Raw genomic sequence first — 64,945 nt, 5'->3', positions numbered from 1 at the left:
TGAGCTGCGCTTCGGTAGGTTGGTGGTAGATGGAAAGCCGTGTTATCCCACAGAGTCATTTGAAGAATGTCTCTGCTGGTAAATTATATATGTTGTAGTAACGTCGTTGTGTGGTAGACGGGATTCTGTCTGTTCTTTCCTAGCCCACATTTGCAGCTGCTGTTGCTAACTCAACGGCTAGGCAGTGTCACTTCTGTAGTGAATAAGAGTTCAAAGTTCATACCATTTGCAACCAAAGCTCACGCTGAGGTTGGCTTCGTTCTGTAGTTATTATCTGAACCATTGTGACATCGGATCGTCATCCTGATGTACCCGGGAACAGTTGACATGTTAGTCCTTTTAACGTATGGACCGTCGTCCGCACATCCTCGGAACATTTTCGTCAAGGCTTTATATAGTGGAGGGAGAAGGGTGTGTTTTCATAGTTTACAGCCCATGTCTCTTCACTGGGGCGGGTCACTGATTAAGCAGAGCCCTAACCTTATGAAAACCCAAACCTCTCATTTGTAAGCTAAAATTACAATTTAATCTTTTCACCAATAATTTTATATTCAAACATTTAAATTGAACAACAATTCCATGTGAATCCGATAACTACAAAGTGCAGACTTTCCACTGTAGACTTTATGTCATCCTATCATTGATGAGAATGTCTCAACCAAACTGACATCATATTAATTAAGTACCACCGCATATGTTCAACTGGTTGGAGTTTCAGAATTTGGTTAATTTTCCCCCACCTTCTGATGTTCCCAGAATCTCTGTTACCCAAGGGATTTTTAAAATGTCACATCAGTAGGGTAGAGAGAGGAAAAAGGGGGGAGAGGTATTTATGACTGTCATAAACCTACCCCCAGGGCAACGTCATGATAAGTGTTTACATATGAGATGAGTAATGCCAGATATGTAAACATGATTATAGTGACTAGTGTTGTCACACCCTGACCATAGTTTGCTTTGTATGTTTCTATGTTTTGTTTGGTCAGGGTGTGATCTGAGTTTGTCTGTTTCTGTGTTTGGCCTGATATGGTTCTCAATCAGAGGCAGGTGTTAGTCATTGTCTCTGATTGGGAACCATATTTAGGTAGCCTGTTTGGTGTTGGGTTTTGTGGGTGATTGTTCCTGTCTCTGTGTTTGTTGCACCAGATAGGGCTGTTTTCGGTTTTTCATGGTTCTTGTTTTTTTATAGTGTTCTATTTTCATCTTTATTAAAGATGTATCTAAAAAACCACGCTGCGTTTTGGTCTGCCTCTCCTTCAACTCAAGAAAACCGTTACAAGTGTTCCATTCCTTCGACAACATTCCGCTGAAAAAGTAGCACGCGAAATTCAAAAATGTTATTTCGAAATATGTAACATTAACCTGTTGCGACTCTAGGGGCAGTATTTTCATTTTTTGGATAAAAAACGTTCCCGTTTTAAACAAGATATTTTGTCACGAAAAGATGCTCGACTATGCATATAATTGACAGCTTTGGATAGAAAACACTGACGTTTCCAAAACTGCAAAGATATTGTCTGTGAGTGCAACAGAACTGATGTTACAGGCGAAACTCAGATAAAAATCCAATCAGGAAGTACCGTATTTTTTGAAACCGCTTCATGCCAATGACCTCTTATATGGCTGTGGATGGGCTACAAATGAGATTACGTTTTCTACGTATTCCCCAAGGTGTCTACGTCTTTTTACGCATTTATGAAGAATATTGAAGAATAGCCGTAAGGGACCACATTGAGCAAGTGGTCACATGATGGCTCCCGCAGAAAATCTTGCGTAAAGTACATGTAACGGCTTTCTTCGGTCTCCTCCTCGGACGAGGAGGTGTAGCAAGGATCGGACCAAAATGCGGCGTGTAGATTGCGATCCATGTTTATTTAAACTGAAGCAACACGAATCTAAATACAAACACTACAAAACAATAAACGTAACGAAAACCGAAACAGCCTAATACTAGTGCACATACACACAGAACAAGGACATCAAGACACTAAGGACAATCACCCACGAAACACCCAAAGAATATGGCTGCCTAAATATGGTTCCCAATCAGAGACAACGATAAACACCTGCCTCTGATTGAGAACCACTTCAGACAGCCATAGACTTCACTAGAACACCCCACTAAGCTACAAACCCAACACACCACATACAAAAACCCATGCCACACCCTGGCCTGACCAAATAAATGAAAATAAACACAAAATACTTCGACCAGGGCGTGACAGTACAAAAGTAGACATTTTTCCAATCGCTTCTTATGAGAAACCAATTGTCCCGGTGGATATTTTATCGAATAGATATGTGAAAAACACTTTGAGGATTGATTCTAAACAACGTTTGCCATGTTTCTGTCAATATTATGGAGCTAATTTTTAAAAAAGTTTGGCGTTGTAGTGACTGCATTTTCCGGTCGATTTCTCAGCCAAACGTGAAGAACAAACGGAGCTATTTCGCCTACAAAAATAATATTTTTGGAAAAAAGGAACATTTGCTATCTAACTGGGAGTCTCCTGAGTGAAAACATCCAAAGTTCTTCAAAGGTAAATTATTTTTTGATTGCTTTTCTTATTTTCATGAAAATGTTGCCTGCTGGTAGCAGAGCCTAATATAGCATTATGCCTTGATAAACTTACACAAATGCTTGTCTAGCGTTGGCTGTAAAGCATATTTTGAAAATCTGAGATGACAGTGTGATTAACAAAAGGCTAAGCTGTGTCTCAATATATTTAATTTGTGATTTTCATGAATAGGAAGATTTTCTAGGAAGATTTATGTCCGCTGCGTTATGCTAATTGGTTTGAGGCTATGGTTACGCTCCCGGATACGGGTTTGAGAGTCATGAGAAGTTTAACAAGTCCAATACCGCAAACGAACTATAAACATCTTGTTAATCTACCCATCATGTCCGATTTAAAAAATGCTTTACAGCGAAAGCACAACATATGATCATGTTAGATCACCGCCAAGTCGAAAAAACACACAGCCATGCATATTTATATCCAAAAATCTCAGTTTACCTTGGCGCCTTACGTGCAGTAATGTTTTGATTCCAAAACATCTGGTGATTTTGCAGAAATGCTAAAAAAATTATTGATAAAAGATACTAGTGTTATTCACAGAATTAATGAGACTTCTCCTTAATGCAACCGCTGTGTCAGATTTCAAAAAAACTTTACGGAAAAAGCATAATCTGAGAACGGTGCTCAGAACCCAAAACAGCCAGAGGAATAGCCAATCAACAAAGTTAGAAACAACACCATAAATATTCACTTACCTTTGATGATCTTCATCAGAATGCACTCCCAGTAATCCCAGTTCGACAATAAATGACTGATTTGGTACATAAAGTTCCATCATTTATGTCCAAATAGCCACTTGTTGTTAGCATGTTCAGCCCAGTAATCCATCTTCATGAGGCGCGAACATTTCATCCAGACAAAAACTCGAATGTTCCGTTACAGTCCTTTAGAAACATGTCAAACGATGTATGAAATCCATCGTTAGGATGTTTTGAACATAAAACATCAATAATGTTCCAACCGGATAATTCCTTTGTCTTCAGAAAGGCACTGGAACGAGAGGTAACTCTGTCGGGAGCGTGCGTCATGAGACCAAGGCACTATGCCAGACCACTGACTCAAACAGGTCTCATGCGCCCCTCCTTTATAGTAGAATCCTCATTAAATTTTCAAAAGACAGTTGACATCTAGTGGAAGACCTAGGAAGTGCAATCTCATATCTCATATCTCAGTAGGTACTCGGTAGGCCAAGCTTTGAAAAACTACAACCTTCAGATGTCCCACTTCCTGGTTGGATTTTTCTTAGGTTTTCGCCAGCCATATGAGTTCTGTTATACTCACAGACATCATTCAAACAGTTTTAGAAACTTCAGAGTGTTTTCTATCCAATACTAATAATAATATGCATATATTAGCTTCTGGGACAGAGGAGGCAGTTCACTCTGGGCATGCTATTCATCCAAAAGTGAAAATGCTAAAAAGTCTACACAATGCCAGATGGGGATGCCTGAGCTAAGGCCAAAACGAGACTACACTACAAGGTGGAATTCAACATTTTATATGTTGAAGCGTGGAACCCCTTTAAGCAGGTCACTGTGGAGATCAGTGGAGAGAGGTACAGTAAGCAATTACTACATCATTATTTAATCCAGTATTATATATGTATATGAGCAGTAGATGAGAATGTAGTATCAGTAGACAAAACATGAACCTGAACTAATAAGTTACTGTTCTCTCTTTTCAGCTATGTGACAGCCTCAAAAATGATACTCCTGTGTAAGGGTCTGCAGCGAATCACAGCCAGCCACCAGAGATAAGCAAATGTAACCACAGGACATGTGACAGAGTTGATGGACACCCTATGTTCATCATTGGACAGAAAGTTCCACAGAATGGAATATAACCACGTGCTATCAGAAACCGCTGCACTTCACCACAGGTTTAAGAAGTGAGCCTTCAGTGATGCCAGAGCAATGGATGAGGCTCTTCACGAAGGAATCGAAGGAATCCCTCAGCAGATGCCATAATGGAGGTCTGATCCAATTTGGAGGAGCCCCTCCAAAGATCTGCAGATCCTCTGAGCTAGTGGAAGAACAAGGCCTCTGTCTACCCACGGCTTAAAGTCATGACAAGGAGACTCTGCATAGTGACCACATCCGTTCCATCTGAGAGGGTCTTCTCGAAAACGAGACAAATAATTACTGAGAGAAGAAACCACATCAGCCTCTCGAAAGTGAGGCAGCTTGCATTTCTGAATGCAAATCTCTCATAAAGGCAAAAGATGGTCAGTATTGCTGTGTGCTGCTGGTTATTACATGGCAATAAAGGAGAGAGAAAAGAGTGACCAATTGTAATGTTTTAAGTGGGATGCTGCAGTTCTGCACATTGTTATTTATTTTTCTTTGATATTGTGCAATATTCTATTATGTTGTTCAGATTGTATTCATTTTGAATTGTTACATTTATATGCACTTTGTTTATATACAGTCTTGGCCAAAAGTTTTGAGAATGACACAAATATATATATATAAGTCTGCTGCCTCAGTTTGTATGATGGCAATTTGCATATACTCCAGAATGTTATGAAGAGTGATCAGATGAATTGCAATTAATTGCAAAGTCCCTCTTTGCCATGCAGATGAATGGAATCCCCCCAAAAACACTGCATTTCAGCCCTGCCACAAAAGGACCAGGCTGGAGGACAAGGCTGGAGATCACTCTGTCATGCTGATTGAGTTCGAATAACAGACTGGAAGTTTCAAAATGAGGGTGGTGCTTGGAATCATGGTTCTTCCTCTGTCAGCTATGGTTACCTGCAAGGAAACATGTGCCTTCATCATTGCTTTGCACAAAAAGGGTTTCACAGGCAAGGATATTGCTGCCAGTAAGATTGCATTTTAATCAACGATTTATCGGATCATCAAGAACTTCAAGGAGAGCGGTTCAATTGTTGTGAAGAAGGCTTCAGGGTGCCCAAGAAAGCCCAGCAAGCGTCAGGACCGTCTCCTAAAGTTGATTCAGCTGCGGGATCGGGGCACCACCACTACAGAGCTTGCTCAGGAATGGCAGCAGGCAAGTGTGAGTCCATCTGCACGCACAGTGAGGTGCAGCCTTTTGGAGGATGGCCTGGTGTCAAGAAGGGCAGCAAAGAAGCCACTTCTCTCCAGGAAAAACATCAGGGACAGACTGATATTCTGCAAAAGGTACTGGGGTAAAGTCATTTTCTCTGATGAATCTCCTTTCCGATTATTTGGGTGATCCGGAAAAAAGCTTGTCCAGAGAAGACAAGGTGAGCGCTACCATCAGTCCTGTGTCATGCCAACAGTAAAGCATCCTGAGACCATTCATGTGTGGGGTTGCTTCTCAGCCAAGGGAGTGGGCTCACCCACAATTTTGCCTAAGAACACAGCCATGAATAAAGAATGGTACCAACATATCCTCCGAGAGCAACTTCTCCCAACCATCCAGGAACAGTTTGGTGATGAACAATGCCTTTTCCAGCATGATGGAGCACCTTGCCATAAGGCAAAAGTGATAACTAAGTGGCTCGGGGATCAAAACATCGATATTTTGGGTCCATGGCCTGGAAACTCCCCAGACCTTAATCCCATTGAGAATTTGTGGTCAATCCTCAAGAGGCGGGTGGACAAACAAAAACCCATAAATTCTGACAGTCTTTGACACTTATGAAATGTTTGAAATACTTAAATATTTCATAGTAACATCTGACAAAAATATCTAAAGACACTTAAGCAGCAAACTTTGTGAAAATTAATATTTGTGTCATTCTCAAAACTTTTGGCCATGACTGTACATTAAAAAGTTATATTTTAAATGTACATGTGTAATAGCATCCTTTTTTGAAATGTATTTCAATTTGTGGGATGCTGCAGTTTTGCAATTACATTTATTTTATTTTATGGTGCAATATTCCAATATTCTATTATGCTGTTGAAATTGTATTTGTTTTGAATGGTTAGATTTATATGCACTTTGTTTATAAACATTCAAAAGTTATACTTTAAATGCAAATGTTTAATAGCATTCTTTTTCATAACAAACCAATGCATTTTTAAATACATTGTGGTTAAGGTAGCGTATTATTTCATGTAATAGTTTAATTGGAATTGTTTTAACACCAACCATAGTCAAATTATCGTGATGATTTGATTCACTTGATGAAGACAACAGGACTGATAGCCATTGAATACAACAACCATGTTTCTGTTGCTAACAAATACAATAATTGGTGGTACAACTACAATTCACTAGAAAGGCCCAGTGGGAAATATGCAAACAAGGAAGAATAAATTCTCAAATTGAATTATATGTTCCCTCAACCTAAAATTCAAAGTTGAGTGAACATACAATTCAACTAGGTAATGTACGTATGTTGGTTCAGTTATATGCCTCTTTTGGTTCCAAACCCCCTCCTTTGGACCAATACCCATTCTCCCCAACTCAAACTCCCTATCCAGTGACATGAGCCTACCAGATGAGCTAAATAACTTCTATGCTCGCTTCGAGGCAAATAACACTGAAACATGCATGAGAGCATCAACTATTCCGGATGACAGTGTGATCACGCTCTCCGCAGCCAATGTGAGTAAGACCTTTAAACAGGTCTACATTCACATGGTCTGTAATACCAACATGTTTCAAGCAGACCACCATAGTACCTGTGCCCAAGAACACTAAGGTAACCTGCCTAAATGACTTCTGACCCGTAGCACTCACGTCTGTAGCCATGAAATGCTTTGAAAAGCTGGTCATGGCTCACATCAACACCATTATCTCATAAACCCAAGACCCACTCCAATTTGCATACTGCACCATCAGATCCACAGATGATGCAATGTCTATTGCACGCCATACTTCCCTTTCACACCTGGACAAAAGGAACACCTAATGTTGAAGTCGGAAGTTTACATACACCTTAGCCAAATACATTTAAACTCAGTATAACACAATTTCTGACATTTAATCCTAGTAAAAATGACCTGTTTTAGGTCAGTTAGGATCACCACTTTATTTTAAGAATGTGATATGTCAGAATAATAGTAGAGAAAATGATTTATTTCAGCTTTTATTTCTGTCATCACATTTCCAGTGGGTCAGAAGTTTACATACACTAAATTAGTATTTGGTAGCATTGCCTTTAAATTGTTTAACCTGGGTCAAACGTTTCAGCCTTCCACAAGCATCCCACAATAAGTTGGGTGAATTTTGGCCCATTCCTCCTGACAGAGCTGGTGTAACTGAGTTAGGTTTGTAGGCCTCCTTGCTCGCACACACTTTTTCAGTTCTGCCCACATATTTTCTATAAGATTGAGGTCAGGGCTTTGTGATGGCCACTCCATGACCTTGACTTTGTTGTCCTTAAACCTTTTTGCCACAACTTTAGAAGTATGCTTGGGGTCATTGTCCATTTGGAAGAACCATTTGCGACCAAGCTTGTCTTGAGATGCTGCTTCAATATATCCATATAGTATTCTTTCCTCCCATCTATTTTGTGAAGTGCATCAGTCCCTCCTGCTGCAAAGCACCCCCCACAACATGATGCTGACACCCCCGTGCTTCACGGTTGGGATGGTGTTCATTGGATTGCAAGACTCCCCCTTTTTCCTCCAAACATAACAAATGGTCATTATAGCCAAACAGTTCTATTTTTGTTTCATCAGACCAGTGGACATTTCTCCAAAAAGTACAATCTTTGTCCCCATGTACAGTTGCAAACCGTAGTCTGGCTTTTTATGGCGGTTTTGGAGCAGTGGCTTCCTCCTAGCTGAGCGGCCTTTCAGGTTATGTCGATATAGGACTCGTTTTACTGTGGATATGGATACTTTAATACCTGTTTCCTCCAGCATCTCCACAAGGTCCTTTGCTGTTGTTCTGGGATTGATTTGCACTTTTCGCACCAAAGTACGTTCATCTCTAGGAGACAGCACACGTCTCCTTCCTGATGGCTGCGTGGTCCCATGATGTTTATACTTGCGTATTATTGTTTGTACAAATAAACGTGGTACCTTCAGGCATTTGGAAATTGCTCCCAAGGATGAACCAGACTTGTGGAGGCCTACAATATTTTTCTGAGGTCTTGGCTGATTTAAAAAAAAAATCCCATGATGTCAAGCAAAGAGGCATTGAATTTGAAGGTAGACCTTGAAATACATCCACAGGTACACCTCCAACTGATTGAAATTATGTCAATTAGCCTATCAGAAGCTTCAAAAACCATGACATCATTTTCAGAAATTTTCCAAATTGTCTAAAGACACAGTCAATTTAGTGTATGTTAACTTCTGACCCACTGGAATTGTGATACAGTGAAATAATCTGTCTGTAAACAATTGTGGGAAAAATTACTTGTGTCATGCACAAAGCAGATGTCCTAACTGACTTGCCAAAACTATAGTTTTTTAATAAGATAATTGTGGAGTGATTGAAAAACTAGTTTTAATGACTCCAACCTAAGTGTATGTAAACTTCCGACTTCAACTATGTGAGAACGCTGTTCATTCACTACAGCTCAAAACTCATCACTAAGCTACTGACCCTGGGACTAAACACCTCCCTCTGCAGCTGGATCCTGGACTTCCTGACGGGCCGCCCCCAGATGGTAAGGGTAGGTAACAACACATCCGCCATGCTTATCCTCAACACGGGGACCCCTCAAGAGTGCGAGCTTAGTCCCCTCCTGTACTCCCTGTTCACTCATGACTGTACGGCCAGGCAAGACTCCAATACCATCATTAAGTTTGCTGATGACACAACAGTGTCTGATCACCGACAACGATGAGAAAGCCTATAAGGAGGAGGTCAGTGACCTGTCCGTGTGGTTCAAGGACAACAACCTCTCCCTCAACGTGATCAAGACAAAGGAGATGATTGTGGACTACAGGAAAAAAAGACCGAGCACCCCCCCATTCTCATTGACAGGGCTGTAGTGGAGCAGGTTGAGAGCTTCAAGTTTCTTGGTGTCCACATCACCAACAAACTAAAATGGTCCAAGCACACCAAGATAGTTGCGAAGAGGCCATGACAAAGCCTATTCCCCCTCAGGATACTGAAAAGATTTGGCATGGGTCCTCATATCCTCAAAAGGTTTTACAGCTGCACCATCGAGAGCATCCTGCCTGGTATGGCAACTGCTTGGCCTCTGACCGCAAGGCACTACAAAGGGTAGTGCGTACAGCCCAATACGCCTAGTGGTTAGAGCGTTGGACTAGTAACTGGAAGGTTGCAAGTTCAAACCCCCGAGCTGACAAGGTACAAATCTGTCGTTCTGCCCCTGAACAGGCAGTTAACCCACTGTTCCTAGGCCGTCATTGAAAATAAGAATTTGTTCTTAACTGACTTGCCTAGTTAAATAAAGGTAAAATAAAAAATAAAAACATCACCGTGGCCAAGCTTCCTGCCATCAAGGACCTCTATACCAGGCTGTGTCAAAGGAAATCCGTAAAAATTGTCTAAGACTCCAGTTACCCTAGTCATAGCCTGTTCTCTCTGCTACTACACGGCAAGCGGTACCGGAGCACTAAGTCTAGTTCCAAGAGGCTTCTAAACAGTTTCTACCCCCAAGCAATAAGACTCCTGAACAGCTAATGAAATGACTACCCAGACTATTTGCATTGCCTTCCCCTTCTACACTGCCTCTACTCTCTGTTATTATCTATACATAGACACTTTAATAACTCTACCTACATGTACAGTGGGGCAAAAAAGTATTTAGTCAGCCACCAATTGTGCAAGTTCTCCCACTTAAAAAGATGAGAGGCCTGTAATTTTCATCATAGGTACACTTCAACTATGACAGACAAAATGAGAGAAAAAATCCAGAAAATCACATTGTAGGATTTTTAATGAATTTATTTGCAAATTATGGTGGAAAATAAGTATTTGGTCACCTACAAACAAGCAAGATTTCTGGCTCTCACAGACCTGTAACTTCTTCTTTAAGAGGCTCCTCTGTCTTCCACTCGTTACCTGTATTAATGGCACCTGTTTGAACTTGTTATCAGTATGAAAGACTCCACTCGGGCCAAGACCAAAGAGCTGTCAAAGGACACCAGAAACAAAATTGTAGACCAGCACCAGGCTGGGAAGACTGAATCTGCAATAGGTAAGCAGCTTGGTTTGAAGAAATCAACTGTGGGAGCAATTATTAGGAAATGGAAGACAACTGATAATCTCCCTCGATCATGTATCGTGAGATGTTGAGTGAAAACCTCCTTGGCAGGCAAAAACCTGAGAAAAATCCATCCAGGAAGTGGAATTATTTTCATGTGGCTCTTTTTCAACTCAATACCTATAGAGAATCCAATCGGTTAGGAATCAGATTACAGTTCTTATGGCTTCCGTAGATGACAACAGTCTATAGACATGGTTTCAGGCTTTTATTTTGAAAAAATACAATTAAAAAGCCTTTTTGGTCAGAGGACAGAGGAAGTATGCAGACCTGAGAGCACGCCGTTTGTTATTTTTACTTTCTTTTGAAAACGGTATTGTCTGGTTGAAATATGTTTGATTATAAAGACAACAAACAACCTGAGGATTAATGAAAACATTGTTTGACATGTTTCGACAAACTTTACCGGTACTTTTAGTATGTATTCGTATGCCTGTTGTGACTGCCTTGGAGCCATTGGATTACTGAATGCTTATTATGTGTATTATGTGTTTCATCGGATGTTGGCCAGGTGGGACGCTAGCATCCCACATACCCTAGAGAGGATAAAGCTTTCTCAACAGCAGAGCTTTCTTTTCAGCACCATGGAGTGAATCCTTACTACCGCTACACCTGGCTATCAGCGGAACCGCGTCTGTCAGCGAAACAGTTCATTCAGCCTCATTTACTGCCTTATTTAAAAACACAGCTCATATGGCTGAATTGTTTAACCTGTTGCGTGCCCAAACTGAACTGGCTCCTACTCTGTCCCAGATGCTAATATATGCATATTATTAGTAGTATTGGATAGGAAACACTCTGAAGTTTCTAAAACTGTTTGAATGATGTCTGTGGGTATGAAAGAACTCATATGGCAAGCAGAAACCTGAGAAGAAATCCAAACAGAAATCCAAACAGTGCTTATTTAAATCCCTGATTGTTATGGATGTGCATGCACTTCCCAGGGCTTCCACTAGATGTCACCGTCTTTGGATCCTAGTTTTAAGATTATACTATAAAGGAGGGGATCTTCTTTTAGTGAGTGGTCTGGCAGTGAGTGGTCTGGCAGAGCGCCTCAGTCTCATGAAGCGCACTCCGGAGAGAGTTAGCTCCCGTTCCAATGCTTTTATTCAGACAATGAAATTCTCCGGTTGGAACCTTATTGATGATATATGTTAAAAACATCCTCAAGATTAATTGCAGACATGTTTTGACTTGTTTCTACGACCTGTAATGGAACTTGTTTAGTTTTTGTCATGGAGGAAATGGTCGCGCCTCCATGAAGATGGATTACTGGGCTGAACATGCCAACAGCAAGTGGCTAAATGATGGGCTTTATGGAACAAATCAGTCATTTGTCGAACGGGGATTCCTGGGAGTGCCTTCTGATGCAGATCATATAAGGTAAGTGAATATTTAGTGTTTTTCCTAACTAATGTTGACTCCAAGATGGCGGGATTGTCTAATTGTTTATAAGCAGGTACTGAGCGCCGTTCTCAGATTATGCTTTTTCTGTCATTTGTTTTTGAAATCTGGCACAGCGGTTGCATAGAGGATCAGTCTATCTTTAAAACCAGTTGGATATAGGGGGAACTCTTTTAATTTTTGGATGAAAAACGTTCCCGTTTTAAACAAGATATTTTGTCACGAAAAGATGCTCGACTATGCATATAATTGACAGCTTTGGAAAGAAAACACTCTGACGTTTCCAAAACTGCAAAGATATTGTCTGTGAGTGCCACAGAACTGATGTTACAGGCGAAACCCAGATAAAAATCCAATCAGGAAGTGCCTCATTTTTTGAAACCGCCTCATGCCAATGCCTCCTTATATGGCTGTGAAGGAGCTAGGAGTCAGCTTACATTTTCCACGTTTTCCCCAAGGTGTCTACAGCATTGTGACGTCTTTTTAGGCATTTCCATTGGAGAATGGCTGTAAGAGACCATATAGGGCGAGTGTTCGCATGGTGTCCCCCGGAGGAAACCTTGCGTAAAATACTGAGGTAGCCATTTTTCCAATCGTTTCTTATGAGACGGATATATTATCGAATACATATGTTAAAAACACCTTGAGGATGGATCCTAAACAACGTTTGCCGTGTTTCTGTCGATATTATGGAGTAAATTTTTTTTAAAGTTCGGCGTTGTAATGGTAGCATTTTCCGGTCGATTTTCTCAGCCAAGCACGATGAACAAACGGGAGCTATTTCGCCTACAAAAATAATATTTTTGGAAAAAAGGAACATTTGCTATCTAACTGGGAGTCTCCTGAGTGAAAGCATCTGACGTTCTTCAAAGGTAAATGATTTAATTTGGTTGCTTTTCTTATTTTCGTGAAAATGTTGCCTGCTGCCAGCAGAGCTAGCATAGCATTATGCCATGATAAACTTACACAAATTCTTGTCTAGCGTTGGCTGTAACGCATATTTTGAAAATCTGAGATGACAGTGTTAACAAAAGGCTAAGCTTGTGTTTGAATATATTTATTTCATTTCATTTGCGATTTTCATGAATAGGAAAAGTTGCGTTATGGTAATGCGCTTGAGGCTATGATTACGCTCCCGGATACGGGATTGCTCGTCGCTAGAGGTTAATTCTGTGAATAACACTTGCATCTTTTATCAATGTTTATTATGAGTATTTCTGGGAAAATCACTGGATGTTTTGGAATCAAAATATTACTGAACGTAACGCTGTCACACCCTGAACTTAGTATTCTTTGTTTTCCTTGTTATTTTGGTTAGGTCAGGGTGTGACATGGGTGATGTTTTTGTATGTTTATGGGGCTGTCTCCTTTCTAGGTATATTGTATGTCTATTGTTGCCTAGATTGGTTCTCAATTAGAGGCAGCTGTCTATCGTTGTCTCTGATTGGGAACCATATTTAGGCAGCCATATTCTGTGGGTAGTTTGTGGGTGATTGTTTCGTGGTCTGTGTTTGTTTCACCACACGGTACTGTGGTACTCTTCAGACGAAGAGGAGGAAATCAGCCGTGACAGAATCACCCACCAGTACAGGACCAAGCAGCGTGGTGTCAGGCAGCTGCAGGAGGAGCAGCGCAATCAGGACTATTGGACTTGGGAGGAGATACTGGATGGAGATGGACCCTGGACGCAGCCTGGGGAATATCGCTGCCCCAAGGCAGAGCTGGAGGCAGCCAAAGCGGAGAGGCGGCAGTTTGAGGAGGCAGCATGGAAGCAGGGCTGGAAGCCCGAGAGTCAGCCCCAAAAAGTTATTGCGGGGGGCACAGGAAGTATGGCAAAGCCAGGTAGGAGACCTGCGCCAACTTCCTGTGCTTACCGGAGAGCGAGAGGGACCGGGCAGGCACCGTGTTATGCTGTGGAGCGCACGGTGTCCCCAGTGCGGGTGCATAGCCCGGTGCGATACATACGAGCTCCTCGTATCGGCCGGGCTAGAGTGGGCATCGAGCCAGGTGCCATGAAGCTGGCTCTACGCATCTGGTCTCCAGTGCGTCTCTTTGGGCCGGCATACATGGCACCAGCCTTACACATGGTGTCCCCGGTTAGCCAGCACAGCCCAGTGCGGGCTATTCCACCTCGCCGCACTGGCAGGGCGACCGGGAGCATTCAACCAGGTAAGGTTGGGCAGGCTCGGTGCTCAAGAGCTCCAGTGCGCCTGCACGGTCCGGTCTATCCAGTGCCACCTACACGCACCAGCCCTCCGGTGGCAGCCCCCCGTACCAGGTTTCCTGTGCGTGTCCAGAGCCCAGTACTCCTTATTCCTCCTCCCCGCATTCGCCCTGGGGTGCGTCCTCAGCCCAGTACCACCGGCGCCGGCACCACGTACCAGGCCTACAGTGCGCCTCACCTGTCCAGCGCAGCTAGAGCCTTCTTCCTCTCCAGCGCCGCTAGAGTCTCCCGCCTATCCAGAGCTGCTAGAGTCTCCCGCCTGTCCAGAGCTGCTAGTGTCTCCCGCCTATCCAGAGCTGCTAGAGTCTCCCGCCTGTCCAGAGCTTCTAGAGTCTCCCGCCTGTCCAGAGCTTCTAGAGTCTCCTGCCTGTCCAGAGCTGCTAGAGTCTCCTGCCTGTCCAGAGCTGCTAGAGTCTCCCGCCTGTCCAGAGCTGCTAGAGTCTCCCGCCTGTCCAGAGCTGCTAGAGTCTCCCGCCTGTCCAGAGCTGCTAGAGTCTCCCGCCTGTCCAGAGCTGCTAGAGTCTCCCGCCTGTCCAGAGCTGCTAGAGTCTCCCGCCTGTCCAGAGCTGCTAGAGTCTCCCGCCTGTCCAGAGCTGCTAGTCTCCCGCCTGTCCAGAGCTGCTAGAGTCTCCCGCCTGTCCAGAGTTGTTAGTCTCCCGCCTGTCCAGAGCTGCTAGAAACTCCCGCCTGTCCAGAGTTGTTAGAGTCTCCCGCCTGTCCAGAGCTGCTAGAGTCTCCCGCCTGTCCAGAGCAGCCAGAGCCGCCAGTCTGCAAGGAGCCGCCAGAGCCGCCAGTCAGCCAGGAGCTGTCAGAGCCGCCAGTCAGCCAGGATCCGCCAGAGCCGCCAGTCAGCCAGGATCCGCCAGAGCCGCCAGTCAGCCAGGATCCGCCAGAGCCGCCAGGATCTTCCAGAGTCTTCAGCCAGTCCGGAGTTGCCCCTCAGTCCGGAGCTGCCCCTCAGTCCGGAGCTGCCCCTCAGTCCGGAGCTGCCCCTCAGTCCGGAGCTGCCCCTCAGTCCAGTGGGGCCATTTTGTAGGGTTGCCAATCCTAGGTTGACGGCGAGGGTCGCCGTTCCTAGGAGGAGACTAAAGAGGACAAAGACTATGGTGTGGTGGGGTCCACATCCAGCGCCAGAGCCGCTACCATGGACAGACGCCCACCCAAACCCTGCCCTATAAGTTTAGGTGTGCGGCCGGGAGTCCGCACCTTTGGGGGGGGTGAGTACTGTCACACACTGACCTTAGTATTCTTTGTTTTCCTTGTTATTTTGGTTAGGTCAGGGTGTGACATGGGTGATGTATGTGTATTTTGTCTAGGGGTTTTGTATGTTTATGGGGCTCCTTTCTAGGTATATTGTATATTCTAGGTATATTGCATGTTCAGACGAAGAGGAGGAAATCAGCCGTGACAAACGCGCCAATGTAAACTGAGATTTATTTTATAAATATGAACTTTATTGGACAAAACGTACATGTATTGTGTAACATGATGTCCTATGAGTGTCATCTGAGGAAGATCATCAAAGGTTAGTGATTAATTTAATCTCTATTTGTGCTTTTTGTGACTCCTCTCTTTGGCTGGAAAATGGCTGTGTTTTTGTGACTTGACTCTGACCTAACATAATCATATGTTGTGCTTTCGCTGTAAATCATTTTTGAAATCGGACACCATGGGTAGATTAACAAGATGTTTATCTTTCATTTGCTGTGTTGGACTTGTTAATGTGTGAAAGTTTAATATTTCTAAAAAATATTTTTGAATTTCGCGCGCTGCCTTTTCAGCGGAATGTTGAGGTGGGGTTCCGCTATCGGAACGCTTGGCCTAGACAGTTAACCACTGATTCCTTGTCTGGTCTCTTCTCTGCACCTGGGTCCAACTTTACCACATCACAGCAAGCTTCTGTCTCAACATGGACCCAGCAGAGATCACCCAGATCCAGAATGCTATAACCCAACAAGGAGCACTGCTAGAGCTGCAGCAAGAAAAACTCTCCCAAATATCAGAGACCCTCCGGGCACTTACAGATTCCCTCCAACCATGGCACAACCCTAACCCAGGAGGAGCCAATGCCAAAGTCTCGTCACCCAGTAATACAGGCATCGCCATAGTTCCTCCACAGAACCTGCACCGGCAACCCAAGATCCCAGCCCCCGAGCGGTAAGACAGCCACCCGGGACTATGCATGGGGTTCCTCACTCAGTGCTCTCTGGTGTTTGAGCTACAGTCCTCCTTGTTCCACGCGATTGGGCCATGATCGCCTACATCATCTCTCTACTCTTGGGCAAGGCCCTGGCGTAGGCTACGGTGGTGTGGGAACAGCCACCACCATCCGCACCCTCGCCGCCAAGAGTGGGTGGAATACTGAGGCACTGGTCACCACTTTCCGCTCCAAGAAGGGGGGGGGGGGAAGGGGGGGGGGGGGTACTGCCATGGTTCCACTTGTCACTAGAGGGCAGTAGAGACGGTCCTAGAGACATGAATGGCACTCAGGTGTGGCCTATTTACTCATTATGATTTCCCTGTTAAGAGGTGTGTTTTCTGTTGTCCTTTGCAGTAGCTTATATTGTTTACTGTGTGCGTTCGTTTCCTGAGTGAGTTGTCGAGATTTTGTGTGTAAGGACAGACGCTGCGAGACGAGAAGCAAGTATAGGGAGTGAATATTTAATAAATAACCTGTAACGGGAGTCGTCGTCTGAAGAAGAGGAATCGGACCAAAGCGCAGCGTGGTAAGTGTTCATAACTTTAGATTGTTATTTTGTTATATTGTTCAGTTACAAAGAGAAATAAACGAAACCGAAACAGTCCTGTCAGGTGCAAAACACTAAACAGAAAACAACTACCCACAAAAACCATGTGGGAAAAGCTACCCAAGTATGGTTCCCAATCAGAGACAACGATAGACAGCTGTCCCTGATTGAGAACCATACCCGGCCAAAACAAAGAAATACAAAAACATAGAAAAAAGAACATAGAATGCCCACCCAAATCACAGCCTGACCAAACCAAAATAGAGACATAAAAAGCTCTAAGGTCAGGGTGTGACATAACCGACATAAAACAAAACAAGGACAGCGTCTGGACAGGGGAAACAAAACATGAATGCTGACATGGGGATAAAACTGAGGAATAGACAGATATAGGCACCCTCGAGCGCCAGAGAGGGGAAGCGGGAGCAGGCGTGACATAGTGTTTGTTGTTTTTTCAAGTGTACTGTGATCCTGCGGCTACCGTTTCTCAGTAAAGTATTATGTTTCTCCTTAACCACTGATTCCTCGTCTGGTCTCTTCTCTGCACCTGGGTCCAATCTTACCACGTCACACTTAGAAAAAAAGTGCTAAGTAGAAGCATACAGGGTTCTTTGGTTTGTCCCCATAGGTGAACCCTTTTTGGTGCTGTGTAGAACCCTTTTCAGAGTGTTCGATCTAGAACCATCTATGTAGGGTTTTTCAAAGAACCTCCTGTATATGGTTCTACCAAGAACCATTTGATCATCTAAAGGTTCTTCATAGAACCATCTGTGAAGAGTTCTACCAAGAACACTTTTATCTTTGGAACCCTCTATAAACAATTCCACCAGCTTTATTAGCCTTTAAAATAAATTGTATTATTCATTACAATACATATCATAAGGCCTTTATTTGAGGGCCTAATTATACCAGTGGTGTTAGGAATCTCCTGGTTTACAAGCCACATCAGACCTACAAGTCACATTATGCTGGCTTGCAAAGTGATGGGTAATTTCTATTGGAACTCAGCCAGAGTTAGGATATCCAACAAGTGGAATTGTTAATCGCCTGCAACCTGCATTCAGAATAAATGCCAGTGTAGGAAAGATTGAATACTAGACTACCTCAATCATCTAAACTGGAACAACCGTCTCAGTAGCGGTTGCAATAAATCCAATTACTAACAGATTGAATTAGTTTAGAAGACGTATCAACCATGCAATGTTCATGCAAAAACACATATATTACAATAAAACAAACAATTCTGAAAATCGCCCTGCAACAGAGCATGCTGGGAAATATTATATATGGTTCAATGTAGAACACCTTGACTTCCAATAAATAATTCTTGCCTTCCAAAGAATCCTCAAAGAAACTTTTCTTCAAAAAACTATTCTTAGGATGATAAAGATTCTAGGTAGAACCCTTTGCCTTACAAATAACCATTGTCTTCCAAAAAGGTTATTCTGATCAAAACAGTTCTTGGTAGAACCCTATCCCTTCCAAAATATCCCTTTTGGAACCCTTAGGTCTAAGATTGTGCTGGTGACACTCTGCTAATCATCAGATGGGAGGGGAGAAGTTAGGGGGCACACGTAGGTAAAAGTGGGGCCCTGCCTTGATTGGGTAACTGATAATTTAATTAAATGCATAATAAATACGTGACTGGTCTAATCAATTGTGTGAGTCATATTCCCAAGAACAGATAAAAAAGGTGATCTTGCATGGATCCCCAGACCGAGGCTGATTGACCGTCATCTTGAACTTCTTCCATTTTCTAATAATTGCGCCAACAGTTGTTGCCTTCTCACCAAGCTGCTTGCCTATTGTCCTGTAGCCCATCCCAGCCTTGTGCAGGTCTACAATTTTATCCCTGATGTCCTTACTCAGCTCTCTGGTCTTGGCCAATGTGGATAGTTTGGAGTCTGTTTGATTGAGTGTGTGGACAGGTGTCTTTTATACAGGTAACGAGTTCAAACAGGTGCAGTTAATACAGGTAATGAGTGGAGAACAGTAGGGCTTCTTAAAGAAAAACTAACAGGTCTGTGAGAGCTGGAATTCTTACTGGTTGGTAGGTGATCAAATACTTACGTCATGCAATAAAATGCACATTTTATTTGATTTTTTTACAGACCTTTACATGCTTGGTAAGTAGGATAACCTGCAAAATCGGCAGTGTATCAAAAACTTGTTCTCCCCACTGTACATGTATTGTGTAACATGAAGTCCTATGAGTGTCATCTGATGAAGATCATCAAAGATTAGTGATTCATTTTTGCTTTTTGTGACTCCTCTCTTTGGCTGGAAAAATGGCTGTGTTTTTCTGTGAGTTGGTGCTGACCTAACATAATCGTTTGTGGTGCTTTCGCTGTAAAGCCTATTTGAAATGTGCAAAGAAGCCACTACTAAAGGACACCAATAATAATAAGAGATTTACTTTGGCCAAGAAAAACGAGGAATGGACATTAGACCGGTGGAAATCTGTCCTTTGGTCTGATGAGTACAAATTTGATATTTTTGATTCCAACCTCCATGTCTTTGTGAGATGCAGAGAAGGTGAACGGATGATCTCCGCATCCATCTGCATCATGGTTCCCACCGTGATGCATGAAGGAAGTGTGAATGTTTGGAGGTGCTTTGCTGGTGACACTGTCAGTGACTTATTTAGATGTCAAGGCACACTTAACAAACAAGGCACACTTAACAAACCAACCCATCTGGTTTGTGCTTAGTGGGTCTACCATTTGTTTTTCAACAGGACAATGACTCATCACACCTCCAGGCTGTGTAAAGGATATTTGACCAAGAAGGAGAGTGATGGAGGGCTGCATCAGATGACCTGGCCTCCACAATCACCTGACCTCAACCCAATTGAGATGATTTGGGATGGGTTGGACCGTAGAGTGAAGGAAAAGCAGCCAACAAGTGCTCAGCATATGTGGGAACTCCTTCAAGACTGTTGGAAAAACATTCCAGTTGAAGCTGGTTGGCTTCTTTGAAGAATCTCAAATATAAAATATATTTTAGTTACGACATGATTACATATGTTTTATTTCATAGTTTTGATGTCTTCATTATTATTCTACAATGTAGAAAATAATACAAATAAAGAAATACCCTTGAATGAGCAGAAGTTTGAAACAAAAATGTGAGCATCACACAACAGAACACTTCAACTGGAACGACACTCAGTAATGGTTGCACAAAAATAACTGTGTGCCAACCACATGGGGCCAATAGGGTAATTTTTCTGGGATCAGTGTCTTGACCTTTTTACTATTGAGCCTCCTTTCCCCTAACCTGCAACACAGGCCCCCGTATATCCCTACATCTCTTCTCTCTCTATTTCCCTCACTCTGTGTCAGTCTACCTGGTCAGATTTGCATGCTAAACCTTGGGAGGTTGAAACAGGAGTGCGTGCGGGTGGGGATTAATTTGCCTGCAACGCAATGAAGGGGAAGGGAGAGCCAGGCTGGCTTGATTCTCACCACTTGTCTACTTAGTTTGTTCGCTGAGGTAGAATAACCCTGTCAGAAGTCTTGAGGCAGCCCCAAGCCCTTGGTGTCAACATGGCTTGTCTCAGTGGGTTCAGCCTGTCTCGCATCCCCTCTATCCTGATGTTGGCGGTACTGTACGTGGCCTATGTGTTGATCGGAGGACTGATCTTCTGGAAGCTGGAAGGAGGTCTGGTGCGGCAGGAAAAAACCCGTATACTTGAGGAGAAGAGATCACTACTAGACACATACCCCTGTCTGAACCAAGAGGCCCTGGATACTATAGCTCAGGTGAGTCAGTGTGAGAGAGAGATGGTGCTAACATGTGTCCTTTGTCCTGATATTCTCTGCATTCTGATTGTGCACAAGTTTTTAGACAGTTAAAAAACGCATTGAGATCTGATTGAGATTGAGACTATTTAAAACATAATTATCTTGACCTCTAAAATCATTGACAGGGGGCAAATTTGATGTATGGCATCAATATGTCTTAAAATAATTAAATAAATACATATTTGTTTGAAAGAATATCTGTCAAGAAATTTGAATACAAGAGGGGACCAGAAAATCTGGTCACAATGTGGACCAGAGTATACAACTGTTGTCTACGAAGTATGTGACAAATACAATATTATTTGACAGAGTGGACGGATAAGAGAGATATTTTAATACCATGTGCAAATGTGACAAAACTTGATCACAGTTATTGGATCACCTTGATCAGATCACAAAAAACATATGTTAGCATAAGTTGTAAACATGACTTGAGTTAATGGCAGATGTGTTTGGGAGAATATTCAACCTCCAATCAAGATTTTTGATGTAGCCTTTTTCCATATTGCATTTATTTTTAAATGATTCATTTCTTAATATTATTTATATATTTATATTTATTTAAGACAGACTAGGCACATTAGGGGAGACAGACTAGGCACATATGAGAGGCAGTTAATAAATGACTCCTGAAAGCAGAGTAGAGTTGTGGCAGTGTTACCCACTCAGCCACAATAAGACAACGTATTTACATTTCTACATACTGCCAAATGTCGACAAAACAAATTACGATAGACAAGATGGGATCTTTTTGTGTCTGTAAAATTAAATATGTGAGAAATGTTGGTGGAGATTGAAATATTGATATAATAACCATCATATTGAACTTGGTGTTTATTAGGCTACAAATTAAATAATTTACGATGAACTTCACAGTGTGCTGAAAGTGAAATGTGATCAGCTTGATGCTCCTGTCCAATAAATATCAAAAATCTTATTCTGGCGACATGATGATCGATACTTGGCTGCGTTTGACAAATAAAAATAATCTTGCTCTTTTGTCTATCGTAATCTCATCATATTGGCTATCCTATCCGCACCGTATCTGCAAATTGTTGGCTGGAGCATACTTGCTAATGCCAGAGTGGGCACACTCGCTATACAGTATATCACAACTTTTTTGGGTGAGAAAACCAGTTCAAATGTATTTTTATGGTGCACTACATCATCACGCACAGCCTTTTATCTGCAACAAGTCAAATTTGATCTGAATCTCTGGTGGGAAAATGCGCATACTGTTTTTATGCAGATTTTAGAATATTCAATATTCACATGAGAATCTGTTGCCGATTTAATGGAAACCTAGCTACTGGTCCATTTACAAGTTAAATTGAGGATAATACTAGTCTGTCAAGAGGTGCTGACTCACTGCTGGATTGTTGACTGATGTTCAAAAGGCAAGGAGGCAATCCTTTCCCATGCAAATTGGCTACTTTAAACAATGCACTGCTTTGCCTGAGTGTCAACCCTGGACCTACATGGTCCATGTTAAGATCGCCTGGGTGTTCCCAAGTAATCCTTTTTGTGATGTAAGAACTCTCTCAACCTTTATAAAAGGTTACAAAATGTTCTTGAATTATCATTTTTTATTCAACTTTAAAAGCTTTAGCTGTGCATTTATGTAAAGTGGTGGGTAGTTTTAAGGGGATTGATGTTGGGCATCTGTGGACAGGTAGGTCTGCAGCAGGTTCAAGCAGTGGCAGATATGTGTGCAGTAGCATTGCGTAGGTAAAATCAGTAGGGAAGCCATATTACAACCTATGTGTTGTGATAATTGCATTGTTTGCTCTATAACCTGTTAGTTCATATGCCACCGTGATATACAGTGCCTTCGGAAAGTATTCAGACCCCTTAACTTTTTCCACATTTTGTTAGGCTACAGACTTAATTTAAATTATATTTTAAATTTCCACAATCTATCCACAAAACCCTTTAATGATGAAGCAAAAACAGGTTTTGACATTTTGCTAATTTAATAAAAATAAAAAACTGAAATGACATTTACATAAGTATTCAGACCCTTTACTCAGTATTTTGTTGAAGCACCTTTGGTCGCGATTATAGCCTACATTATTTTTGGGTAGGACGCTACAAGCTGGCATACCTGTATTCAGGCCAAAGAGTTCAATCTTGGTTTCATCACACCAGAGAATCTTGTTTTTCATGTTCTGAGATTATTTTACTGGGGAGTGGCTTCTGTCCGGCCACCCTACTATAAAGGCCTGATTGGTGGAGTGCTGCAGAGATGGTTCTGAAAGGTTCTCCCATCTCCACAGAGGAACTTAAGAGCTCTGTCAGAGTGACCATCAGGTTCTTAGTCACCTCCTTGACCCCCCATTGCTCAGTTTGACCAGGCGGCCAGCTCTAGGAAGAGTCTTGGTGGTTCCAAACTTCTTCCACTTAAAAATAATGGAGGCCACTGTGTTTTTGGGGACCTTCAATGCTGAAGACATTTTTTGGTACCCTCCTCCAGATCTGCCCCTCGACACAATCTTGTCTCAGTGCTCTACGGACAATTCTTTCGACCTCATGGCCTGGTTTTTGCTCTAACATTTTTTAAATCAATTTTGGAATAAGGCTGTGACGTAACAACATGTGTAAAAAGTTAAGGTCTGAATATTTTCCGAAGGCAGAATAAAAACGTTTGTTTCATCACAAAACAGGAGGGCATCATCTGTCCAGTAACATCCACAAAGCATATTGTATTTAACAAACTGTTACATAACCTACAGCATGGTCAAACAAGTTCTTGTTTCCGAAATGTTCAGACTACTAAACAACTGTTGATTTAGAACCTTGAAGAGTTACCGCAAGTCTTAAAGAAAACAGGAGCTGCCTCCACTATTCCAGCACTATTTCAACTTTAACATCATCAAATCACCTACGTTTACTCTAATACCAAAAACAATTTCGTCCAATCAACGTAAGATGAATATAATGTGAGTGTGTGTGTGTGCGTGTGTGCGTGCAGGTAGAAAAAAACATGTTGACTCACCCTACTTGTAGAGGAACACTAATGCCATCCTCCTCTCTTTCATGTGACCTAAACGGTCTATGACTGTCATACAGTACACGCTTTTATTTGTGTTGTCCTGGGCTACCTGGCTAAAATGCTTGCTCGCTAGCCTAACTTCCCTTCATGGGCAACGATGTGCCGGGTAGTTAACATTAGCCTACTATATCTAGGTACATATAGAACATCCATCCTCTCAGGCTAGGGGCACAATGTATGAATTTATGGTTGGATCAGAATCACCGTTATAATCATTGGCCAGTATGGAGAAATAAGTAAAACCACAAGTCCAAATCCCTATCTTCATCCAGGGCTAATTTAGTGAATGGACAATTTTAGCTACCTGGCTTGCCACCAGAGGACAACACAACGAGATGCAACAATTTACGTTTTTCCTGTCAATGACGTTTTGCTTTTGATGTGAAGACAAATCCAAACTGGCTTCTCTTGACACTTTATTTTTATGCGTCAGGACCATTCACAGTTGATCTCACTCAGATTAGCTCAAAAATGATTGGCTATTATTTTATTGCTTTTATTATCAAGTGAGGCTAAATGCTCCCTGGCTTCCCTTACTATTGAATTCAATGCTACAGGCAGCAATAATGTCATACATTCAGCTTCTTGCAAATTGAAGGAAAAATATTTTCTTCTTGGTAACATCTTTGGGCCTCCATGAATATACACCACTGTATGTGTGTACGGTATATGTGGAGTAACTGTCAAACTTGTGATGCTCTCTGCGAAGACGTTTATGTAATAGGCTGTGTCAACATCTTAATTCTGACACAGCTCCGAGACATACCTCACTACAAGGGATTTTCAGGTCTAATGTACATCATCTTCTTGACAACTGTGGTCCATTGACCTAAAAGTCCAGAATGAGCACAAGCGACCGTAAAGAGATGAAACGGTGGTTACAGTCTGTCCACCAAGTAAGCAAACTGTTATATAACCTTGACTTATGACAGAGTTAGCGTGGCTGTCTCGAGTAGGGGCCTTGAAAGTTGACCACTAGATTGCTGGGTTAGATTGTAGCTTTTCTTATCTAAGCAGAATGTGTTTGCTCTGTAAAGGGGAGACTGTTTACTCTGTAAAGGGGAGACTGTTTACACTAGTTGACCTCATGCCTTAGAGTTTGGTTAGTAGACGAAATAGCTAGCTGAGCAGCAAGAAGTGGGACGGGAATTAAATCAAACCTCTGAGGTAAACCTGCCCCACAGAAAAAATACAAGTTAATCTACGGTTGAGTAGGCCTAAATAAATGTTTTTATGTCCCAATGTTATTCCTCCTTAAAAGTAAATAAATGTGCCGGGGGCTGGTTAAGTGGAAGTCCTGCTGCCTCCAGGGTAGAACTTGAACATATCTGAAATATATACAGTACCAGTCAAAATTTTGGACACACCTACTAATTCAGGGGTTTTTCTTTATTTTTACTATTTTCTACAATGTGGAATAATAGTGAGGCCATCACAACTATGAAATAACACATATGGAATCATCTAGTAACCAAAAAAGGGTTAAACAAATTAAATTATATTTTATACTTGAGATTCTTGAAAGTAGCCACCATTTGCCTTGATGACAGCTTTGTACACTCTTGGCATTCTCTCAACCAGCTTCATGAGGTAGTCACCTGGAATGCATTTCAATTAACAGGTGTGCTTTGTTAAAAGTTATTTGGTAAAAGACCAAGTCCATATTATGGCAAGAACACCTCAAATAAGCAAAGAGAAACAACAGTCCATCATTACTTTAAGACACAAAGGTCTTTGAAAGTTTCTTCAAGTGCAATTGCAAAAACCAAGAAGCGCTATGATGATACTGGTTCACATGAGGACCGCCACAGGAAAGGATGGCCCAGAGTTACCTCTGCTACAGAGGATAAGTGCAGCCTCAGAAATTGCAGCCCAAATAAATGCTTCACACAGTTCAAGTAACAGTATTCGTCGCCAGACCCATTGGCTCCAGGTCATCTATAAGTCTTTGCTAGGTAAAGCTCCGCCTTATCTCAGCTCACTGTTCACGATAACAACACCCACCCGTAGCACACGCTCCAGCAGGTATATCTCACTGGTCATCCCTAAAGCCAACACCTCCTTTGGCTGTCTTTCCTTCCAGTTCTCTGCCGCCAATGACTGGAACGAATTGCAAAAATCGCTGAAGTTGGAGACTTATATCTCCCTTACTAACTTTAAACATCAGCTATCTGAGCAGCTAACCGATCGCTGCAGCTGTACACAGCCCATCCAATCTATTTACCTCAACCCCTATTGTATCTATTGACTTTTTGCGCTTTTGCACAGCTGTATTTCTACTTGCACATCATCATCTGGACATCTATCACTCCAGTGTTAATTTGCTAAATTGTATTTACTTTGCTACAATGGCCTTTTTATTGCCTTACCTCCTCATGCCATTTGCACACACTGTATATAGACTTTTTTCTATTGTGTTATTGACTGTACGTTTGTTTATTCCATGTGTAACTCTGTGTTGTTGTTTGTGTTGCACTGCTTTGCTTTATCTTAGCCAGGTCACAGTTGTAAATGAGAACTTGTTCTCAACTGGCTAAATAAAGGTGAAATATATATTTTTTTAAACAAACATTTCAACATCAACTGTTCAGAGGAGACTGCTTGAATCAGGCCTTCATGGTCAAATTGCTGCAAAGACACCACTACTAAAGGACAGAAATAATAAGTAGAGACTTGCTTGGGCCAAGAAACATGAGCAATGGACATTAGACTGGTGGAAATCTGTCCTTTGGTCTGATGAGTCCAAATTTCAGATTTTTGGTTCCAACAGCTGTGTCTTTATGAGACGCAGAGCAGGTGAACGGATAATCTCCGTATGTGTGGTTCCCATTGTGAAGCATGGAGGAGGAGGTGTGATGGGGTGGGGGTGCTTTCTGGTGACACAGTCAGGGATTTATTTAAAATTCAAGGCACACTTAACCAGCATGGCTACCAACGCATTCTGCAGCGATACACCATCCCATCTGGTTTGTGCTTAGTGGGACTATCATTTGTTTTTCAACAGGACATTGACCCAACACACATAAAGGCTGTGTAAGGGCTATTTGACCAAGAAGGAGTGTGATTGAGTGCTGCATCAGATGATCTGGCCTCCAGAATCACCTGACCTCAACCCAATTGAGATGATTTGGGATTAGTTGGACCGCAGAGTGAAGGAAAAGCAGCCAACAAGTGCTCAGCATATGTGAGAACTCTTTCAAGACTGTTGGAAAAGCCTTCCAGGTGAAGCTGGTTGAGAGAATGCCAATATTTTGCAAAGCTGTCATCAAGGCAATGTCAGGCTACTTTGAAGAATCTAAAACATAAAATATATTTTGATTTGTTTTACACTTTTTTGGTTACTGCGTGATTCCATGTGTTATTTCATAGTTTTTATGTCTTCACTATTATTCTACAATGAAAAAACTAGTACAAATAAAGAAAAACCCTTGAATGAGTAGGTGTCCAAACTTTTGACTGGTACTGTTTATATAGGCCGGGATTCAATCCCATCCTCATTCGAATCACATTATAGCATACTTGACATTTAAAAGGTGATTTCCGATTGAGCTCTACAGATTTTACAGAGAATGCAATCTCCACAAACGTCAGGGATGATGCCTTTATTAAAAGTCACGTTGCCAGCTGTCCAGTGAGCTGCACTAGGAATTAAATCCCGCCCATAATGGTTATGAAATTCTCTCGTATGTCCATATGTATTGTTCTAGGTATTTCGAGATTCTTCCAAGGTTGGGCTTAGTCTGAAAGGGAACCAGACCATGGACAGCTTCTGGAAGTTCACTAGCTCTGCTGTGTTTGCTGCCACTGTTGTCACCACTATAGGTGAGTTTTAAATGGATAGTTCACCCAAATTACTAATGTACCTCATCTTAAATGATAAATTATTGATTTAATTTATTAGATCATTAAAAGTAGTAGGCTGCTCTATCCGGAAACAACATCACATACATTTTAAAGGGAAAGTTCACCCAAAGTTCAAACAAATTACAAATCTACCTAAATTTAAAGGAGTAGTTCACCTCAGTTAGAAATGTACCTAATATTAGAAAAATAGTTCACCCCAAATTTACAAATGTACCTCATCATGTAGCGTCTACAAGTTCTTAATGCCCTGTCTTTATTTATGCCTCACATTCATCATAGCCAGGATATTCCTGTGCTATGTGCTTCTGCCTGTATTATAATTTAATATTACAATTGTTGTTCTTATTGTGTGTTCATCATAGAAACACATAGACCAAATAATTCCCAATTCGTGAGCCCATTTGTTCTCCCTGTTCTAGGCTATGGCAACATGAGCCCCAGTACAACGGCAGGTCAGATCTTCTGTGTGTTCTTTGCTCTGTTTGGGATCCCTCTGAACATGGTGGTGCTGAACAGAGTAGGCAAGTACATGCTGGCCATAGAGAGGAAAGCCTCCGATTTCATCCAGGGAAAGACCAATCACAGGGTAAGTGCTCTACCTATAGACTCTGAGATGGTAACTCTTTATTTTACAGCCTGGTATTTACCATGTGTGTTGTATTCTTTGGAGGTAAGTACCAGGAATTATCAATTGTTTCCACATAGTTACTTCGGGCTAGATTCTATCAGATGTACACTAGCCGACACCCGCAAAGCTATTGTTGTTTCGACGGTGTCGGAAGTGGAACTGCGTAAGAACTATGAAATCCAATAGCGGCTCCTTGTGTTAGCTTATCGCGAACATGCCATTGGATGCAACAAAACCACCTGATTTTATTATCCAACAAATTCCATCCAGTTGCGTCAGAAGTTCATGCAGCCACGTTACAAGTTCAAACACTCAAAAGTGTTATGTTCTATCGTCGCAACACCTCAATTCGACTGAAAGGAAGTTTATGCTAATGCATGTTTACTGCCTATCGCTGTTTGAGCTTCTAACACGGTACGGATAATAAGGAAGGGAGTGGTTTGTGACACACGAGCCGCTCACCTATTTGTCAGTGCATACCGCAGTTACACTTCCAACAATGCCAGAATATTCGCTATGAAGATGTCTACCAATGCTGTTTAACGCTCGATTAGATTGAATTGAGGCCTTAGTTAATACCATGTAAATATCAGGTAAGGTCAGCTTTAACCAGACTGTATTATAAAGCATTACCCATCAGAGTTCTGAATTTAAATTGCAAAGTAAACTCAGTTTAAGTAACGTTCACAGAAATGATGAAAATTTGCGTCTGATAGCCACGGACCGAAAAGGAGTGTGTTCCCTCTACCATTTTGGGGTTACATATTGGGTATAAGAGAACACAGAAAATGGTTAACTACGAAAATATGCACACTAAAAGGGTCATCCAATGGGAAAGTAATTATGCTTTGAAAGTTGATAAACTGGCCCTTGAATGTTTGGGTACCTACTGGAGAGCTCTTCTTTGTCTAGACCCATTCAGAATTGTTCACAACCTCTTAAGCTTTAGCCCCACCCATCTCTTTAAGGGTTGATCTGAGCGTTCTGACCTAACAACAGAAGTCAAGCACCCAAGCTAACTGGGTAACGTTGGCTAGCTTGCTAGCTACTTCAAGACACAAATGAGAGAACATCTCATTCTGACCATTTTACTCACCTTAGCAGAGCTGGTTAGGCTGTTTACATGTTATTCAGAGCGTTGGTGACTGCAACTGTGATGCTGGCAACAATTTACGCTTTTTCATAATCCCAACTCATGACGTTACTACCCTGCATGAGTCTTCAGGTAGCTATCTAACCAGGTTCAATGTTAGCCTCTCTGGCGCAGGCGTGCCGCTAGCGACCCACCTTGACAACATCCGATGAAATTGCAGAGCGCCAAATTCAAAATACAGAAATAGTCAAAATAAACATTCATAAAAATGGTTATACAATGTGCTATACATCGGTTTATAGACAAACTTCTTGTTAATCCAGCCGCTTTGTCAGATTTCAAAAAGGCTTTACGGTGAAAGCATGCAGTTATCTGAGGACAGCGACCTCGGAAAAAAGCATACAAACATTTTCCAACCAAGTAGAGGAGTCACGAAAGTCAGAAATAGTGATAAAATTAATCACTTACCTTTGAAGATCTTCATTTGGTTGCAGTCACAAGAGTCCCAGCTACACAATAAATGTTTGTTTTGTTCGACAAAGTCCCTCTTTATATCCCAAAAACTCTGTTTTGTTGGTGCGTTTTGTTCAGTAATCCACTGGCTCAAAGGCGGTCAAAGCATGCAGACGAATACATCCTAATAGTACCGGTAAAGTTTGTCGAAACATGTCAAACTATGTTTAGAATTAATCCTCAGGTTGTCTATTGTCTAAATAATCAATAATATTTCAACCGGACAATAGCGTATTCAATAGAAAGGAAAAACAACAAAGGGCACAAATCAGCACTGCATGCTTCTCCAGTCCCCTGACAAAGGTCTCATTCTTCTTCATTTTTCAGAAATCAAGCATGAAACAATGTCTAAAGACTCCACAGGCTTCCACATCTAGTGGAAGCCATAGGAACTGCAATCTGGGTCCTAAACCATTAGATACTCAATCGGCATTCAAAAACATTCCCACTTCCTGGATGGATTTTCTTCAGGTTTTCGCCTGTTTTCGTTTTGTTATACTCACAAACATTATTTTAACAGTTTTGGAAACGTTCGAGTATTCTATCCAAATCTACCAATTATATGCGTATCCTAGCTTCTGGGCCTGAGTAACAGGCAGTTTACTTTGGGCACGATTGTCATCCAGACGTCAAAATACTGCCCCCTAGCCCAAATAATTTAGCTATCTAACATTAGGCTATAACTAGCAAAGCAAATGGCTCTGAGATACAAATAATATTTCCACACAGATCATACACGTCATGTTTGCTAGCTGACCTAATAACAGCAGTCAAGCACCAAAGCTAACTGGCTAACGTTGGCTAGCTTGCTAGCCACTTCCAGACACAAATGAGAGAAGAGCTCACTGATCATTTTCCTCACCCTAGCATAGCTGGTTAGGCTGTTTTTATGTTATCCAGAGCATTGGTGACTGCAACTGTGCTGCTGTCCACAATTTATGCTTTTTTGTCAACGTTTACTGACACCGGCCATATTCAAATGGGTGTTGAGCTTTCGTAAATTTGTCAGTTATTCTGCGCTCTTTTTACCAGCTACATCTAACAACAGCTGTCGCAGTGACATCATGAACATATTATTGAAATTAATACTTGCATAGTAGAGTATTTTGACATGTAGCTAGCTAGCTAAACAATGAACCATAATACCAACTCATGACGTTACTACCCTGTATGAATCTGCAGGTAGCTAACCCACCAGGTTCAATGTTAGCTAGCTAACATTAGGCTATAAATAGTGAAGCAAATGGCTCTGAGATACGAATAATATTACTACACAGATCATACACATAGGTAATGTTAGCTAGCGAGCTAGCTAGCTAACAGTACACTTTAACTTGAAATGACAACGACTGTCTGACAAAATTAGAAACGTTTAATATCTGAAAATGTAGTTAGCTAGACACTTTTACCCGTATACATGGATGTACGCTTCCCCCTCTCTGTCACGGATGGTTGTCACGGATGGTTGCCCTTAGTTTAAAGATGTAATCCGGAGACAGGTGTTTTCTCCATCTTCTTAGCTATCATACTCTAATTCCACTGATTTCAGAAGTTAGCCGTCCAGAAAGTGAAGAGCAACACTTACGCAGTTCTACTATATATACTGTATATATATATTTTTAAACCTTGTTAAGACAAGTTACCTACACATACTGACCAGCTCAAATAGACAGAAGCGTGCAACGTGGCAGACCAATTCAAACTGGCTGCAAAAAGGCTGCTGGTTTATTCTGTGGCTAAACCAACTAGGCTCGTAATTTAACAATTGTATTTGTATTTACAGATGGAATACAAGTTTGTTATTAAGGCACATGAAAATTCTAATGTTCCAGAAAGCTTTTCTGGCATAAAACATATTTAGATTTTTATTTTATTTTTACGTTTACGTTTAAATGGCTCTCCTGTGAGTAGTGACGCACAACATACGCCTAGTTCCCTGAAAGGAGTCACATATGTCAATCATAAATAGTCCCAATTGTTATAAAATAGAATGTTTGCTGTCTCGCCCGCCTGTGGGAAAACAATTGGTGCGCTGCCCGAGTAGTTCTTGTTTAAACTGCAGATCAATGTGCTCATCTGTGGGGACACAACTGCGTGCACAGGAATACTACCTGATCTAACGAGCACACGAGGGGACAGCTTTATTACAGGCCATAGTGTTTCTAACTGTCTTAATCTCTGACTAGAAACAACAGTGACAGCACCGTCAACAAAAACGGAAGGGATCTTTTGCAGCTCTGTAGAAGCCTGGGTCTGTACTTGGTCAATGGTAGGTTACAGGGGGACTCTTTGGGGAGATTCACCTACTGCTCACCTCTTGGCCACAGTACAGTAGACTATATGATCACAGACATTGACCCATTCTCTCTCAGCTCATTCACTGTAAAGCCACGAACACCTGTGTGATCAAAGCCAAATTGCGTTGTTTCTCAAAAGAACAGACATGGAAACAACCACACATTCACAGCCCAGTAAGCTGTACAACATCAGAAATTCATACAGATGGGCCCAAAACAGCACAGAAGAATACCAGAAAGCAACCTGGAAGCAAAATATCCAAACACTCTTAGATAACTTTCTGGATACCACATTCACTCACAGTAAAGAAGGCATCAATCTAGCAGTACAAAACATCAACTATATATATATATATATATATATTCAGGCAAACGGCAAAAGAAGCGCAATTGAAATTGATAAAAAACTAAACAAAAAAGATCACAGGTGACAACTGGTTTGATGCAGATTGTAAAATTATACGGAAATAACTTAGAACACTATCTAACCAAGAGCACAGAGACCCAAATAATGGTGAATTACGCCTTCATTACTGTGAGACTTTAAAACTCTATAAACATACACTCAGAACCAAAAAAGCACAGTACAACAGCAAGCAGTTGACACTAATTGAAGAGTCCATAAACAAATAATTCTGGCAAAATTGGAATTAGCGATACAAAACGGTGACATATGGACAACCCATTTTAAAACACTCTACAACACCTTTCAAATTGACACAAACGCAGAACGCCAAATTCATGAGAAGTTGAATGGATTAGAAAAAGCTATAAAGGACAATCAAAATCCATTGGACTCCCCAATTACTGACCAGGAGCTCTATAAGAAAATTCAGGCTCTCAAATTTAAAAAAGCATGCGGACCTGATGGCATCCTAAATGAGATGCTCAAACTCACTAGTGAAACATTTCAATTGGCTATATTAAAACGGTTTAATTTGATCCTAAGTGTAGGTTATTTCCCTGACATCTGGTATCAAGGACTCAATACCCCAATCTTTAAGAACGGAGACAAATTTGACCCTAACAATTACAGGCATTTGTGTGAACAGTAACCTGGGGAAGGTTTCTGTAGTATCATAAATGTGAGAGTTCTAAAATTCCTTAAAAACCTCTTTGGGCTGAGATCCCGCTAACGGGATCGATATGACAACAGCCAGTGAAAGTGCAGGGCGCCAAATTCAAAACAACAGAAATCCCATAATTAAAATTCCTCAAACATAGAAGTATTTTACCCCATTTTAAAGATACACTTCTTGTTAATCCCACCACAGTGTCCGATTTCAGAAAGGCTTTATGACGAAAGCAAACCAAACGATTATGTTAGGTCAGAGCCAAGTCACAGATAACACAGCCATTTTTCCAACCAAAGAGAGGAGTCACAAAAAGCAGAATTAGAGAAATTAATCACTAATCTTAGATGATCTTCATCAGATGACACTCATAGGACTTCATGTTACACAATACATGTATGTTCACTATACATTGGCGCGTTACGTTCAGTAGTTCCAAAACATCCAGTGATTTTTCAGAGCCACATCAATTTACTGAAAAGGTCATAATAAACATTGATAAAAGATACAACTGTTATGCATGGGATTATAGATCCACTTCTCCTTAAACTTCTTAGGGCTGCAATCCTGTTACCGGGATGATACGACAACAGCCAGTGAAAGTGCAGGGCGCCAAATTCAAAACAACAGAAATCTCAATTAACATTCCTCAAGCATACTCTGTTATACTCACAGACATCATTCAGACATCATTCAGACATCATTCAAACAGTTTTAGAAACTTCAGAGTGTTTTCTATCCAATACTAATAATACTGTGCATATATTAGCAACTGGGACTGAGGAGCAGGCCATTGACTCTGGGCACCTTTCATCCAAGCTACTCAATACTGCCCCTGCAGCCATAAGCAGTTAATGCAACCGCTGTGTCAGATTTCAAAAAAGCTTTACCGATAAAGCACACCATGCTATAATCTGAGTACAGCGCTCAGAGACCAAAACAACCCAAACAGGTATCCGCCATGTTGTGTAGTCAACAGAAGTCAGAAATAGCATTATAAATATTCACTTACCTTTGAATATCTTCAGAATGCACTCCCAGTAATCCCAGTTCCAAAATAAATGTTGTTTTTCCGATAATGTCCATCATTTATGACCAAATACCTCCTTTTTGTTCGCACGTTTAGCCCAGTAATCCAAATTCATGACGCGCAATCACTAGGTTCAGAGTTCACAAAGTTCCATTACAGTCCGTAGAAACGTGTCAAACGATGTATAGAATCATTCTTTAGGATGTTTTTAACATAAATCTTCAATAATGTTCCAATCAGAGAATTCCTTTGTCTGTTGAAATGCAATGGAACTTAAGCTAACTATCATGTGAACACACGTAGTCAGCTCATGCCTATATGAGTTCTGTTATACTCACATACATCATTCAAACTGTTTTAGAAACTTCATTAGCAGATCCAAATCTACTAATAATATGCATATATTAGCAACTGGGCCTGAGTAGCAGACAGTTTACTCTGGGCACCTTATTCATCCAAGCTACTCATCCATAACAAGTTAATAAGCACAATGTCTTGAGTAAAAGCCAAATTGGATTTATACCAAAACATCGCACAACTGATCATACTTCCAACCTACACACCCTGATAGATAAACATGTCCACCAAAATAATACCAAAATATACGCTTGCTTTATCAACTTCCAAAAAGCATTAGATTCTACTTGGCATACAGGACTGTTCTACAAAGTTATTGAAAGTGGTGTAGGAGGTAAAACATATGACATAATTAAATCAATGTATACTGGCAATACATGCAGCATTAAACTTGGCAAGAAAATAACATGAATTCTTTAACCAGGGGCGTGGCCTTCGTCAGGGTTGCAATCTGAGCCCTGCACTCTTCAATATTTGCATCAACGAATTGGCCACTATTCAAGAAAAATCCTCAGCCCCTGGTGTTAGTCTCCACAATTCAGAAGTTAAATGCCTACTCTTCACAGATGACCTATGCCTGCTGTCAGCCACAGCACATGGCCTACAACAGAGCCTGGACCTGCTAGAGCAGTACTGCCAGACCTGCAGGCCTGGGCCCTGGCAGTAAACCCCAAAAATACTAAAATAATGATTTTCCAGAGAAGATCCAGATCTCAGGGAATTAGACCAAAGTTCTCAATTGGTACAAAATATATAGAGTACTGCACAAACTACAATTACTTAGGTTTAAAAACAAGCTCAACTGGACACCTTAAATGGGGCAGTGAGTGGACTGAGAGAGAAAGCACGCAGGGCATTCTACGCCATTAAAAAACTCATTTAAATTGAAATACCTATTAAAATTTGTCTAAAACTAATAGAATATGTCATTGGACCAATCAATCAGAATACCAAATTACAACAGTCAAAACAAATCTACATTGCTTATTGGGAAACACAAACCCAAAGCAAAATGCAGTGCTATCTGGCCATAAATCGACAGTACACCGTGGCTAACTATTTGACCATGGCTACTGATCAAAACCTTAGAAGAACCTTGACAAAGTACAGGCTCAGTGAGTACAGCCTTGCCATTGAGAAGGGTAGAGAGGAAAACCTGGCTCCCTGTAGAGGAAAGGCTGTGCAACCACTGCACAACAGCAGAACCTGAGATGGAGCTGCATTTCCTGTGAAAAATCTAAAACAATTAGTGTAATTTCCCCAAATTATAAACCCTTATAAAAATGTTTCAAAGACCTCTCTGGTGAGAGTAGGCTACCCGTCCTGTTGAGGGAGGACGCAGAGAGCTGTGGGTTGGCAGCGCTCTACATTGCTGCCTGCCATACGTTGAGGGACAGTGTCTGACAGACCAATCAACCTGCACATATACTCAAAAGTATGCTTATTGTTCATGTATGGTTATTTTGACCCTTGGTGATTGTTGTTACGGTTGTCCCGTTGACAATTTTGATTCTCATTTTCTTCATATTGTAAATATCCAAAATAAGCTTTGGCAATATGTACATTGTTACGTCATGCCAATAAAGCAAATTTAATTGATTACTTTGGGGGGAGGGGCGGGGGTCGCCAGAATATAATGGACTTCATATTCTTTTAACTCTGTCTGTATGCAGTATTCATAAATCAGTTAGCAAGTACCAGTGACTGTCCAACTTGTCATTTGTTACCTGTTTGTCCTAAAATATGTGCAAATCTAAAATAGCACCCAATTCCCCTACATTGGGAATGGGCCATTTGAGATATTGACTCTGTCTTCCCTTCTTTCTGTCTCCATTAGAAGTTAACCAGGTTCATGATCCACCTGTTGTCCTACCTCTCTGGAACAGCACTCTTCTTTGTGATGCCCATGGTGGTGTTCAAACAGCAAGAGGGCTGGAGCTACTCACAGGCGATCTACTATTGCTTCATTTCACTCAGCACCATTGGCTTTGGAGACTACGTCGCAGGTACACGACTCAATATGTAGGAACATGGAAGCTCCAGAAACAGACTGGCCGTACTGGGAGTTCCGGGGTAACCCTTCATTTTACAGCCGTTAATTACTATGTAAATACATAGCAACAAAATCTACATTTGTAGTAAAAATGTCTTCTTAAATGTACCAAGCAAGTAAGTACTACATACTTAATAAATTCAAAGTATTTTTTATTATATAGGTAAGTAAGACGGTAAGTATCAGCGAATAACTATGTAAATACCTACTCACGTCACTGTTTTACTATAATACATAAGAAACACCAAGGAACATAAAGTCACAAAATGTAATCATGAAGTAATACATTTTTGTCGCAAAAGTAAGTAAAAAGTCAGAAACAGCTTATTGCTATATACAGTGGGGCAAAAAGGTATTTAGTCAGCCACCAATTGTGCAAGTTCTCCCACTTAAAAAGATGAGATGCCTGTAATTATCATCATAGGTACACTTAAACTATGACAGACAAAATTTTTAAAAAAGTCCAGAAAATCACATTGTATGATATTTAATGAATTTATTTGCAAATTATGGTGGAAAATAAAATAAGGAACAGCAATGAACATAGGCTAAATTATAATTTATTTATCATGGATGTTCAGTCCTTGCATCCATAACTCTGTCTATGATTGAGAGTGATTACATTTCTCCAGACTCATCCCTCAGCTTTTTACTGAAACGGGTGGGGAAAACGCTTTGTCTCTACTGCTGAATTCCGCTTTTAAAGGACTGATTTTGGAGTTCTGATAGAATGGTATTTCCTTGCATTTGAAAAGCCTATTGAATATGTTTTTTTTTATTCTATTGAACTGAGAAGGGAAATTACAACAAAGTCATTTAAACATTATTGCTCTAAACCATTTATCTTATTTCTATTACACTTGATAATTGCAGAATAAATTCAACAATAGTTTCATTTAACTTTTGGTTAATGTATGAATACTTACTTGTGTAAGGTTTAATGAGAAAGGGGTCACCAGTTCGTTTTTTTTAATCACACTTTAGATTGTGACCATTATTGATTAATACCCGGGACTGTCCCAGGACCACTCTTCACATTTCCCGAAAAACATTGATGACAAGAACTGTGAAATTGAAACATTTTCCTACAATGTTGGGCTAATGGAATTTCACAAAATACACAATATGCGCAGGAGCAGATAGGATTTATTTTTATTGCACATTATCCAAACAGGTTGTCACATGGAAGCCTTTAGACAGCGTATTTACTCAGTCACCATAAATTCAAAGCACACACATAATTGACACTGCCAGATTGCACAGGAGACCCGAATGCAATTTAGAGTTCTCATCAAAACTGAAAATTCAAACCCCGTCCGACCCCTGTGAGCTGAAGCCCGAGAACCAGGCCTGGTCCGACATCAGAGAAATTAAATGAGCCCTAACCTGAAAAAATATACAGATGTATCAAAAACAGTTGATTTAAACTAGTGTTGAGAACCACACAGCGGAGGCAGGCGCCAGAGTGAGGTGACAAGGAAACAGCCATTGGTCCTAGAAAAAGCTCAGAGGAAAACTCACCTTAGTTATGATCAACTGAATGATGAACATACAGTTGAAGTCGGAAGTTTATATACACAGGATGGAGTCATTAAAACCAGTTTTTCAACAACTCCACAAATTTCTTGTTAACAAACTACAGTTTTGGCAAGTCTTTTAGGACATCTATTTTGTGCATGACAAGTAATTTCTCCAACAATTGTTTCCAGCCAGATTATTTCACGGTATCACAACTCCAGTGGGTCAGAAGACCCGTAATAATAAGTGCACACTAACACGGTAACACGAAAGCCGATACAACAGAGCCCAGGTACTCACAGGACCAATGGACATGGAACAATAATCAACAGGGACATCAACATCATCAGGGAGAATGGGAACTAGGTATGAGACAAGACAGTCCGGGGTTGGTGGTAATGATCCAGTTCAGTGATGCCTAGAAGGCCGGTGAGTAGACCTCCAGAACTGGTGAACAGAATGAGCAGCAGTACCTGGGGAATCCATGACATCATCTTTATTCTAGTTTGCTAATATAATAGCCTTTAGCTGGTCCTACTTTTTTATTTTTCATCCCAGCCCTCGCCGCAGGAGGCCTTTTGCCTCTTGGTAGGCCATCATCGTAAATAAGAATTTGTTCTTAACTGACTTGTCTAGTTAAATAATTAAAATATCAGAACATTTTGGTAGCATGTTATACAAGTGGATTTTTCTCATCACTCAGGTAGTAGTAGCCTGTCCTACTTCCGACCAAAAGCCTGTGACTTGTCTGATAATCAATCAATGTGATTTTGATTCACTGAATCTGTCTGTATATTTGGTTAATTGATTGGATAAGTGGAAGCTCATTTTTTTGCTTGCTCATCTATCACTGATCAGAAACATTTACCATGAAATAATGTAGCCTAAAGCAAGTGTATTATTTCTCTCTTGTCTCACGTAGTAGCCTAACCTTATATCCAGTAGCCTTAAATAGAGCCTATGATATTTTCCCATCGACCCAATGTAAACCAAAATCCTGACTCCTGTCTCGCATGACAATTCCTAACTTTACAGGTTGCATTATCAATGCACGTCTCGCCTATGCATGTCACAATACTGCTATAACATTTCCCCATATGCTGTCTCGTATTGCTGCCCATGTTTTGGTACTACTATTGGAGAGCCCTTCTTTGTCTACATCCATTCAGCATTGTTCACAGCCTCTTAAACCTTAGCCCCACCCGTCTCTTTATGGGTTGATCCCTGCGTTCTGTACTAACTTGAGAGAGAGAGAGAGAGAGAGAGAGAGAGAGAGAGAGAGAGAGAGAGAGAGAGAGAGATCCAGACTTTGAAAAGGTTGAGGACAAGCAAGAGTGGGGACTGTAAATACACATTATTCTCCACATATTTTTCGAAATATTTAAGTACCCAGAAACTGCTGGTGATTGGTGTGTGCGCACATACACTATATATACAAAAGTATGTGGACAACTCTTCAAATTGGTGGATTCTGCTATTTCAGCCACACCCGTTGCTGACAGGTGTATAAAATCGAGCACACAGACATGCAATCTCCATAGACAAACAACAGCAGTAAAATGGCCTTTACTGAAGAGCTCAGTAACTTTCAACGTGGCTCCGTCATAGGTCGCCACCTTTCCCACAAGTCAGTTTGTCAAATTTCTGCCCTGATAGAACTGCCCCAGTCAAGTTTAATGGAATGGATCTCTAAGGCCAACAGCCACACACAAGCCTAAGATCACCATGTGCAATGGCAAGCATTGGATGGAGTCATGAATCACACTTTACCACCTGGAATTCTGATGGATGAATCTGGGTTTGGCGGATGCCAGAAGAATGCTACATGCCCCAATGCATAGTGCCAACTGTAAAAGTTGGTGGAGAAGGAAAATTGGTCTGGGCTGTTTTTCGTGGTTTGGTCTAGGCCCCTTAGTTCCAGTGAAGGGAAATCTTAACGCAACAGCATACAATGACATTCTAGACAATTCTGCACATCCAATTTTGTGGCAACAGTTTGGGTAAGGCCCTTTCCTGTTTCAACATGACAATGCCCCTGTGCACAAAGCGAGGTCCATACAGAAACGGTTTGTCGAGATTGGTATGGAAGAACTTGACTGGCCTGCACAGAGCCCTGACCTCAACCCCTTCGAACACCTTTGGGATGAATTGGAACGCTTACTATGAGTCAGTCCTAATTGCCCAACATCACTACCCAACCTCACTAATGCTCTTGTGGCTGAATGGAGGCAAGTCCTTGCAGTATGGTTCTAACATCTAGTAGAAAGCCTTCCCAGAATAGTGAATGCTGTTATGGCAGCAAAGGGGAAACCAACTCCATATTAATGCCCATGATTTTGGAATGAGATACTCGATGAGCAGGTGACCACATACTTTTGGTCATGTAGTGTAGCTAACGTTAGCAAACTAAATTGTCCAGCAGCTCACGTTAACGTTAGCTAACTTTAGATACTTTGGGTAACTTTTTCTGCAATCAGAGGCTAGCTAGCTAGTTAGCAAGGTGGAAAAAGCATACAGTGCCTTCAGAAAGTATTCACACCCCTTGACCTTTTCCACATTTTGCTGTGTTGAAGCCTTAATTTAAAATAGATTAAATAGAGACTTGTCGTCAATGGCCTACAGACAATACCCCATCATGTCAAAATTATGTTTTTCAAAATGTTTACAAATTAATTAGAAATGAAAGGCTGAAATATCTTGTATCAATAACTATTCAACCACTTTTATGGCAAGCCTTTAATAAATTCAGGAGTAAAAAATTGCGTAATAAATTGCATGGACATGATTTTTGAATGACTACCTCATCTTTGTACCCCACACATACATGGCGCCGAAGAGGATAGCTTACATTTTACATGCTGCTAACCAACTGTGCTATTTTGTTAGTTTCTTGTGTTTGTAACTTGTTATTTTACTTATTTTGTTCATAATGTTGCTGCTACCGTCTCTTATGACCAAAAATAACTTCTGGACATCAGAACAGCGATTACTCACCTCGAACTGGAAGAAGCTTTTTCCTTTAATGACTCTGACGAGAAGGATATACTGCTTTCCCGGGAACAGGCCCAAAGACAGAGAAAAAGGGGGCTGAGGTCGGGCTGCCTGCTGAGAATTCGTAGGCTAGCGAGTAAACTCCCACTGCCATCCGTTCTATTGGCTAACGTGCAATCATTGAAAAATAAAATTGATGTCCTACGATCAAGATTATCCTACCAACAGTACATTTAAAACTGTAATATCTTATGATTCACCGAGTTGTGGCTGAACGACAACACGGATAATATACACCACAGACCGACGCTGGCACTAAGACCGCGTTCAACAGCAAACAAGAAAATGCTCATCCAGAAGCGCTGCTCCTTGTGGCCGAGGACTTTAAATGTCACCTACGGTAGAACTACAGTATATTGAAAAATATGACGTAAATCTCATCCAGTAATTACATATCGAGGATTGGAGGATTCTAAATTATAACCAAAAGCCGTGCCACTGGGGAGACCCCATCCACAAATAGTCAAAATACAGAGAGGTGTTGATAAAGGTATATTGTCCTGCTAACAGCCCATAATGTGCTATTATAATATTGTACATGGTGTCCAAGTCAGGATAACCAAAACATGTATTTATTAAAGACCATCAGAAAGAATGCTGGTACTTATTTATTTTGATCCAAAGCCATGAAGGAGCGAGTCACTCAGCTCTATGTAGGTGCCGGCTATATGATAGTGCCATCAACTTGATAATATATAACAATATTTTGGAGGTTATTTCATTTTCAAAAAAACAAAGGTGAGAGATTGTAATCAGAATAAAGGCCAAAATAATATTTGTAAAGGCAAAAACATTTATTTCTGTTTTTAGAGGAAGAGAAACTCTGGGCCAATTGTGTGCCACCCTATGGGACTCCCAATCGTGGTCGGATGTGATACACAAAAATAATAATACTTAACTTAGAACCTAACTTAGAAATACATTTGATGATATAATTCTCCCCCTACCCTCCATCTAGGCAAGTCTATTGTCCAGCTACTTGCTAGAACAGCAGGAATGTTACCTTAGTCAGCGGCATTATTAGTGCGATGCCCCTTAAGAACAAGTTCTTATTTACAAGGACAGCCTACTCCTTCCTCCCCATCGGGGAATTGAACCCCAGTGTGCCTGCACACAACACAGGGATTCTTTTGTGAAATAGCTAAATAGCCCAGCACTGTAGCCTACTCCCGACTGTCACGTTGTACGAGTAGGTATTTTCCATTCCATCCTAATGGAAACCCAGAGGATTTTTTCTTGGAGTAGAAACAACATAATATTAAGCAAATGAATTAAGCAAGCAACAGTCAAAAGTTTGGACACACCTACTCATTCCAGGGATTATCTTTATTTTTTACTATTTTCTACAATGTAGAATAATAGTGAATAAATCACAACTATGAAATAACACATATGGAATCAGTTAATTAAGACCAAATTCTTATTTACAAGGACAACCTACTCCTTCCTCCCCATCGGGAAATTGAACCCCAGTCTCCTACATGCCCACATGGCACAGGGACTCATTTGCTAAATAGCCCAGCACTGTAGCCTACTCCTGACCATCACGTTGTAGAGCGCCATTTTTTCCGCTGCATCGTTAAGGAAACCCAGAAGGTTTTTTGTTTATCTTGAATAGAAACACCATAATATTAATCAAGTTAATCAAGCAACATTTCTTAAAATCATTTCTATATGCTATGTTCTTACAAAAAAGGTTTTAAATTCTCTAGTACATCTGCTATTGAAGGCTATCAAATGCTTCTCAAAGATGCTCTCTGGTGGTCAAACTAGCACTAACTAGCATTAATGGTACCAGTGGTTGGCACTTAAAAAGAATCCTAGAGTGTCAGCTAAAGATTTACAGAAATCTCTGGAACATGCTGACATCTCTGTTGACAAGTCACTCTCTTGACTCACTCTCCAAGATCGCATAGCAGTTCAGACGTCTTTTGTCCTCGTCTTGTCGTGTCCTGTGTATATATATATATTTACAACTTTTTTCACATACATTTTATTTTTATTTTCCATCAACTCATCTTCAAAACACTCTCCTGCAACCCGCCTCACCAATTTATATTTATAAAAAATTATTATTTACCTCAGATCTGTAATCCTCCAAGAAGCTAGCCAGAAACTCCAAGAAGCTAGCCAGAAACTAGCCAGAAGCTAGCCAGGAGCTAGCCCAGAAGCTAATCCAGAAGCTAATCAGAAGCTAGTTAGCTTCTTTACTGGCAAATCGTTAGTATTCAGCTAACCACGGTTTGTGGTCATCGGCTATCCTTTGGCTCGAAAATCTATCGAAAATCTATCGCCAGTTTTGTACGGCGCAGCGCGGCTCGGAACGGAACATACCGGACCAATTTTTCTCTCCATGTCCCTGGATTTCGACTGCTCTCTGGACATTCATGCCCGGATCTCACAGCTAGCTAGCTGCTATCCGTGTGACAATCGGCTTTCGTCGATTCCGGAGCAAGCATCGGTTGTTCCGGTGCTAGCCAGCTCCGTCAATCACTCCTGAGTTCCATCGTTCACTCCTGGGCTGCGGTCACCTATCCGGACCCGTTTTGCTGCCTACGCGGAGCCCCACCGGGCCTTCACAACTGGACTGCCGACGTTATCTACCTGAAGGAGATGGCTCCTCCGTCGCGACGTTACCTGTCCGTTAGCTGTCTTACCGGCTGCTATCTGAATAGACAATCGGACAATTTATTTATTTTTATTATTATTATGTTTTCTTTTCGGGCCTCTATAACTATATCTATTGTTCTTATTTTTGTTGTTGTTGTGTGATTTGGATTAATCCCCTCTACCACACGGAACCCCACTAATCTACTGACCGAACGCAAGAGGTGGCTAACAACAGACTCCAACCTATGCTAGCTTGCTACTGATGGCCTGGCTAGCTGTCTAAATCGCCGTGACCCTCAACCAACCTCTCCACTCACTGGACCCTTTTGATCACTCGACTAAGCATGCCTCTCCTTAATGTCAATATGTCTTGTCCATTGCTGTTCTGGTTAGTGTTTATTGGCTTATTTCACTGTAGAGCCTCTAGTCCTGCTCACTATACCTTATCCAACCTATTAGTTCCACCACCCACACATGCAATGACATCTCCTGGTTTCAATTATGTTTCTAGAGACAATATCTCTCTCCATCACTCAATACCTAGGTTTACCTCCACTGTATTCACATCCTACCTTACCTTTGTCTGTACATTATACCTTGATGCTATTTTATCGCCCCCAGAAACCTCCTTTTACTCTCTGTTCCAGACGTTCTAGACGACCAATTCTTATTGCTTTTAGCCGCACCCTTATTCTACTCCTCCTATGTTCCTCTGGCGATGTAGAGGTGAATCCAGGCCCTGCAGTGCCTAGCTCCACTCCTATTCCCCAGGCGCTCTCTTTTGACGACTTCTGTAACCGTAATAGCCTTGGTTTCATGCATGTTAGCATTAGAAGCCTCTTCCCTAAGTTTGTTTTATTCACTGCTTTAGCACACTCTGCCAACCCGGATGTTCTAGCAGTGTCTGAATCCTGGCTTAGGAAGACCACCAAACATTCAGACATTTTAATTCCAAACTACAACATTTTCAGACAAGATAGAACGGCCAAAGGGGGCGGTGTTGCAATCTACTGCAAAGATAGCCTGCAGAGTTCTGTCCTACTATCCAGGTCTGTACCCAAACAATTTGAACTTCTACTTTTAAAAATCCACCTCTCTAAAAACAAGTCTCTCACCGTTGCCGCCTGCTATAGACGACCCTCTGCCCCCAGCTGTGCTCTGGACACCATATGTGAACTGATTGCCCCCCATCTATCTTCAGAGCTCGTGCTGCTAGGCGACCTAAACTGGAACATGCTTAACACCCCAGCCATCCTACAATCTAAACTTGATGCCCTCAATCTCACACAAATGATCAATGAACCTATCAGGTACCTCCCCAAAGCCTTAAACACGGCACCCTCATAGACATCCTAACCAACTTCCCCTCTAAATACACCTCTGCTGTCTTCAACCAAGATCTCAGCGATCACTGCCTCATTGCCTGCATCCGTAATGGGTCAGCGGTCAAACGACCTCCTCTCATCACTGTAAAACACTCCCTGAAACACTTCAGCGAGCAGGCCTTTCTAATCGACCTGGCCGGGGTATCCTGGAAGGATGTTGACCTCATCCCGTCAGTAGAGGATGCCTGGATATTTTTTTTAAATGCCTTCCTAACCATCTTAAATAAACATGCCCCATTCAAGCAATTTAGAACCAGGAACAGATATAGCCCTTGGTTCTCCCCAGACCTGACTGCCCTTAACCAACACAAAAACATCCTATGGCGTTCTGCATTAGCATCGAACAGCCCCCGTGATATGCAGCTGTTCAGGGAAGCTAGAAACCATTATACACAGGCAGTTAGAAAAGCCAAGGCTAGCTTTTTCAAGCAGAAATTTGCTTCTTGCAACACTAACTCAAAAAAGTTCTGGGACACTGTAAAGTCCATGGAGAATAAGAACACCTCCTCCCAGCTGCCCACTGCACTGAAGATAGGAAACACTGTCACCACTGATAAATCCACCATAGTTGAGAATTTCAATAAGCATTTTTCTACGGCTGGCCATGCTTTCCGCCTGGCTACTCCTACCCCTGTCAACAGCACTGCACCCCCAACAGCAACTTGCCCAAGCCTTCCCCATTTCTCCTTCTCCCAAATCCATTCAGCTGATGTTCTGAAAGAGCTGCAAAATCTGGACCCCTACAAATCAGCCAGGCTAGACAATCTGGACCCTTTCTTTCTAAAATTATCTGCCGAAATTGTTGCCACCCCTATTACTAGCCTGTTCAACCTCTCTTTCGTGTCGTCTGAGATTCCCAAAGATTGGAAAGCAGCTGCGGTCATCCCCATTTTCAAAGGGGGTGACACTCTTGACCCAAACTGCTACAGACCTATATCTATCCTACCATGCCTTTCTAAGGTCTTCGAAAGCCAAGTCAACAAACAGATTACCGACCATTTCGAATCTCACCATACCTTCTCTGCTATGCAATCTGGTTTCAGAGCTGGTCATGGGTGCACCTCAGCCACACTCAAGGTCCTAAACGATATCTTAACCGCCATCGATAAGAAACATTACTGTGCAGCCGTATTCATTGATCTGGCCAAGGCTTTCGACTCTGTCAATCACCACATCCTCATCGGCTCAACAGCCTTGGTTTCTCAAATGATTGCCTCGCCTGGTTCACCAACTACTTCTCTGATAGAGTTCAGTGTGTCAAATTGGAGGGTCTGTTGTCCGGACCTCTGGCAATCTCTATGGGGGTGCCACAGGGTTCAATTCTTGGACCGACTCTCTTCTCTGTATACATCAATGACGTCGCTCTTGCTGCTGGTGAGTCTCTGATCCACCTCTACGCAGACGACACCATTCTGTATACTTCCGGCCCTTCTTTGGACACTGTGTTAACAACCCTCCAGGCAAGCTTCAATGCCATACAACTCTCCTTCCGTGGCCTCCAATTGCTCTTAAATACAAGTAAAACTAAAAGCATGCTCTTCAACCGATCGCTACCTGCACCTACCTGCCTGTCCAACATCACTACTCTGGAAGGCTCTGACTTAGAATACGTGGACAACTACAAATACTTAGGTGTCTGGTTAGACTGTAAACTCTCCTTCCAGACCCATATCAAACATCTCCAATCCAAAGTTAAATCTAGAATTGGCTTCCTATTTTGCAACAAAGCATCCTTCACTCATGCTGCCAAACATACCCTTGTAAAACTGACCATCCTACCAATCCTCGACTTTGGCGATGTCATTTACAAAATAGCCTCCAATACCCTACTCAACAAATTGGATGCAGTCTATCACAGTGCAATCCGTTTTGTCACCAAAGCCCCATATACTACCCACCATTGCGACCTGTACGCTCTCGTTGGCTGGCCCTCGCTTCATACTCGTCGCCAAACCCACTGGCTCCATGTCATCTACAAGACCCTGCTAGGTAAAGTCCCCCTTCTCAGCTCGCTGGTCACCATAGCATCTCCCACCTGTAGCACACGCTCCAGCAGGTATATCTCTCTAGTCACCCCCAAAACCAATTATTTCTTTGGCTGCCACTCTTTCCAGTTCTCTGCTGCCAATGACTGGAACGAACTAGAAAAATCTCTGAAACTGGAAACACTTATCTCCCTCACTAGCTTTAAGCACCAACTGTCAGAGCAGCTCACAGATTACTGCACCTGTACATAGCCCACCTATAATTTAGCCCAAACAACTACCTCTTTCCCAACTGTATTTAATTTATTTATTTATTTTGCTCCTTTGCACCCCATTATTTTTATTTCTACTTTGCACATTCTTCCATTGCAAAACTACCATTCCAGTGTTTTACTTGCTATATTGTATTTACCTTGCCACCATGGCCTTTTTTGCCTTTACCTCCCTTCTCACCTCATTTGCTCAAATTGTATATAGACTTATTTATACTGTATTATTGACTGTATGTTTGTTTTACTCCATGTGTAACTCTGTGTCGTTGTATCTGTCGAACTGCTTTGCTTTATCTTGGCCAGGTCGCAATTGTAAATGAGAACTTGTTCTCAACTAGCCTACCTGGTTAAATAAAGCTAAAATAAATAAATAAAAAAGTCTACGATATGTAAAACACTAAACAAGAATAGTGTTCAGAAGCCACTGCTGTCCAAAAAAACATTGCTGCACATCTGAAGTTCACAAAAGAGCACCTGGATGTTACACAGCGCTACTGACAAAATGTTCTGTGGACAGATGAAACTAAAGTTGTGTTGTTTGGAAGGAACACACAACATTATGTGCGGACAAATAAAGACACAGCACACCAACATCAAAACCTCATCTCAACTGTAAACTATGGTGGACGGACTATCATGGTTTTGGGCTGCTTTGCTACCTCAGGGCCTGGACAGCTTGCTATCATTGACGGAAAAAATGAATTTCCAGGTTTATCAAGACATTTTGCAGGAGAATGTGAGGCTGTCTGCCAATTGAAGCTGAACAGGAAATCCCCCAGAAGTTGGGTGATGCAACAGGACAATGACCCAAGAAGTAAATCAACAACAGAATGGCTTCAACAGAAGACAATACGCCTTCTGGAGTGGCACAGTCAGAGTCCTGACCTCAACCCGATTGAGATGCTGTTGCATGACCTCGAGCAGTTCACACCATACATCCCAAGAATATTGCTGAACTGAAACAGTTTTGTAAAGGGGAATGGTCCAAAATTCCTCCTGACTGTTGTGCAGGTCTGATCCGCAACTACAGAAAACAATTTGTTAAGGTTATTGCTGTCAAAGGAGTGTCAACCAGTTATTAAATCCAAGGGTTCACATACTTTTCCCACCATGCACTGTGAATGTTTACACAGTGTTCAATAAAGACATGAAAATGTATAAATGTTTGTGTGTTATTAGTTTAAGCAGAAAGTATTTGTTTATTGTTATGACTTAGATGAAGATCCGATCAAATTGTATGACCAATTTATGCAGAAATCCAGGTAGTGTACATACATACTGTATACACTCACCGGACAGTTTATTTGGTTCACGAAAATGGATTGCTCCTACAGACAGTGAGTCATGTGACTGTGGCTTGCTATATAAAGCAGGCAGACAGGCATCGAGGCATTCAGTTACTGTTCAATTTAACATTAAATGGGCAAAACGAGTGACAAACCCAATTGAGATGGTTTGGGATGAGTTGGACTGCAGAGTGAAAGAAAAGCAGCCAAGTGCTCAGCATATATGTAGGAACTCCTTCAAGACTGTTGGAAAAGCATTCCAGGTGAAGCTGGTTGAGAAAATGCCAAGAGTGTCCAAAGCTGTCATCAAGGCAAAGGTTGGCTACTTTGAATAATCTCAAATACAAAATAGATATTGATTCATTTAACTCTTTTTTTGGTTACTACATGATTCCATATGTGTTATTTCATAGTTTTGATGAAATAAATGAAAACCTTGAATGAGTAGGTGTGTCCAACCTTTTGACTGTGGATGACTCAACATTATACACGTCAGCTACTACAACGAGTAAAATCACTGCAACACTTAACAATGACCTGTAGTCAGTTTCAGAATGAGTGGCAAGAAATAAGTCAGTCCTAAATATTTAAAAAACTAAAAGCATTTCATTTGGGACAAATCATTCACTAAACCCTAAACCCCAACTAAATCGTGTAATTAATAAGGTGGAAATTGAACAAGTTTAGGAGACTAAACTACTTGGAGTAACCCTGGATTGTAAATTGTTATACTCAAACATATTGATGCAACAGTAGCTAAGATGGGGAGAGGTTTGTCCATGATAAAGCGCTGCTCTTCATTCTTAACAGCAATGTCATCAAGGCAGGTCCTACAGGCCCTAGTTTTGTCGCATCTGGACTGATGCCAAGTCGTGTGGTCAGGTGCCACAAAGAGGGACTTAGGAAAATTACAAGCATAGCTGTCCCTTAAATATACAGGTAGAGTTAACATTAATAATATACATGTCAATCACTCATGGCTTAAAGTAGAGGACAGATTGACTTCATCACTACTTGTTTTTGTATGAAGTATTAACATGTTGAACGCACCTAGCTGTATGTTTAAAATACTAGCACACACCCATCATACCCAACAAGACTTGCAGCAGGGGGTCTCTTCAATCTCCCAAATTCCAGAACAGACTATGGGATGCACAGAGTACTACACAGAGACATGGCTACATGGAACTCTATTGTACATAAAGTAACTCACTCAAGCAGTAAAATCTGATTTTTAAAAAACTGATAAAAATACACCTTATGGAACAGTTAGAACTGTGAAGTGTCACACACACAGGTGCAAACACACCCATGCAAACTATACACACACGTACACCTGATTGTGTGTTGTAGTAGAGTATTGGCCAGAGGGCACACACTTACTGTATTGTGAAATCTGTTGTAAAATGTATTTATTTATTTAAATTGTATTATAATATGTGACCAACCGGCTCAAATCAGTTAATTTTTGAAATTGTGTTTTTTATATTAGATGCTATATCATACATTACAGGTGAGGAACAATGGGAAAGTAATTATGCTTTGAAAATTGATAAACTTGTAATATCACTTTTGAGAAAAAGACCTTTGAATGTTTTGGTACCTACTGGACAGCTCTTCTTTGTCTACACCCATTCAGCATTGTTTAACACCCTCTTAAGCTTTAGCACCACCCATCTCCTTAAGGGTTGATCTGAGTGTTCTGAACTAACAACAGCAGTCAGGCACCCAAGCTAACTTGCTAGCTTCAGTGGGGAGAACAAGTATTTGGTACACTGATGATTTTGCAGATTTTCCTACTTACAAAGCATGTAGAGGTCTGTAATTTATCATAGGTACACTTCAACTGTGAGAGACGGAATCTAAAACAAAAATCCAGAATATCAAATTGTATGATTTTTAAGTAAATAATTTGCATTTTATTGCATGACATAAGTATTTGAATACCTACCAACCAGTAAGAATTCCGGCTCTCACAGACCTGTTAGTTTAGTTAGCCCTCCTGTTCTCCACTCATTACCTGTATTAACTGCACCTGTTTGAACTCATTACCTGTATAAAAGACACCTGTCCACACACTCAATCAAACAGACTCCAACCTCTCCACAATGGCCAAGACCAGCGAGCTGTGTAAGGACATCAGGGATAAAATTGTAGACCTGCACAAGGCTGGGATGGGCTACAGGACAATAGGCAAGCAGCTTGGTGAGAAGGCAACAACTGTTGGCGCAATTATTAGAAAATGGAAGAAGTTCAAGTTGACGGTCAATCATCCTCGGTCTGGGGCTCCATGCAAGATCTTACCTTGTGGGGCATCAATGATCATGAGGAAGGTGAGGGGATCAGCCCAGAACTACACGGCAAGACCTGGTCAATGACCTGAAGAGAGCTGGGACCACAGTTTCAAAGAAAACCATTAGTAACATACTACGCCGTCATGGATTAAAATCCTGCAGTGCACGCAAGGTTCCCCTGCTCAAGCCAGCGTATGTCCAGGCCCGTCTGAATGGTAAAGGGTGCCAATGACCATCTGGATGATCCAGAGGAGGAATGGGAGAAGGTCATGTGGTCTGATGAGACAAAAATAGAGCTTTTTGGTCTAAACTCCATTCACAGTGTTTGGAGGAAGAAGAAGGATGAGTACAACCCCAAGAACACCATCCCAACCGTGAAACATGGAGGTGGAAACATCATTCTTTGGGGATGCTTTTCTGCAAAGGGGACAGGACGACTGCACCGTATTGAGGGGAGGGTGGATGGGGCCATGTATCGCGAGATCTTGGCCAACAACCTTCTTCCTTCAGTAAGAGCATTGAAGATGGGTCGTGGCTGGGTCTTCCAGCATGACAATGACCCGAAACACACAGCCAGGGCAACTAAGGAGTGGCTCCGTAAGAAGCATCTCAAGGTCCTGGAGTGGCCTAGCCAGCCTCCAGACCTGAACCCAATAGAAAATCTTTGGAGGGAGCTGAAAGTCCGTATTGCCCAGCGACAGCCCCGAAAACTGAAGGATCTGGAGAAGGTCTTTATGGAGGAGTGGGCCAAAATCCCTGCTGCAGTGTGTGCAAACCTGGTCAAGAACTACAGGAAACGTATGATCTCTGTAGTTGCAAACAAAGGTTTCTGTACCAAATATTAAGTTCTGCTTTTATGATGTATCAAATACTTATGTCATGCAATAAAATGCAAATTAATTACCTAAAAATCATACAATGTGATTTTCTGGATTTTTGTTTTAGATTCCGTCTCTCACAGTTGAAGTGTACCTATGATAAAAAATTACAGACCTCTACATGCTTTGTAAGTAGGAAAACCTGCAAAATAGGCAGTGTATCAAATACTTGTTCTCCCCACTGTTCCTCCAGACACAAATGAGAGAACAGCTCACTGAATATTACCCGCCCTAGCAGAGCTGGTTAGGCTGTTATGTTATCCAGAGCGTTGGTGACTGCAACTATGATGTCAAATTGTCCATTCGTAAATTCAGAACGTTCAGAGAGCACACTGTGTCCAGTGTGGCTGATGAGTAGGGTTGATCCAAACGTTCTGACCTCACAACGGCAGTCAAGCACGCAAGTTAACTGACCATACTCACACTATTTTTATCAGGAAGGGCTCATTGAGATTTAAAATCTCTTTTTCAAGAGGGTCCTGGCCAAGATAGGCAGCACCAAGTCATTACAACAATTACATACAAACAACATGAAAAACTACAAGTAATCTAGTAAAAACCATAGAATTCAAAAGAGTATAACAAAATTTAAAACATTGACAGGTCAGGGAATCAGTCTCAAGCTCATTCATCAGTGATTTAAAAATACCAATCGTGACAAGTTCTTCCAGTTTAAAAGTATTTTGTAAGGCATTCCAAGACGATGGCGCAGAGTAAATACAGTAAAAGCCCTTTTACCAAATTCAGTTCAGACATTTGGAACAGTTAGCAGGATAAAGTCCAGCGAACGAAGAGAGTACCCACCACATTTCTGAACAATACAAATGCCCAAATAAAATGGTAGTAAACCCAAAATGGCTTTGTAAATAAAAGTATACCAGTGCCTGAGCCTAAGAGTGACCAGAGAAGGCTAGCTAACCCTGGTATACAAAGTGCAGTGGTGCGTAAGGGTTTTGCAGTTTTAAAATGAATCTCAATGTGCCATGGTAAAGGGTGTCAATTGATCTCAAACACTGAACGGAAGCATTCATATATAAAATATCCCCATAGTCTAGTAAAGGCATAAATGTAGCTGATACTAGCCTCGTTCTGGCTTCAAAAGAAAAACAGGCCTTATTCCTCAAATAAAATCCAAATTTCAGCTTCAATTTTTTTGTAAGTTATTGAATATGCGATTTAAAAGAGAGGCCGTCATCAATTAAAATTCCAAGATATTTACAGTGCCTTGCGAAAGTATTCGGCCCCCTTGAACTTTGCGACCTTTTGCCACATTTCAGGCTTCAAACATAAAGATATAAAACTGTATTTTTTTGTGAAGAATCAACAACAAGTGGGACACAATCATGAAGTGTAACGACATTTATTGGATATTTCAAACTTTTTTAACAAATCAAAAACTGAAAAATTGGGCGTGCAAAATTATTCAGCCCCCTTAAGTTAATACTTTGTAGCGCCACCTTTTGCTGCGATTATAGCTGTAAGTCGCTTGGGGTATGTCTATCAGTTTTGCACATCGAGAGACTGAAGTTTTTCCCATTCCTCCTTGCAAAACAGCTCGAGCTCAGTGAGGTTGGATGGAGAGCATTTGTGAACAGCAGTTTTCAGTTCTTTCCACAGATTCTCGATTGGATTCAGGTCTGGACTTTGACTTGGCCATTCTAACACCTGGATATGTTTATTTTTGAACCATTCCATTGTAGATTTTGCTTTATGTTTTGGATCATTGTCTTGTTGGAAGACAAATCTCCGTCCCAGTCTCAGGTCTTTTGCAGACTCCATCAGGTTTTCTTCCAGAATGGTCCTGTATTTGGCTCCATCCATCTTCCCATCAATTTTAACCATCTTCCCTGTCCCTGCTGAAGAAAAGCAGGCCCAAACCATGATGCTGCCACCACCATGTTTGACAGTGGGGATGGTGTGTTCAAGGTAATGAGCTGTGTTGCTTTTACGCCAAACATAACGTTTTGCATTGTTGCCAAAAAGTTCAATTTTGGTTTCATCTGACCAGAGCACCTTCTTCCACATGTTTGGTGTGTCTCCCAGGTGGCTTGTGGCAAACTTTAAACTACACTTTTTATGGATATCTTTAAGAAATGGCTTTCTTCTTGCCACTCTTCCATAAAGGTCAGATTTGTGCAATATACGACTGATTGTTGTCCTATGGACAGAGTCTCCCACCTCAGCTGTAGATCTCTGCAGTTCATCCAGAGTGATCATGGGCCTCTTGGCTGCATCTCTGATCAGTCTTCTCCTTGTATGAGCTGAAAGTTTAGAGGGACGGCCAGGTCTTGGTAGATTTGCAGTGGTCTGATACTCCTTCCATTTCAATATTATCGCTTGCACAGTGCTCCTTGGGATGTTTAAAGCTTGGGAAATATTTTTGTATCCAAATCCGGCTTTGAACTTCTTCACAACAGTATCTCAGACCTGCCTGGTGTGTTCCTTGTTCTTCATGATGCTCTCTGCGCTTTTAACGGACCTCTGAGACTATCACAGTGCAGGTGCATTTATACGGAGACTTGATTACACACAGGTGGATTGTATTTATCATCATTAGTCATTTAGGTCAACATTGGATCATTCAGAGATCCTCACTGAACTTCTGGAGAGAGTTTGCTGCACTGAAAGTAAAGGGGCTGAATAATTTTGCACGCCCAATTTTTCAGTTTTTGATTTGTTAAAAAAGTTTGAAATATCCAATAAATGTCGTTACACTTCATGATTGTGTCCCACTTGTTGTTGATTCTTCACAAAAAAATACAGTTTTATATTTTTATGTTTGAAGCCTGAAATGTGGCAAAAGGTCGCAAAGTTCAAGGGGGCCGAATACTTTCGCAAGGTACTGTATATGAGGTTACAACCTCAATCTCCTTGCCCTGACAGGTAGTAATAGGAGAAAGGTTCAGAGGTCTATTTCTTGCTTTAGAAAACACCATTAGTTTAGTTTTGTCAGTATTGAGGAGAAGCTTCAATTGACACAAGGTATGTTGAACAGTATAAAAAGCAGTTTGCAAGTTCTGTATGGCTTTTGTAAGAGATGATGCACAACAGTAAATAACAGTATCATCAGCATAAAAATTAAGTTGCGCATTTTGGACATTTTTGTCTAAATCATTTATATAAATAGTGAATAAGAGAGGACCAAGTACAGAGCCTTGGGGCACACCATTAAAGACAGACAATTTAACAGACATAAGCCCATCAAATTGATTGCACTGAGTTCTATCAGACAGATAGTTAGCAAACCATGCAACTGCATGCTCTGAAAGACCTACACTCGACAATCTCTGCCTGTATCAAAAGCCTTAAAGATCAATAAAAAGTGAGACACAGTGCTGTTTTTGTCAAGGGCTTCAGTGATATTATTTAAAACCTTCATGGCTGCTGTAATTGTGCTATGCTTCTTCCTGAAGCCTGATTGGTACATTGATAAAATAGAGTTAGTAAATAAAAACTATTTTAGCTGTTCACTCACAAGGGTTTCAAGTATTTTCACCAGGGGTGACAGCTTTGAGATTGGCCTATAATTATTTAAAAGAGTTGGATCTCCCCCTTTTAAAAGTAGTAGGACAAATGCTGATTTCCAGATTTTCAGAATTTCATTACATTCCAGGGTTAGATTGAACAGATACAGTGTGTAAGTGGTTCAGCTATGAAATCAGCTGCCAGATTTAAAAAGCAGGGATCCAAAAGATCAGGACCTGCAGTCTTTCTCTGATATAATGATTTCAGGGCTTTATGTACCACCTGCACTGAGAATGGCAAAAAGCTAAACGTTTGACCAGCTCTCACTGGTTCATCCACACAGGGTTGTACAGAGACAGAGGACACTGAATCAAACAGCCTACCAGATGATACAGATTGCTCATTGAAACAATTCAGCATTTCAGTTTTGTCATATACAGCAACAGAGTCCTTCAAAACACATGATGGTAATTCATTAACATTACTGTTACCAGACATATACTTAATAGCCTTCCAAAACTTTCTATTCAGACTTGGCCTTCCTGAGAAGAAAATAACACTTGATTCGTAACTGCCTAAAAATAAGCCAATCAGCATCAGAACATGATGAACATTCAAAGCAAGAAACTCCAAATGTTTACAAATAGTTTCAGACTTTGCCACACTTACAGGGAATTGAGTTTTTACATATATAGCCACACCCCCACCTTTCTTAACTCGATCAGTGCGCTAAACATTGTAACCACTTGTACAAATATCCTTACAAAAACAGGCTTGCTGAGCCATGTTTCCGAAAACACAATTACATCAGCATCAGTTGATTTAGTCCAAATCCTAACCGCATCAATTTTTGAAAACAGGTTGCGTACATTTAAATGAAAAATACCAAAACCAGATCTTGATTTAAAATCAGAGGGGGTTTGAAGACATTGCATATTAGGGCCAGGGTTAGGTTGAACGTTACCTGATATCAACAAAAAAATAATAACTAAGCACCTCTGTTTAATAACCTTGCACGGCTTCTCTTTTTTAAGAGACCTAATGCAAGCAAATTCTACAAGTGAGTTTCCAGACAATACAAAACAGTCATTTAAAACCATTAGACTTTGGTAGTGACGCAAATTCGTACTGTTCACATCATGCCACAAATACATCTGCACTTGGACGAGTGGACCGAGTAAAAAAAAACGAGTTCCTGCAGACAAAATGTCTAATGGACGGGAGAGCACATTGTCAGATGTACTCACCCAGCGACAATGTTCGTTTTCTCCAGAGTTCAGTAAAGTCAGTGCACAACGCAATACCACGAAAATTGTCATTTTCTCTGACAAATGTAAAAAATAGAGGCCAACGAAGGTACGGGGAGAGAGGGACAGCGTGTATGTATGAGTCTGAATGTGAGTATTTGCGCGTGTGAGTAGATTGGGTCTTGAGGTCGATGGAGAGAACAGGTTGGGGATTGTTGAGCTGCCACTGACAGCTAGGCGAAGAGCAAAAAGGAGCCGCTTGGACGAGACACTCCGCGGATGAAGAAGGAACTCAGCCAGAGATAGGGTTACTTTGGTAAACTTCAAGTAATGAAGTTCCGAGTTGAGAGAGACCCGTGATCTTTACACCAGCAAAAACAAAATAGTTTGCACTACACAACAAGGAAGTTACTCAACCATAAATAAATAGGTTATTAGTAGGTTAAAATGTACTAGTCACAGACAAACGACTTGACATGCTGCCATCTTGGATTTGGATCATACCAGCACTAGCAGAGCTGGTTAGGCTGTTTTTTTGTTTTTTTGAAGGGACTCTCTTCCATTCAGCGACAAGACCATTAGTGAGGTCGGTACTGATGTTGGGCGACTAGGCCTGGCTCGCAGTCGGCATTCCAATTCATCCCAAAAGTGTTCGATGGGGTTGATGTCAAGGCTCTGTGCAGGCCAGTCAAGTTTTTCCACATCGATCTCAACAAACCGTTCCTGTATGGATCTCGCTTTGTGCATTTGGGATTTGTCATGCTGAAACAGAAAAGGGCCTTCCTCAAACTGTTGCTACAAAGTTGGAAAATATTTCCCTTCACTGGAACTAAGGGGCCTAGCCTCAGCCAATGAAAAACAGACCTAGACCATTATTCCTCCTCCACCAAACTTTTACAGTTGACACTATGGATTGGGGCAGGTAGCATTCTCCTGGCATTCGCCAAACCCAGATTTGTCCCTCCAGAGAACGCATTTCCACTGCTCCAGAGTCCAATTGCGGTATGCTTTACACCACTCCAGCTGATGCTTGGCATTTCGCATGGTGATCTTAGGCTTGTGTGCGGCTGTTCAGCCATGGAAACCCATTTCTTGAAGCTCCAGACGAACAGTTCTTGTGCTGAAGTTGCTTCCAGAGGCTGTTTGGAACTCGTTAGTGTTGCAACTTAGGGCAGACGATTTTTACGCGATACGCACTTCAGCACTCGCTGGAGCTTGTGTGGCCTACCACTTTGCGGCTGAGACGTTGTTGCTCCTAGATGTTTCCACTTCAGAATAACAGCATTTACAGTTGACCGGGGCAGCTCTACCAGGGCAGAAATGAGACAAACTGACTCGTTGGAAAGGTGGCATCCTATGATGGTGCCATGTTGAAAGTCACTGAGCTCTTCAGTAAGGCCATTCTACAGCCAATGATTATCCATGGATATTGCATGGCTGTGTGCTCAATTTTATAAACCTGTCAGCAACGGGTGTGGCTGTAATAGCCAAATCCACAAATGTAAACAGGTGTCCACATACGTTTTTATATATAGTTTATATTACTGTCTTAATTTTTTGCAGGACCCCAGGAAGAGTGATGGGGGTCCATAATACATAGAATACAAATACCTGTGTAATGATCATGCTGTTAAATCATTTTCTTGATATGCCAGGTGGATGGATTAACTTGGCAAAGAAGGAATGTGCGTATGAAATGTTTCCATGTGAGATGTTCTTCACTTGTTTGATATTTTTTTGACATGCGTGTGTGGGCTTACTTGTGTGTTTTATGAGCTAGCGCTAGCACACACATGTTTACTTAAATGCTTGTTTCAAAGAATCCTAAAGAAATTGACAGACAAACGTGGTATTTATTATTTAACTAGCATTTTATTATGTAATTCCTAAATACATTTTGGCAAAAAAAATGTTTACTTTACCTTGCTTAATCACATGACAGAAACTCTGATAATGACTTCAGTAGAGTTGTTATCAAATACCACACAAATGAGGTTACGATGCCATCTTATCACGGTGGTCAGGCCGTGATAACTACTTCCGACGCCGACAGAGCTGGCCGTCATCATGAAGTGCTTTGAGAGACTAGTCAAGGACCATATCACCTCCACCCTACCTGACACCCTAGACCCACTCCAATTTGTTTACCGCCCAAATAGGTCCACAGATGATGCAATCTCAACCACACTGCACACTGCCCTAACCCATCTGGACAAGAGGAATACCTTTGTGAGAATGCTGTTCATCGACTACAGCTCAGCATTTAACACCATAGTACCCTCCAAACTCGTCATCAAGCTCGAGACCCTGGGTCTCGACCCCGCCCTGTGCAACTGGGTACTGGACTTCCTGACAGGCCACCCCCAGGTGGTGAGGGTAGGTAACAACATCGACGAGATGGCCTACAGGGAGGAGGTGAGGGCCCTCGGAGTGTGGTGTCAGGAAAATAACTTTACACTCAACGTCAACAAAACAAAGGAGATGATTGTGGACTTCAGGAAACAGCAGAGGGAACACCCCCCTATCCACATCGATGGAACAGTAGTGGAGAGGGTAGTACGTTTTAAGTTCCTCGGCGTACACATCACAGACAAACTGAATTGGTCCACCCACACAGACAGCATCGTGAAGAAGGCGCAGCAGCGCCTCTTCAACCTCAGGAGGCTGAAGAAATTTGGCTTGTCACCAAAAGCACTCACAAACTTCTACAGATGCACAATCGAGAGCATCCTGTCGGGCTGCTCCGCCCACAACCGTAAGGCTCTCCAGAGGGTAGTGAGGTCTGCACAACGCATCACCGGGGGCAAACTACCTGCCCTCCAGGACACCTACACCACCCGATGTCACAGGAAGGCCATAAATATCATCAAGGACAACAACCACCCGAGCCACTGCCTGTTCACCCCGCTATCATCCAGAAGGCGAGGTCAGTACAGGTGCATCAAAGCTGTGACCGAGAGACTGAAAAACAGCTTCTATCTCAAGGGCATCAGACTGTTAAACAGCCACCACTAACATTGAGTGGCTGCTGCCAACACACTGACTCAACTCCAGCCACTTTAATAATGGGAATTGATGGGAATTGATGTAAAATATATCACTAGCCACTTTAAACAATGCTACTTAATATAATGTTTACATACCCTACATTATTTATCTCATATGTATACGTATATACTGTACTCTATATCATCTACTGCATCTTTATGCAATACATGTATCACTAGCCACTTTAAACTATGCCACTTTGTTTACATACTCATCTCATATGTATATACTGTACTCGATACCATCTACTGCATCTTGCCTATGCCGCTCTGTACCATCACTCATTCATATATCTTTATGTACATATTCTTTATCCCTTTACACTTGTAAAGGTAGTAGTTTTGGAATTGTTAGCTAGATTACTCGTTGGTTATTACTGCATTGTCGGAACTAGAAGCACAAGCATTTCGCTACACTCGCATTAACATCTGCTAACCATGTGTATGTGACAAATACAATTTTATTTGATTTGATTTCTGATTTGATTTGATTTGATATTTGTGCTGCTTCTCCCCTTATGCCCTGGTGAAGGCTATAGGCTGAAACACTTTGGTTTTAATAATAAACACAAAGTGTCTGTCAAGTCAATCTATATTGTCTTCCAAGAGTTGCTGAATATTTTGTTCACATTTTCTGCTCGGTTCTATAGACAGTAATCCCGACCAGTACTATCCAGAGTGGTACAGCATCCTCATGGCTTCCTGGATCTTCTTCGGGCTGGCCTGGTTGGCCCTAGTCATCAACCACACCAGCGACATCCTGGAGCGGCTCAACACCCACCTTAAACACTGGTGGAGCCCTGAGGAACCTAGCAACGCAGGACCGGTGGATGAGGTCAATGAAACCCCGGTGGACGGTTAAAAGCAATAAAGAGAAAGTAAAAACTGTTGGTGATCTCATCCAAAGAAAGAGGTGCTTGCATCTAGACGCTAGTCTTAGGGTCAGTTTTGCATTTTCCTCATTAATGGTAAGGATTGGGGTTAGGATTAAGGGAAGGGAAGAAGATTCTAGATCTGCATCTAGGGGAAACTAGCAGTAAGTCAGACCTGGGATTGAACATGAAGCAAGCACGGGATCATGATGAGCAGCAATGGGTTGGCAGTTCTTCTGGTAGTGCTAAATGTTAATGCAAACATACTGGGACCATGTCTATGTTCCCTCAGCCCCATGTTCCATCAGCCCAATGTTCCGCTCAGTCCTATGTCCCCTCAGCTCTATGTTACCTCAGTTCTATGTTCCCTCAGTTGTATCTTCTAAACGAGATCAGCAACCCAAATGAGAGGAAGAAACATTTTTGAAATTCTCTCAATATTGAGTATTTTTGGGTCTGCACAGAATGTAATCTTGCTTAACCCATAACTAAAGTATTGCATACTTTGTCAGATGCTCGATTAAGTTCTGGGTCCATATGTGTTAAGAGAATAGATAGAAAAAGGATCGGAACCAGAATGAAGAGCTCCACCCACTCTCTTTGAAAGTAACGGGCAAGTCTATAGGCCAAAATTCCCTCCCCTTACGAAATTCAAAAGATGCTATCATCTGCAAAATAGTGATTGGTCCAAAGCTCCGGAACTAATGCTACTCATTATCTCACGCATCCCATTGTATCATGACAGATCTACTGTATCATTTATGTTTACATAGTCTGTCCACAAGAGATTACACAGAATGTACCCCTGTTTAAGAGGGGGGGTGAAATGGAAGAGAAGGCCAATATAGATAAAAACTTGATGTTATGTGATAAGAAATATTTCACAGCATATATTCTTCACACCCATGATGTACACAGGTATTTTGCCCTTAACAAAAAAACAGGCTTCTGCCAAACCATTGGCCAATTCGCTGCAAATTTGTGGCAAGCTCATGCATGAAAATTAGTTTTGTGGCAAACTGTTGCGGCGAGTTCGGGCAAAGAATTCTGTGAAACTTGTGGTGAACTTTCTACTGTTTGCTGCAAAGTTTGAATATGCAAATTAGATCTGTTTTTTTGGTTACTTTTGGTTAACAACATTTAAATGTTGTATCTACATAAACCAAATGACATATAACTTTAAATTAACTTGCGTCTCACAAATAAAACTAAACTAAACATACTAAATGTACTAAATATACTAAATAGTCAGCTGTTACAAAGTTGCCTTGATGTTGCTATGCTTCTCACGGAAACTGACATTGTATATATTTCTCATGAAGGAAATAATGTTTCTGCCTTGTATAAATGCTATATAAACAAACAATGTAGCTAGCATAAGCTGGGACTTAGCCCTACTAAATCTCCCTTTGCATGTGTGGACAACTGTTCCTAGAGAGCCAAATTATACAAGATGTTTCTCCAGCCAAGCCTCAGTACAATTGATTCAAACTAATCAACTAATTATGATATTAAATCTAGACTGGGGACTGCATCATTAAAGACAGATGTCTAGTAGTTGTCTCTTTTTCCTGATGCAGGTGTGTAAGGCTTGGGTGTAGGAAAAGCAACATCAAATTGAGTTATCCAAAATGAATTATTGTTAATTTACATCTCAAAGCTACATATGCAAGATCCTTTCCAGATGAGCACATATTTCTCTGTCCTCAGATTGATTGAAGGCCTCAATCTGTCTTTTTGCCTTGTAACTGATTGCTTCTAGAAGGAGAGAAGGAACTGTACGTGATCAAGATGAGCTAGATACTAGTTTAAAGCAATAAAATATCTAATTGTTACAAAGAAAGATTCTATGGGCTACATTTTTGAGAATAATACATGTATCTTATCAAGCTTCAAGATGATACACTCATTTGTCACTCAAGAGAGGGGTTATGAGTTATTGCACCACAAACATCTTTCCAAAGTGTTGATGCATCCTCCTTCCAATACAGCCTCTTCCAACACCACGGGTAGGGGAAGGGTATCCATCTGCAAAAGTGAAGTTTTGATTTGATGTCAAGTCAGCTTATATTATTGCAACTTTAGCTGTTGTGCTAGCTAACATGCTACTGAACAGTGACACTAGAATATTTACATGCATATTGATATTAATAGATAGCAACACACTTTATTCACCTAAATAGTGTTTCGGCAAACCATTAGTTAGCTAGCTAGCTATCACATGAATTGTAAAAAACATGATAGCTAAAGTTAGCTAGCAAAGCGGTAGCCAGTCAATATTGTTGACAGATTGAAACTGGTATCAACAAAATGTGTTTCACTCAAACAAGGCTCATAAAACATGACATTGGTAACTAAGCATCAATTAGCTAACATTGTTATTTTAGGAAGCTTAATAAATAAGTTAGACTCTCACCGGGCAACTTTGGTAGGTAGCTAGCTATATAGATTGGTTTCCATTTTTCAACAGATTTTTTAAATCCCATGATTGGTTGTCAATGTTTACTGGTCTTGAAACGGCTTCTGGTAAACTGTTTGCCACTAGTGGCAATACATATTATTATTGCCAAAGGTTTGCCACAGATTCCCCACTAGTGGCAAACATTTGCAAACTTCTGGCAAAATTTTGTGGCAAATTTGCAGGAAGTTTGCAGCAACAAATACATTTTTGTAAGGGTGGTGAGTTGATCAACTGTTGCATGATTAAATAAATAAGGACCATCAATAACAGATGCATGTTTATTGTAACACATCATATTTCAAAAAGCGTGATGGTCAGGCCAGGTCATTACCTGAAATATACAAGGACATTATTCTTTTGAAATTCTTTGTCGGTCCAATGGCCTTGCTTATTTATGCCAAATTGGATCGAAGTAGTAGTAGATAAATTACTTTAAATGTGTGGTTCAATATTTCAGTTGGTCATAGGTCATATCATTTTACATACAGTGTATTTAAGCCAATCATTATAAAAATTACTTGAGTTGTTGCTGAGATAAAACATCTCAGAAAATGCAATTCGGGCTGCTGAAATATTGACAAAAGGTCAAGATGATAGGGATTGAATATGTGCAGTAGGTCCCATATGTACCCTTACATATGTAGGAGCTAAAATAATCAGCATTTTGTAACCTTATAACAATAAGCATTTTTGCTCATTTTGATAGAAATTTGTTTAGTGAGTACTGATGCCAAAACTATAGTTTGTTAACAAGTAATGTGTGGAGTGGTTTAAAAACGAGTTTTAATGACTCCAAGGGCTGAGGGAACATAGGTTTAGGGAACATAGAGCTGAGGGAACATAGGGCTGAGGGAACATAGTGTGGACCACAAAATACTGGCATTTGCTTGTGTTAGATTTTCTGGGGTTTAATGCACTCTGATTACTCAGAGTAATTTGAAAAATGAATCCAAACTTTCCTTAGTACTTCTACATCTCAAAAGAACATACAGATATACATTCTCTGAAGAGCACTAGTGTGAACAAGTTTTAGATTCATTGATATCCAATTTTCCAACATTTGACACTGGAACAAATTCCAGAGAGGCTTTTTGAAACTAATTCAGTTCAGCTTGTAACTTGTAACTTTGTGGCATTATCCTTCATGCTTATCAAAATTATTGACTTGGCCAGGAGAGCTTTGGGACTAAAGTACATTAAGAATATTGGGTCAAACCTTATTAAAGGCCCACAAGTCCAGTAGTGTCTTCTGTGAAAAATGTTGTGGGTCAACCTGACTTTTTGGTTCTCGCTCTTTTGCCCTTTTTAGTCATAGTTCTTCCCTCACCTCCCTGACCACACAGAGTAACATACAGTTGAAGTCGGAAGTTTACATACACCTTAGCCAAATACATTTAAACTCAGTTATTCACAATTCCTGACATTTAATCCTTGTAAAAAATTCCCTGTCTTAGGTCAGTTAGGATCACCAATTCATTTTAAGAATGTGCAATGTCAGAATAATAGTAGAGAGAATGATTTATTTCAACTTTTATTTCTTTCATCACATTCCCAGTGGGTCAGAAGTTTACATACGCTCAATTAATATTTGCAGCATTGCCTTTCATTTGTTTAACCTGTTTCAGGAAGCCTTCCACAAGCTTCCCACAATAAGTTGGGTGAATTTTTGCCCATTCCTCCTGACAGAGCTGGTGTAACTGAGTCAGGTTTGTAGGCCTACGTGCTC

General features: G+C 41.3%; 1 protein-coding gene and 1 pseudogene across 1 annotated transcript; both read left to right on the top strand.

Moving 5' to 3' along the window:
* The first annotated feature begins 12,614 nt into the window (after positions 1-12,614).
* LOC149971346 (uncharacterized) lies at positions 12,615-16,496 on the top strand (annotated as a pseudogene).
* Positions 16,497-20,630: 4,134 nt separating this feature from the next.
* On the top strand, positions 20,631-60,748 carry kcnk17 (potassium two pore domain channel subfamily K member 17). Its single transcript, XM_021585498.2, has 5 exons — positions 20,631-20,846; positions 27,648-27,762; positions 28,224-28,390; positions 36,633-36,801; positions 60,537-60,748. Exons 1-5 carry the CDS (start codon positions 20,631-20,633, stop codon positions 60,746-60,748), a joined length of 879 nt encoding a protein of 292 aa, XP_021441173.2.
* The last annotated feature ends 4,197 nt before the right edge of the window (positions 60,749-64,945 follow it).

This window comes from Oncorhynchus mykiss, chromosome 26 (assembly GCF_057628025.1).
Source record: "Oncorhynchus mykiss isolate SJ-2025 chromosome 26, ASM5762802v1, whole genome shotgun sequence".
In the NCBI taxonomy this organism is placed as follows: Eukaryota; Metazoa; Chordata; class Actinopteri; order Salmoniformes; family Salmonidae; genus Oncorhynchus; species Oncorhynchus mykiss.
This window is presented reverse-complemented; position numbering and strand designations above follow the sequence as displayed.

What these genes read in the sequence shown, in the direction of transcription:
- kcnk17 (XM_021585498.2), top strand. Translation starts at nt 20,631, where the DNA reads ATGGCTTGTCTCAGTGGGTTCAGCCTGTCTCGCATCCCCTCTATCCTG. An exon ending in CCCTGGATACTATAGCTCAG is followed by an intron (nt 20,847 to 27,647) that starts GTGAGTCAGTGT and finishes GTATTGTTCTAG; the next exon opens with GTATTTCGAGATTCTTCCAA. An exon ending in AGGGAAAGACCAATCACAGG is followed by an intron (nt 28,391 to 36,632) that starts GTAAGTGCTCTA and finishes TGTCTCCATTAG; the next exon opens with AAGTTAACCAGGTTCATGAT.